Below are 72,089 nucleotides of genomic sequence, written 5' to 3'. Positions count from 1 at the left end.
CAAAAAATATATATATATATATAATAAATTTTAAATTCCATCTTATCCTACTAGCTTGAACATTCTAGCACTTGTGTAGAGGTCAAGAATCTTATACAACACAATGTGAATTCTCAAAAGGTGGAGACTAAATGAAAAAACCAAATGTGATGCATTAAACACCTTCACCTACGCACCCAGTTAAGTGCCAGATGTGTAAACAAATACAATACAATGCCGGTGAGGAACTCCTAATACAATACATACAAATGTTGCTAATACAACACAATATCCAGCCACCACGGGAAAAGAAATTGCACATGCAATCGAATGTGATATTGACAAAAATAAAGCGAAGAAGAATCCATCCACAATGTTTGCAGATGTGCAACACATGCAATCCCAGATTAATGTAGCAGCCTGTAGTCCTGGAGATGGTTTTCTGCTTCTAATCTTGAATATCCGAACCCTCATCTGTAACTATCAAAATTTTTTTGTGCCCTAAACTTTCCATTTATGTAGGCTTTGTCTTGAATCCCTCAATGCGATAAAAGATGTAGCCATTTACTATAGCGGGCCTCAAAAATAGTGCAGCTTATCTGGACTTAAGAGTGTGTGTGTGTGTGTGTGTGTGTAAATTCATCATCAAATTGCACGCCATCACAAGTTGTGTATGTGTGTGCATGCGTGCGTGCATGTGTGGCAAAGAGAGAGAGAGAGAGAGTGAAGAGCCAACCCGTAGTTGAAGAGCAGATGCAATGAGAAACTGCTTCTGTCAGTTCTAGAGAAGATGACAAAGTGAACTCTTGTAAACTTGAACAAGCGAGCTTTTCTTAGAGATTCTTAGAGATAAAGAGGAGCCAATTCAAGATGCCATGTGGACATCATAAAACCATGCTCTAAAATTATCAACGGGCAGCTTATAGGTTCAAACCCTACTAGCTACCCTGCATGCTGCTTTGTGGGATAAGGGGGATCCCATGGTACTATGCCCTCTGCTATGCGTGTGTAAGTTTCTTCTAATGCCAACATAAAATACAAAAAAAATGTACCAAAGTTGTTATAGGGTTCTTTATCCTTTCTTTTATGTAATGCCGAATATAATGATTTCATGGGAATAGAAGAGTCAGGGGATAGGCAATTATGGCTGTCTATATTTGAAATCCATAGTTTATATTACTACCAGCGTAGTATTCTTGTAATGATCATGTATACGGAATGAAATGTGAATGACTCTTATCGATTGTTCCATGTATTATGTTCTTCGTGTTTCTCTCATTCTCTGTTTCACTGTTACTATTATTTGAATTGTTAAATGACTTTAATTTAATAAGTAGATTAGATTTTTTTGCCAATTTTGAATGATCAATTTAGTCGGTAACACTTTGGCGACCACAATGAACAACATTGCTTAATACACTGTTCAAACATCTCTAGTTCTCTCTCTTGCTATTTCTCTCACTCCACATCTCTCTCCGCCATAAATCTTAGCTCTCTTTGCTTCCCGAGAAAAAGGACAAAGTTTCTTCTGTATTTGGAAGACTTTTTAAAAAAAAAACAACCACCCCTCTAGGGCACCCACAAGGTTAACGCACGTCTTAAACAAAAGAAAAAACCCAACAATGATTAAGTACTATATTGACACACATACCCGCAATGATCTCTCTTTATTTGACACACATACTCGCATTGTTCTCTCTCTCTCTCTCTCTCTCTCTCTCTCTCTCTCATCAAAGCACATGCATACATTTATAAAAACACGCAAGCCGGTTATGAGCACTCACATTGATCAAATACTCACTATGCACTCTCGTCAAGCACCAAAGGGACATGCAAATCAAGTAGAAACACATGCATGAATTAGATTAGAAAGAGAAAGAGCACGAGGAAGAGAGAGAGAGAGAGAGAGAGAGAGAGAGAGAGAGTGTAAAGTCCCTCTCAGGCTCCTTATGCTACCAAACCAATGACTAATTCTCGATGCATTGTTAATTTTAAAACCTAAAAAATATTTAGTGGGTTTTTCGTAGAGAAGTATGGGAAAAGCCTCTTATGGACTTGGCAACTCTAAATTGGATTCTATAAAAAGTAGGAGTCCACTTTTGACTTTTTTCATGGAAAAAACCTCTTACTAAATTTATTTTCTATTTTTATTTTCCTTTTAAGGAAATACCTTTTTTCAAAATACCTCATTAGATTATTTTTCTTACAAAAGTACCTCATCATATCACTTTTCTTACAAAAGTACCTCATTATAATACCTTCTTACAAAGATACCTCATTATGTCACCTTCTTACAAGTAAGGACTTCTAAGGAAGGTAAGAAGTTGTAAGAAGAGGCATGATGGTTGTGAGGAAAAGCATGTAAAATGTAAGAATTTGAATGTGAAGAGTAAGAAGAATCATGTGAAGTGCAAGGGAAATGTAAGAAGAAGCATGTGAAGATGTAAGAAGAAGCCTAAATAAAAATAAACATAAGGGTGAAAAGGAAAGATAAGAGGAATAAGTAACTTGTTGAAAAAGTTTTGATAAAGAAGATAAGTTATCAAGATAAATAAAAGAGCTTATCAATAAAGGAGATAAGTTATCAAGATAAATAAAAGAGCTTATCAATAAAGGAGATAAGTTATCAAGATAAGTAAAAGTGTGTTGGCGGGTACATTAGCATAGCGAGAACAAAACCAATAACTCTATGTCGACCGAGGATGAAGCTTAACCTGTAGGCTCATGGAAACAAGAAGAGGGTTATAAACCTACTTCTTGACCTTGTAAGACAATCACTCAGGTCAAAGATCGCACTAGTGAAGACAATTCAAACTACAACACTAACGCTCACCGAATCTAGGTCAAACGTATTTGAAACGTCACAAAACTCATAAGGTACACTCTCCTTGCCTTGAGATCAATATCCTATGGACTGTGACTGGATAACCCACCTCCAACTACCCCTTGCGACAATCGTGTATAAAGATATGCAGCAAATTAAAGGTTACCATTTTTTGTGGCGTATGGTGTCCTAACGTGTAGTCCTACTCTCTATGAATCCATAGGTACAAATAAGTCACTAAATGGACACCCGGTTTGCAAGAAAACTCACCCAAAAGCTTGTAGACGCTCTCTTCACGTCGTTGTCGAAATCATACACTGTTGGCTTCGGAGGGAAGCCCTTGCAGTTACTAATGCAGTGGTGGTGTCGCTTCAGCAATGGGCCTTCTATAGTGCATGTAGCGAGGAGATCAAGTCAGACACACACACACTCTCTCTCTCTCAGACTCCACGCACAATGATAAAACCGATTTGATTAATTCGAAAAAGTTGGGTCTAGGTTACAAAAGTTGAATTATATACATTCCTCCATAGAGGCTCGTTCCCACAAGGTCTATTGGCAGCTCAAATATTACAAAGGTACCATTTCACTTCAAAAAATAGTAGTACAATGTATTGGGAAACCTCTTCTGTATTCTGCCGTCAACACTCCCTCCTTTCGTGTCCATGTCGTCCCTGACATGACTGGTCTTACTTTAGTAAGAGCTGCTCTTGTCAGTGGAAGCTTGGTGGTTTTAGCAGCTTCTCGAAAATATGTCTTGACTCTCCCATTCAGGTATTCATAGATTTCTACTGCTCCATGGCTAGTCGCAACTTTAGTCACCTTCTTGTCAAACACTAGGGTGGCATTAGGAAGGTCTATTAAAGGAGGCATTTCCGTCATTTCAGAAATCATCTTCCCCTTTACCATATTATCCCCATACTTGTTGTAGTTCTCTAGATCCTTAACTATAAGGTAACGTGTTCCCTCCTCATCACGGAATCTATCCCCATCATCGTATGCTAGAAGGGCATCCACTTCTTCTGCTGGTTTTTCCTCAGTACATATGTTTTTTCATCCTTTTTCATCAGCATAGACCAAAGCCCCATGGGTATTTGGTCCTTCTAAGTAAAGGGTTGTAAACCTTAATGTCTGAGGAGGGTTTCTAGTTCATCACGGTGTTTTGGTCCGCCATGAGATAAAAGGATTGCTCAGAGGAGGTGTCGGTCCCACTTCTGTCTTCTATGATTGGTGCTACCCTTGCTTGGGTCACACTCTCTTCCGTAGACACTATGCTGACTTGATCTCCTGGTGGTTTTTGGTCTCTTTGAAGGTTTCTTCGTGATCTCAAATACATCAATCCGTTAATACACTACTATGAATCCAAATCTTTTACCTTTTGAGTTCACTCTGTCGTGTCTTACTCTGACTATTTCAGCTCTTCAATTGGTTGATTGCTTGCACTTTATATTGGTCTAAACTTGCTGGACTTTGTTGCTGGCTATATGTACAAAACTTTAGGCTTTTCAATTCCTTCTCAATGATGGTTCTCTTTTAGTAACATTCAATATTGATTAGGAAGAACATGCAAGTATTCCTGTTCAAAATTTCCTTTGGAAGGTTGATCCCCTGTATATTTAATTATCACAGAATGGACTAGCAAAAGGTGTTGTCAGAGCTAAGTGGATTCTTGGCAGGCTCCATCTATACTGTCTGCTCTAAAATCTGGCTGTTAGTCTTTATACGCATATAAAGACTATAAATAAGAAATGGAAATCTTTCTTCACCAAAGGTTCTCTACCATTCATGCAACTCACGGAAATTTTCAAAATAACAATTGGACCACTTTTGTGTGAGTTACAATGTGATGCAGATTGACTTGGGATCTTGTTTTCGTTTCTTGGCACTTGCACACTCAGATTCTTTCCAACTTGACTGTAATCTTGGCTAGTGGCATCTAAGGTCTCTTAGAATACAATGGTATGTCCCAGTTCAACTTTGGAAGTCATTAGGGTCAAAATGTCTTTATACGCGTATAAAGTATTTCTGACCAGATTGACTAGATTTTTGCAGATCAATGCTTCTAGTTGAGTGTCGACACCCCATGTGTGGTCTTAAGTTCAATTATTTGTCAATAGCATCAAAAACACTTTATACGCGTATACACACTTTTAGGGCCAATTGACATGAAACTTGCTCCAGAGGTAGTCTAGCACTTAGGGACTTCACAGATAGTCTCTACTTGAGTTAGGAATCAAGTTTGTTCAAGTTGTGGCCAAAACAAGGGTATGTAGAGTGTTTGCATTGTTTCTTGTTCTTTTTAAGCGTTGTTTTGATCCAAATGAAATGAAACATGAATCAAGGGCTTCCCCAAGGCTTTAGGAAACTTTGAGAATCTACCTTTGTAAAGTTTGGCTCTATTCTGGGTTGCTAGTCTTTATACGCGTATAAAGACTTTTTTATCAGAATGAACTTAAACCTCAGCCCAAGGTTCTCTTTGGTGTGTACTCTAAGCCTATGTGCTCAAAATCAAGTTTTAATGCCAATGATTCACCAATTCCCCACTTTTCTTTGTTTTTGGTTAGAATTTGCTAAATACTCTGCAGAAGTAAAGTTAGCTGACCAAATGATATGAATTCTTGTAGTCAGGCTTAGATAACCCTCCTAAATGGATTAGTGGTGACAACATGCAAATTATTGCCCAAATCTACCTTGGAGACTTCATACGCGTATAAAGTCCTCTGTCTCAAAATTCAGCTCTGTTTCTTCCTTAAGTTCCCCTACTTATCAGCATCATGTACATATGTTCTCAACAAAATTTAGAGCTTAAAAGTACTTCCAAACACAAGTTTTTGATTTTTTTCTTAGTACAACCACTCTATCTTTTGGTGTTTGGTCCCCAAATCTTTGCCAAGACTCCCAACTCAAGGTGTTCCTAGGGTATAACTACTCATTTGAACACTCTGGTACAGTCAGTTTTCCCAAGTTTGGTCTATTTTTGGCACTGGAGACTTCATACGCATATGAACTCTAACCTTACAGAATTCAGATTTTGATGTGCAGGGTCCTTTCTGATGCCTTCTTTAGTCCTCAGAGATCCTCACCTATGCAAAACATTTTTATGAGCATTGTTTTACATTGTTTCAACCAAGAATCACTCTCTTTTCAAAATTTTGATTCAACCAATAAACTCAAGCAAATTTCCATTGATGGACAGCTCTAGATCAAAATCAATTCACCTACCTAAAGCTACTCCTAAGCATAGAAAACTGGCTTTTGCAATTGTGAGTAGATAAGCATTTAACTGACACAAACAGACTAGCCAATGCGTTAACACCTCCTCAACCACTCAAGATCCCAAACTAACACATTTCTAAACTAAAACCTACTTGTCCTTTGAGAATCCTACTTCCTAACAAGGAGCTCTATCTCTCTAATACTAGCCTCACCCCTTCTTAAAGCATCCTTCCTCTGGCCCTTACCATCCTCTTCAAAACACTTTCAAGAGAGTTCTCAAGGAGATTTTGTAGACATATCATCCTCTCCATTCCTCGTGAAGGTCACGCCTTTGAAGAAGAGGAGGCCAAGGCAAGAAGAAGAAGGAGGTCCATCCTCTTCAAAGCCCTCTCCCCTTCTCCACTACAAAATCCCTCTTGTCAAGGAGACGACCTAGAGAAGGTAAGTGCCTAAACTATGCTAGTTATGATAGCATTAATTTGGTTAAGTCTTAAGCATTATAGGATGTATAAAGCTTAAGCACTAACCAGTTTCACCAAGGGAGAGAACATCCTACTTCCTTGAATGAATGAAATGTTGTCAAACTCTTAAGCACTTATTAATCACTTAAGCACTTGTATAAGCACTAAATAAGTACCATTAACTATTAATCATTCAATAGCATTTATGATGCATGACCATAAGAGGACCATAACACTACACTCACTTGGAAGCACTTTACTCCATTTTAGAAGGTGAATACACAATTTACAAGAAAGAAGCTTAAGAGTAATGCACAAAGATAGGGTTTGAGCAATCATACATTTGAATGAAATTTATCTTTTCTTCCTAGTAGAAGTGTCCCTCTCACATAAATTCTAAGATGGTAGATATATTGGAAGCTTTATAGCATTCACACAGCCATACTTGACATTGCACTAAGGTAGCCATGACGATAATGTTAGGAAAGTTCAATCACTAGACTCACTTGCATCCATTGTGCTCAACCAAAGTAGAAAAGAAATCATCACAACCTTCTCCCAAATAGAATACTTGTCAAAGTTAGCATGTAAGGTAGACTAGAAGAGTTTCACATTGCATAATGCATTTTTTGCACTTTAATAAATTTTGCTTGTCTCTCAAGTTTGTTTTACGAGGATTTTGGGGGGAGCAAGGGCTCGCTCCTACGAAGATGCCCCGTAAGCAGCCGGAACTAGAACTCCCACCGCTTCCGTGGAGATGACCCATGGATTGCATTGGATGAAAAAAAATGAATTATGTATTAGAACAATAACCAATAATGCTTAAGAAGTATCATGAGCCTTTAAATGATGAGATGCTAGCTAAGTTACATCAAGCTAAGCAAAAGAAGAAAAATGATCAATATGTATGATTACAACCTCAAGAAGAAGCTAAACAGTGGATTACTAAGCCCAAAGTTAAGCAAAAGGGTTTGATCCTATAAGTAGGGATCACTTTCACCACTTGATTGAAAACCCCTTCATTTAAAGTCATGTCAAGGTCATCTTCACAAATAACAGTGTAGTCATCCCTAGTAGTACCAAAAAAGTAGTAAAGTTGGATAACTCGCAGCTCTTCCACCCACCAAAAAGCTTCTTTAGATCAGAGGAGAGGCATCCGAGCTTTCTCACATTGATGTAGAAGGTGCCACCTTGGGAGTTCCAAGCAAGTTTCCATCCACTTTCGATTCTTGTTGATGGAAAAGAGAAAGCCTTCATCAAAATCTTCATCATAATACATCAAAAAGCAAAATATGAAGAGCGAGAAGCCTCAAAATACATTATCTCAAAGGTTTAGAACTTGCAATACTTAATGTCGGCATCTTCTTGAAACATCGATGCTGGTAAGTTCTCGAACTTAAGTTTCCAATTCATTTTCCTAAATTTTCAAACAATAAAGATTTTTCCAATTTTCTAACCTAGGCTCTAATACCACGTGTGAGACCTCCGTCCTGTTACCATATCCATTTGGCAAAAGAAGAGTCCTTGATAGGTCGCTAGGCCCTAATCGACTGAGAAAAGCATAATCAGATAGAGAAGATTTCTAATGGAGAGACTGTCGTCACCAAGTAACTTCAGTCCGAGCCATTGAAAAGGGTTCCTATCCCTGTATCGCACGAAAAGCATCAACTAACACAATAATCTAACGTTCCTAATTTTGACCTTCCGGAAGAGAGGAACCCCAAATACCTTTTTCCCCATAGCTTTTAGAGGCACGTATATTTGGGACTTCTCGACTCTTGGCACAATCAGTCTCTAATTTCGCTTCTTGAATCAATGAGAAGCGGAGAGTTTCTTGACTAATCGAAACCACCCATCTTTGACTAACAACCCAACTTTCCACCCCCACACTTACACTTTCTTGCTTGTTTTCTAATTACTACAACATGATTGTTCATAGTTACTACACAAAGTTCCTTTTTATGGTTTCCATTAAAAGTTCATTAAGACAGCCATTTAAGCATGATCAAAGCGGCAACAAAACAATCTTTTCTAGAAGAAAAAAAATATATGACCCTTCTTCATTAAAATATCCCAACCCCAAGAGTTCACTCCTCTTGGCGAGAATTTATTGCTCCCGATGTCTTTAGTTGCCTATACAACTAAATTGTCCTGCAATCTGGGTACAAATCCGTAGTGACTAACTTACAACCTGGGCATAAACCCGCGAGTAATATCTTGCATTCTGAACACAAATCCGCACGATGTGTGCACCCATATGCACTGCTTTAGCGTTCACTCTGCTAAACCCTCCTTCCTGGATATCAAAGGGAGTTTTGACTATATCGGTATAGGATTTTGAATGAAGAAGGTTTGAGAGTTTTCCTACTATAAAAATATTTCTTTCATAAACAATATATCCTCAAACAATCCTTCCATATTAATACAAATTAAAGAATTAACAAGTTCAATTGATGCGGTTTCGAATTGGAAATGACCCAATGTTTAGGTAGTTTTCTCTCTCGTATTTACTCGTGATGCAAGGAACAAAAAGAAAGTTCCTACATGTTCTTGAGCAATAACATCACTTTGTGGGATAAGTGGCACATCCTCATTCATCGGGGTCTTTCCTTTGCCTTTACCATCACTTGTTCCGGCTTTGTTATCAGGTGATCCACCATAGCGAGTTCTCTTGGGTGCCATTTCCACTACTAGATACTTAACTTAACTTGAGAAGTTGTAAGATAAAGTATAAGAATCCAATGGAAGTAGGGTAAATGATTATAAGTGTTTTCATTCCAAAACATATAGGGTAATTCCACACATCAAAACAAAAACATATGCTTGCTTAATCTTGCCATAATCTTATGATAAACATGCATTATAACCCATACACTAATCACATGATTAATGACTTATATCTACTTGCAAGAACAATCCATCATTTTAGTCAGACAAAATTCTTGAATATGATTAGCTAATTCATGCAAAAATCTAGGTTTGATTGATGAAGAATTGTGCATGCAATCACCACAATTGATTATGCAATCAAATAGTGAGACCTTCATTACTTTGTCATGTAGAGAAATTACCATAAAATAGGTACAATGATAGTTGATTTCCAATTGAGGATAGATAAATAAGAGTATAACATTTGATAATAGAGTAGCAATTGGCAAGGATTCCAATTGAATGGTAATACGATAGCATTTGGAAAGGATTCCAATTGAATGATAATATATGGAAGCAATTGGAAAGGATTCCAATTGAGAGAAGAGGTTGATAATAGCTCTATTAAACAATATATTCACATTACCGAAATGTGCTTTGGAGTTATTGATCTCTCAAAGCTTTAATATAGAAGCCGCCAAGTTAATTGCCACAACAGGAGAGCTCTCTTCTCCTAAGTGTGCTCAAGTGTGTCTAAAATTGAGTGTGAATGCCCTTTATATCGACTTCTGGGGTTGCTTGATGGCCAAGGCTTGCCCATACCTCCCTTGCTCGCCCCCTCTTGCTAAAAGAAGAAGTACATGTGTCACAAGCCTTCACTAACCACTAGAGGTGTCCCTGTTTACCCAATTGAGTGATACACCTCATGTACTTACCCATGCTTAGAGTCAACATACCATAAGAGATGTTCTATGGCCATGGGTCATTTATGGACATACATACAAATACACATGGCCATGAACATGCATACATATGCATACCTTAGACTTAGGATTTAATCTATTAACATTATGATGAGATTTAATTGTCTAAAGTGAGCTTGGCTTATCGGGATTAAATTCTGAAACTTGCTATTAAAAGAAGAGCTTGAGGACCATAAACTAAGGTGCCAGATGCACACACATGCTATATTTAGCAGTTTTCAGGATAGACATCTATTTTTATAAAAATTCAGGATGGGGTAGATTTGGGTGTAAGCACCTCAAAACTTTCTATTTTTGGACAAAAATGATAAAAATGAAAAAAAAATCTTACAACAATATATTTATCATTAGCTCATCAAAGGTGGAAAAACTGTCAAATTAGTAGCCGGTTGTTTATGACTAGAATGGCCTAATATGTATTCCTTTACATGAGAATCTCCTCTCCAAGGGTGGCATAGACCTTACACTTGATTACCTCCAAGCTTGACTTGTATGGTTCGGTCCACTGCATGGTTCTCTTTGAAGTCGATCACTTTGATCACATTGATCCGTATTGGTGGTCCATTGTGTTTCTGCTGTGGTAGAAGCTTCTGTTTTGCCATGCGTGCCTTGGCTTCTTCTTGAGCTTCTTTTACAATCTCTTAATTTTCTTGAGAGCGTTTCCTTTCCACATGCATTTTTTGAAGCATGTTCAAGGTTAGTGAGAGATGATACTTTTAAAGCCGACACCCACTAATCCAATTTTGCATTTCCTCACCCTCCAATGTAGCGAGCTTGACGGCTCCACTTGGTGATATATAAGTGATCACCAAGGGTCCCATCCCTCGCTTTTTAAGTTTTTTTGCATGTTGTTTTAATGTGTAAACCAGGACATAGTCTCCTGTTTTAAACTCTTTTGAGCGCACATGCTTAGTTTTGTCGCCTTTTTTGAGTGTAGATAGAGGATATGGCCTTCAAGCGAAGCTCATCTAGTTTTTCAAGGTCATCGACCCGGACAGACAATTCATGGCCTATCCATCCACGTTGTTTAGCTACTCGTAAAGTGGGGATCAAGAACTCCAATGACAAGATAGCATTAAGACCCGATAAGCGCACAGTGTGGTGTGCAACTGTTGGTCCTAATCTGCTCCTGAGTCAGATACTATTTTGGTCAAAACCGTGCATAGAATCTTATTGGTAGCTTCAACTTGTCCATTAGCGTGTGAGTGGTATGGAGCAGACTTCTTATGAACTACCATGAATTCATCCAAAAGATTTTCAATAACTTCATTAAGAAAATGTGTGCCACGATCACTGACAATTTCTATGGGTAAGCCATATCTAACAAAGTATTTTTGTATAGAAATGGTGCAGTGGTCCTTGCATTAGATTATCATATTTCTATGTGGCCTTAGCTTCACTCCACTTTGTGAGATAATCTGTAGCCCCAATCATATATTGGGCATGAGTTCTGTAAGCGGGGGGTGAGATTGGTCCTACAAAATCTATACCCCATTTAGCAAAAGCTCTTGCTCCCATCATTGGCCTTAAAGACATCTCATCTCTCTTCATCAATACTTTGGTACGCTAACACACATCACATCTCTTAACATATTTGTTAGCGTCCATGTATAATGTAGGCCACCAAATTCCTACAGTTAAGACAATTTTGGTTGTCTTATCCCCTGAGAAATGGCTTCCTTCATGTTTCTACTCTAGGATGGGTAAATACATGCTTCCAGTTGCACACATCCTGAGTTGATTGTCATTTTCTCTCTTATACAGTTGATGTTCAACTAATAGAAAATCTCGAACCTCTATTTCTATCACTTGTTGTCGTACCCTATAGGTATGTTCTAAAAATGTTATCGTGATCAGATAGTCAACAATGTATTGGCTCCATTTTGGTGCAATTGTCACCTGAAACAATGTAGCATGTTTTATCAGTGGATTCGGTGGGTTAGATCTGTAAGTTGCACAGTTAGTAATGTGCTCCTCAACATCAATGCGCATATTTGGTCAATAAACTCCTAATTTTTGTAAGCACTCGTATATTTTATGTTGTGAGTAATCAAATGCTAAGTCCTGAATATGTTCTTCCAAAAGATAACAATTGTATTCCTCTGGATTTATGCATAACCGCAAAATGTTGTCTGAGTCCAACTGATACAAATGTCTTCCAAGTAATTGGAAATAGCATGATTGTCTAACCGTCTGTCTTTTACTTTCCTATTCCGCTCTACTGAACTCTCCTCCATAGGATAGTAAACTGACTATATCCCGAGACCATTTTGGTACCATCTCAACATTGAAGAGATATGTGTCAAGGATGTCATCGTCTACCCCTTTTGGAGCTTCTCCGTTTGGTAGTCTGAAAAGGTGATCTGCTCGTAGATGCATCCTTCCTTTTTTTACCACAATAATAAAATCAAACTCTAGCAATATGATAAACCATCGTACAATTCTTTCGGTATTGCATGGTATGTTTACGAGATATAAGAGGGCCTGATTATTAGTGAAAAAAACAAATTTGTTTGCAAGGAGATAATGCCAAAATTGCTTAACATCGTATATCATCCCCAAACCCTCTCTCTCCGTGATTGTGTAGTTCTTTTCAACACTATTAAGCTGCCTGTTGGCATAGCAGACTGGGAAATGCATATTTCCTTCTGTTGGTTGGGCCAAGATGCATCCAATAGCAAATGTAGAAGCATCGATATGAACATGAAAGATCTTTTCCCAATCCGGTTCTTTCAAGACTGGAGCGGATATGAGTGCTTTCTTCAACGTTTCAAAGAACTCTTCACACTACTCCATCCACACAAAGGATATTATGAGTGCATACAGGGGCTGGGCAATGATAGCACACATGTGTATAAACCTCCTGTAGTACCCACAATGTCCCATAAAGCATTGTATTTGCTTTGCATTGTTTGGCATAGGCAACTCTACAATTACCTTTATCTTGTCCAAGTCGGCAGATATGTCATTTGCCGAGACAATATGTCCCAAGATTATGCCTTCTCTAACCATAAACATGCACTTGTTTGTGTTAAGATAGATCCTGTAAGTCCTACACTTTTCAAATACTTTTCTGAGGTGCTCCGGATGCTCATCTCTCAAGAGAGAGTGCACACATAGGTCATCCATGTATATTTCCAAGAATATCCTCAAGTATTCTTTAAAGGCATGAGCCATCAATCTCTGGAAGGTGGCTGGGGCATTGCTCACGCCAAAAGACATCACCCTATATGCATATATACCCCATTCTGTGGCAAAACGTTGTCTTGTATAGATCTTCAAAAGCAATGGCGAGTTGGTTATATCCTGAGAACCCATCTAAACATGAGTATGCTCGCTTACTGCCACTCGTTCCAAGACATGGTCAGTAATAGATGAGGGATAATTATTCCTTATAGTGGCGGAATTAACCTTTTTTAGATTCACACACACTCGTAGTTTTCCATTTTTCTTAGACACTACCAGAATGGGAGATACCCAGTCGGTGTGTTCTATCTCGTAGATAAACTCAGCCTCCTTTAATTCATCAATCTACTCCTTAATGCGCTTAACAAATGTATCATTGTAAGTGTAAGGTCTCTATCGATTGGGCTTTGCATCACGCTTTAATGGGATTGTGTGCTGACATATCGTAGGATCTACTCCCTTCAGGTCTTTATAGGACCAAGCGAACACGTCCTTGTATTCCTTGAGAAAACTTATAAGCTTATCTTCCTCTTTCGGATTTAGATCTGTTGCTATGTAGGCTGGTTGTGGCTCCTCTACAGGTCCTGCCAAGTCTATCTTCTTTGCCTTCTCAGGCCCGTTGTAGGACTCCTTGTCTTTTTTCTCTCTTAGAGGTTGCATCAGCACTAGCTTCCGATCTTGGATAGTGAACTTTTTGGAGTGGGATAGTATACTCATTTTGTCCTCTTTATCGTCTTCTCCCTCCCCACTTTCTACTTCCATTGTCCACATCTCCCTAAGAGTCTTCTCAAGCTTGCGGTACTTGTTCTTTCTCCCCACCTTGGTCCATTTAGTTTCTCCAAACTCTTTTAATGCTGGTTCTTTGGTATGTTTAGGTTTCGTGTCATATTCCAACCTTCTAGTTTGCTTTCGCAGGTCCTTTATGCTCTCTTTTGTTTTGGGATCTTGAGCTTTAGAGAACCTTCTAGATACCTTGTTTTTGACACAATCTTCTGCATTTACAAGCACCAAAAACGATGCTTTGCCTCTTAGTTTAGGCATAGGGTTCTCCCTTGGTTTGTTTTTAGCTCTCTTTTTCTTGTAGTGTTCTTGATGTCTAGATTTTTTTTTGAAAATTCATAAAATCTGACATCTATTATCATTTCTTCCTGCTTACTTGGGTTGTCGGAGCATTCGTCATCAACGTCCTCCTCTCATTCAAAATGTTTTGGAGAGTCATAAAACTCTTCTCCCTCTCTTTTGGCGCTTGCCAATAGATCATCTTTGGGTCCCTCTAGGTCTAGCGCCTCATCACTTGCAATTACTATATGAACCATATAGTATAAAACCACATCGTAAACCATCTTTGTCACAAAATTTTGTTGTGGGGCCATTTGAAATAGCACACACATCTAGGGTTTCTAGGATATGAGTCCATTCTAATGGCTCAAGAGCTTCTTCAAGAAAAGGTTGACGAACATATTCCTTATCTTCAAGTGCCAAATCTTTGACTTACTTGTAGATGGCTCTAGCAAAGCTTGGGCAATTTGGACCATTTTCTGACACATCTCCAACCTTTGCTTTATTAACTCAGCATCGGGGTAGGTAATCCACTTTTGTTCTTGGATTTGTTTAGTCTGAAGTCATGCTTTGTAGGCTTTCATAAGTGCATCTAGAGATTCATTTACTTTTTCAACTAGTTATGATCCCCTAGAACTTGCAGTCCTTGGTATCTTTGTCTCATTCAGTTCTCTAGTCTCAAGGAGTTCCAACTCAAGGTTAGTTTGACTCTCTAATCTCTCTAATATATCCCTGGTTTGTTTTAACTCCTCCATTAGGGTTGTCTGTTCATGTTCATTTCTAGCTTTTATACGTGCCTTCCTGGCTTTCCAGGTGTTTCGTTGATTTTTTTGTTCATAACCAGGTACATCTTGTTTTAGGTTCATCAATTATCGGTTCTTCATTTGCTTTCCGCGCTTGCGCTCTTCTGAAGACATGTATGGGTATCACCATTTCATTTTCAAAACCGGTACTTGATGGGATTGTACCCACTATGTTTAATGTAGTTTTCACTGTTTTATTTGGGTTTTTTTGACAGTCACTAATCAAATGTGTAATGTCGCAATCTGGACAATACACATTCACTCTCATGATCTATGTGTGAGGACAAGTAGTCACCACACCACATTTGTAATACGGCCCTAAGGATTGGACGCTCTCTGTTGATAGGCAGGTCTTGGTCTTGTTAACCTCCCATTGGCTATGAATAGCAATGTGCGCTCATCCAAATTGTATCTACCTTATCCTCCAGCTTGAGCTGTTGTTGGTGGTCCAACACTCCCAATCATGCTCCAAGGTTCAGGTGCTTTTGGCTCTTTGGATAGATAGCATGTTGAACTAGTCCCATATTTGCTTGGCTCTTCATATTACACAGGCATAGGCACTAAGGCTTGTTCCACTGATTCCTCCATAGTGGCTAACACCCACTGATTGTGTTCCCGGCATAGGTGGTTGTTGCCCTAAAATTGGTTGTGGCCGTTCAATTCCTTCTAGTCCTGGCAAATTTCCTACCTTTTACCTAGGCATTGGTGGTACTTGAGGAGGTGCTACCTGGGCTGGTGGGGCATACTGTCGCTCTCTTACATACCCCTTGTTATAGTGACACTCTTCCGTAGTATGATTCGTCCATTTTTGCTCAATGGTACACCATTTAGGTTTCTTAGCATGTGGCTTAGCAAACGAGCTTATCCGTTTGAGAACTTCTTCAACAAGTTTATCTTGGTTCATCATTACTTCGCTCTTTTGTGCTGACTTTATAGACTTAGCTATGCTTTGTTGTGATGATGAGTCATCATCTAAATCTCTGTAGTCGCCCTCCTTGTAGACAATACAATTGTCTACTAGGTATAGAGCCTCCTTGGTCAACTCATTTAGAGTTGAGCTCTTCTTCATATGCAAATCCTTCTGAAGATATGCATTTCTCAGTCCTTGGATAAAGACAAGCATGAGTCGGGACTGAGTTGGTAATTCCTCCACTAGATAGAATTTTACGTAGCGTTTCAATCTTAAGGTTGTCTTTCTAACAGATTCTCCCTCTTTCTATTTGAACTTATGGATTTGTAAGACTGTATTATGAGCTATCCCTCTTTGAGAGAATTCTTCGATAAACTCGTCAAATACCTCCTCCATTGATTCAAAATCTCTGTGTTCAACAAAGTCAAACTAGGTGGCGGCATCCTCCCTCTAAGGTTAACCCAAATCCCACGAACTGTGTGGAAAAGTCCAGTACTTCCTCAGCTTTGATGACACGCACAAAGGCTGCCATGTCGTCCCTTAGATCTCTATTTCCCAAATATTTCTTGTTAACCCATTTTGGCCTTAAGAGGGTCTGATCCTCCGGTGATCAACCATCCCAAACATAGGATCCTCTATTCCTCCTCTATAACTCCTTTCTATCTTGGGATATGGTACATAATTCTCCCCTCCTAATCCATAGTTCCTAACTGGCCTAGCAAGTGTTCGTTCTTCTGCTCAGCTTCTTTCTTTTCGTTCTTGTTGTGGTGTTTCCGTCTTAGCTGGACTTATTGTTCTCGTCCTTCTCTCATCCTGATATTGCCGATGAAGTGGTGGTTTTGGTGGTGCTTCTAGCCCTGACACGACCTGATATCCACCCCCTTTCGTGTTCATGTATGGTGTAGCAAACTTTTTGAAATGATAGTGGCGATGCTTGTGAGTTCTCAGGGTTAGGTAGTGGTTGTTAATTCAATTGTGATATGGTATCGTAATCATATGAGAAGGGATTTGTAGATTTGCTTGGAGTTTCTATAGGCTTTTGTTTCCCTACCGAAGTTTGTGCCATCATTCTGGCGTTATCATTCTCCCTACATCGTCTGGGTGAATTGGCTCGTATTCTCGTCCATACTTATCGAAAAAAAATAATATGGTTTCCTGTTATCGAATCATATGAAAACAAGTACATGACTTTGTCCATGCTTAACTCATTCACATGGGGCTCCATGCACCGGTAGTAAGAGGTGATTCTTCCTTCCTTGTGCTTGTAAATCCTGATGTTTTCATGGATCGTTGTCATTTTTTCCACTCTCTTGTCATGAATGTAGCAAGCTCCGGAAAGAGTGAGTTTAGGAGGTATCTCTTGAGTCTCGATAACCATCTTCTCTTTTGCTACATTGTCTCCATATCGATTGTAATTTTCAAGGTCTTTGACAATGAGATAGTGGTTTTCCTCCTCGTCGTAAAGCCTATCACCGTCATCAGTTACTATAATTACTGTTAGTCCTCCCGCTGGGCGTTCTTCAATACATATGCATTGACGTCCTCGAACAACAGCATACATCAGGGCTCCATGGTCATTAGTTCCCTTAAGAAAAATTGCAGTGTATTTTGACATGTTTAAGGGTTTTTTAGAGGTACTACCCCCCATGGTCTCTTGCTACTGGAAACCTCCAAGTTGTCGACGGTTAGCCATCCAATAATATGATCCTTCGAAAGAGGTGTCTGTATCAATACCCTCTTCTATGATGGGTGCTAAGGAATCTATCCTTTCTTAGTTCACACTCTCTTTTGTTTGACACTAAGCTAACCTGATCTCTGACCACTCCCTGTTCTCTTTGAATACACCTTTCGGATCTCAAATTTATCAAATTCTTTATACAACAACTATCAATCCCAACCTCTTACCTTAAAAGTCTGCTTGCACTTGTTCCTTTGTCCTCGTTTGCTTCCAAGTAGCTTTTCAAACTGGTAGAGTGCTTTGCAATTTCAAGTGATTACCAATTTGCAAGTTCCTTGGTTTTGGCTATAGGTACAAAACTTTGACTCTGCAATTATTCTTTGTCAAATCAATATTCCTCACTTATGATGGTATATAAAGACAAGATCCTTATATGAGCTCCAAATCCTGATCTAATAAGACAAATGGAATGCTAGAATATAGGCAAAGGCTTCTGGAGCAGTAGATTCTAAGTTTGAGCACTAAAATTGGTATGTAGACATCATACATGTATGATGTCTATTCTCTCAACATTGACTCAAACTTGAACCATGCACTTCCCTTGATGTTTTTACTCCACCAAGTAAATACTCAAAGAAATAACATCTTAAACATTTCACTTAAACATTAATCAGCATTTCTCTCTGATTCTCCCTAAACAAATGCTTCCAAAATTGAACCTACATACTCCCTACTGGCTGATCTGTTATTATAATCCACCAAATCTCACGAGATCCTTTTGCTCCTCCCCTTTTGTTGCTGTTTTCAAAAACTGTTGCGCAATGTTCGAACATAGGGTGATGGAAAAGTATGATCTACACAATATGAGCTGACCATTCGGCCTATGTTCTCACGATGATGATTTACTCATTTGTTTGAAAGTTTAGAAAGAACAGTCGGTTGGCTAGAAAGGGCTCCTTCTCTCTCGCACTTAATGCACGCAATCTACTCGTAGATGAGGGATGGCAGGAGGAGACACGAGTGATGATGAGGAAGACAGAGGTGCTGACGATGGTGAGGATGCGACTGCGCCCCTTCGCTGAGCTTTTGCTACTCCTCCCCTCACGCGCCTTTGCCTTTGTTATGTGATACAAAGCATCTTCACATGATTCTTCATATTCCGCCATTTTCTGAAATATAAAGGACATACTACTGGGTCTATGCACATTTTATTGCTAGGAATCTCTCTTAGATACCTTTGTTCTCCCTTTCCCTGACGTGAATGCTCCTGGCTACAACATGTTCGCATGCATGTCAGGGCTCCCACCCTCGCTACACGCTTTCCCCTTGCTTGCTCCATCCCACTACCTGAACACCCTCTCTCCACCCCCACCCCTACCCCCTCCCCTCCCTGCACCCCTAATCTCCACTGCTCTGAGACCCTCCTCTCTTGCATGCCACGTTGTCCGTTGCTTGACATTATGCACGACATGAGTAGCCTAGTGAAGCACTGATGCGGAGGGTACCCTCCTGCGGCACATCATGCAGGACAAGATGGGGGAGAGAGAAGGAGTGAGAGAGAACAGTTTTCCAGCCCTGCGCAGTTGAAGCGGGCAAAGATAGAGACATCCCTATTCATGAAGAGCTGCAGATGGCAATCCTCCTCGCGTGCGCATTCCCCCTCACAATACGCCAAATCAGTCTCCCTGGCATCCCCTGGTGCACCCCAACCACGTCCTCCCCTTCTCACCATCAACTGCAGCACGGTGCAGGCATGCACAAGCCAAGCATATAAACACGTGCACACACACACTCTCTCTCTCCCCCTCCCAGTGCTTCTGACCATATCACATCACTACTCTGTCATGTCTCTCACACCTCTGGTCGTCGTCCCGATCAACACCCCAACCCACAACCGAGAGGCGCACTACCCCCTGCAACCATCTCCCCTACTAACGCTCCCTCATGGAGTGGAGGCGGACGTGCAGGTGTGCACGACTAGGGGAGTGGGAGCGGCTTGTAGTTGGAGGGATTGTGCATGGCTACTTGCCCGACTCGCTCATGAGAGAGAGAGAGAGAGAGAGAGAGAGAGAGAGAGAGAGAGACTTCCCGACTGGTGCATCACAGAGTGTGTGTGTGTGTGTGTGAGAGAGAGAGAGAGAGAGAGAGAGAGAGAGAGAGAGAGAGAGAGAATCTACCAAGCGCCGCCCCTCGCTTTCATTTCCAAAAAGACAACTGAACCTCTCACCTTTTCTCTTTCAACACAAAAAGGCATCTTCCATGATTCTATCAAAAGAAATCGATCCAAGATCACAGCTACATGCTACAATCACAAAACCCATTAACTTGTCTCCGTGATTCTTTTCGTTCAAAGGAAGAAATAGTCCCATCTATCGCTATCATCCCCACGTCAGGCTTTGCACAGGCCTCTTGCCCACTGGCTGCCCCAGACAGACTCGCACCATTCCTCCCTGACTTGCCTTGCAGATTGATGCGCACGATGCCTCCCTTGTGCGAGCTTCTGTCCTGGTCTGCAGCACCAAGCAGGTCCTACTTTGCATCTATCTTGTCAATGCGCTCCATCCTCGCCGTGCCAAGGTATCAACTGTAGACGGAGGGTATCCACACACCATGCACGAGCTCATCAGGAGGCAACACTAGAGACACAGAATATGGCCAGTCTGCCTGCACCTCTGACAAAAAGAGAGAGACCGCAATGCCCACCTGCGTTGAGGTGAGAGAGAGAGAGAGAGAGAGAGAGAGAGAGAGAGAGAAGGCACTGCGCTCAACCAAGGGAGAGAAGGCACTGTCGACCCTTCGCCTTTGTCTTCAAGCAAGCATAGATTCACTGTTGCATTGTCTTTTCACATTAAAAAACTAGTTTGCCTTGATTGATGCACTGTGGAAATGGTGTGAATTAAAGAAAACGAGCACTGTTGTACCTCTTATTTTGGAGGTTTCGTAACATCTCCTCAAAGCTTTTACCAAAAGCTCCACGACCTCGCAAGACAAATGAAATTTGGCATTAACGGATGTGTGGAGGAGAAAATTTGCAAATAGTAAATTTCATAGATGAAAGATAATGCATTTCGTGCATTGGGATGCTTGTGCCCATCAAAAAAAAGAAAACCATACATACGTATGGTATGGAGTTGGCACCGTTCTCCACATTTATAATAATACCGTAAGGAATGTATCCTTCTCTCGCCACTTTTATCTCCTCTAGTGTTGAAGAGGGACTTATGCTTCTCTTCAAGTGTTTGAGGGACTCTCTTTTGGTAAAAATACCGCATTTACACCAAGAAGAACTCATTACCAATAACATGTATCATTGCCATGCCGTGGTGTACTCCCCATGTGTCTCTTTGTCAAACATTGCATAAGTTCTTCAGTCCTTGTCACCTTCATCTACAGTGTCTTCAATAAAACTGATATAAATTCATTGCTTTAATGTGCACATGATGCTTTTGAGATAACTTAAACGAAATCGAAATACGAAATATAAATTTATTTTGGTATTGGTCATTTGCATCAAAGCACAATCTTGGTTGGATCGGCTCCTAAACCTTCCTTACGCTGTTGCATCACCTTGTCAGTAGTATGTGTTTTGCGTCATCGTTTCTGCGATATCTATGGAATCCATGGCCAAACCTGCAACCAGCAGACAGAGTGAGTTTCCTAGGCAAGATTACCGCCACCAAATACAGCATGACTCAAACAGTATATACACTCTCTCTCAAAATACACTTGCCTGATTGCTGCAAATTTCTACTGCAGGTCGTCTCCATTCCAATAGACGATATTCCAAACAAGAAGCTTCTCAAGCACTTTTTGTGCTTTTTGAAGCCCACCACATTTGGCATACAAATCGACCAAGCCGGTGTCAACCACAACATCTTTTTCAAGAGCTTCTGACTAACAATATAATTGTGAATTTTTGTGCCCATATCAACACCTTGCATAGATTCATATACCTTCAAGATGCATGCATAGGTGATTGCATCTGGAGAGAGGTCCTCGCTTTGCATCTGTTGAAAACAGACTAGAGCTTTCTGGCCATGTCCCTGTGGGAAAAATCTTGCAAATAGTGCTTTCCAAGAGTCCACACTCTAGACAGGAAGCTCCTCAAGCACTTTTTGTGCTCTCTGAAGTGCACCACATTTAGCAAACATGTCAACCAAGACATTGCCAAGCATGACATCTTTTTTCAACAGCCCCTGACTAACAATATTAGTGTGAATTTTTATGCCCATATCAGCATATTGTGTAGAGTCACATGCCTTCAAGATGCATGCGTATGTGATTGCATCTGGAGAGAGGCCGTCACTCTACATCTGTTGAAAACAGCCTAGAGCTTTCTGTCCTGCTCCTGTTGCATGAATCTCGAAATCAATGCACTCCAAGAGACGACAATCTAGACACGAAGCTCCTCAAGCACGTTTTGTGCTTTTTGAAGTGCACCACATTTGGCATACATATCAACCAAGGCATTGCCAAGCACAACATTTTTTTGCAACAGCCCCTAACTAACAATATTAGAGTGCCCATAATAGCATCTTGCATAGAGCCACATGCGTGAATTTTTATACCCATCCATATCAACATCTTGCGCAGAGCCACATGCCTTCAAGATGCACGCATATGGAAAGAGGTCCTTGCTTTGCATCCGCTGAAATCAGCCTAGAGCTTTCTGGCCCTGCGCGTATCCCCTAATCAATGCACTCCAAGAGACGACATTCCGGACAAGAAGCTCCACGTTTTGTGCTTTTTGAAGTGCACCACACTTGACATACATATCAACCACACATTCCCAAGCACGACATTCTTTTGCAACAACCCCTAACTAACAATATTAGAGTGAATTTTCAAGCCCCACATCAGCATCTTGCGTAGAGCTACATGCCTTCAAGATGCACGCATAGGTATTGCTTCTCATTTGCTGAAAACAATGCAGAGCTTCCTGCTACGATCAAGGAATTCGAAGAGATGACAAGAAGCCCCTCAAGCACTTCTTGTGCTTTATGTAGTACACCACATTTACATGTCAACAAAGGCAGTGCTAAGTACGGCATCTCTTTTAAACAGCCTTTGAATTTTTTCGTTTGCTGAAAACAACGCAGAGCTTCTTGGCTACGATCAAGGAATTCGAAGAGATGACAAGAAGCCCCTCCAGCACTTGTTGTGCTTTATGTACTACACCACATTTGGCATACATATCAACAAAGGCAGTGCTAAGTACGGCATCTCTTTTCAGCCTCTGAATTTTTATGCCCAATATCAGCATCTTGCGTAGAGGCACATGCCTGCAAGATGCACGCAGAGGTACATGCCTGCAAGATGCGAGCGTAGGTGATTGTGTCTGGGGAGAGGCTCTCGCTTCGCATTTGCTGAAAACAGCACAACGCTTCCTGGCCAAGTAGCTCTCTCTCTCTCTCTCTCTCTCTCTCTCTCTCTCTCTCGGCGGGCGAGCAGGTCTGTGGCGGGCAGGTCTGGCGCGAGGCTGAAGGTCTATGGCGGGCTGAGCATGAGGCTATGACAGGTTTCATGCGTTAGGGACAAGCAGCACAGTGACTCTCTCTCTCTACACACTCAGTTCGAGCAGCGTGCAACATTCTGTGGGCAACGTGCAACATTCCACAGGGAAGCGCTGCCTGTGCATTAGGGTTTTGGGCGAGAGAGGTGGAGCAAGCAGGAGCTCGCGCGAAGGGCAGGCAGCAGAAGAAGTCCTACGCGTAGCATGTCCTAGCAACCCTACGCGTAGCAAGTCCCAGCAAACGCGCACCCTTCACCTACGCGTAGGAAGTCCCAGCCTTAGAGAAAATTTTAAGCCTTAAGGTAAAAAGCCTTAAGATAAAATATTTTAAGTTTGTCCTATTCTCCCTAGTACCCTACCCCACATTTGGGGCTCGGATTCGATGGATCTGCCTACCGAAGGGGAAGGGCCGGGTGTAGATAGCTACACCACCCCAAAAAAAAACAACAGCTACATTTAAGCGGAGAAACAGAGATACTGTACTATCACCAGGATCATTACGAGTGGGGAAAACGTCCAAGATACATGATGAACTAATGATGGAGAAGGTCTAGATGATGCTCAAATCAGAACTAAACTACATGAGAGATGACATCAGGAAGGAAATGCACGCGAGCGCTGAGAGCTACAGGAACTCCATGTATAGAGACATGATGAGAGAACTAAGGAGAGAGATCCGGGGGATACAGAATGAGGAGATTCAGATCTTGAAAACAGAAGTACGAAACCTAATCAAGGCCGAAGTAAATGTAACATAATGCATTATGCAAAAGAAACTCGATGAGGCAGTAGCAAGTTTTGAAGCATGGAGAACAAATACATGGAAAAGCACATGGGGGAAAAAGATGCAATAATTGAGGAGCTAAAAGGAGAACTTGCGGCTTGCAAATCTGCAACTAAGGAGAAGGGAGACGACCAACCTTCGGTGCTGAAGGAGCTCGAGGACATGAAAGATCAAATGAAAACTCTACGGGAAGGAGATGAACAGAAATCGAAAACGGCATCTTCATGGGCGGAACGTCTTTTTAAGACACAAGAAAAGGTTGATGAAGCACAGAAATGGATTGAGGATGCGAAGAAAGGGAAGGCCCAGATACTTGAGACCACACCTACTTCTACCATTATTAATATGACCATTGAGGAAGAGCAGAAAAGGAAGAATTGGGCTGTGCATGTGCGGGTCACAGGAGTCAAAGACAGAGAGAATGTAGATGAAGAAGTGAAGGAACTGCTACAACGCATGGGCATCACAGAGCCTACTCACACAAGTGCATGGAGAGTGGGCAAGAAAGGAATCGATGAGAAGGGAAACATAAAGGACCGGGCACTTATTCTCCGCTTCCCGAATATAGAAATAAGGAAAGAATTTCTAAAGAAGAGGCCAACTCTTAAGAAACCGGTATTTTCCTGGGAGATGACCTTACATTGGCACAAGTGGCACACATGCAAGAGTTGATGCCAGAGATCAGGGCAGCAAGAGAAAAGGAGAAAATCGCCTTTTATAGAGGAGGGAAAGTAGTGGTTCTAGAAAAGAGCTCAGCATGACGGTGCGAGACCTATGGGGCGACGCTCCAGATAGCGGCGTGGAATTGTAATGGGTCATATAGGCTAGATGTAGGTGCCTTTGAAGACAGCTTTAGGGACAGAGACATAGTTTTCTACTCAGAGACACACCAGATACCGGGACAGCGTATGCCACATGTGAAGGGTTATTTATGGGAAATAGCTGGTCGACCAGACAAGAGATCTCTACAGGGTAGCCGGGGGTCAGGAGGAGTAGCAGTCTTATTTAAAGAGGAGCTGAAACCACTACTACAGATTATCAGGAAAGATGAGCAAGCAAGGTATATGTGGGTGAGAATGAGAGCCGAGACAGGTAGATTTCTATATATCGCTATATGCTACTTCCCTCCAAGTACCTCAGTCTACTCCTCACCTAAAGGACAGTCCCCTTTCTCCGTATTGAATAATGACATATGGGAGTTCTCTAGAGATGGAGACATAGTTCTCTTAGGAGACTTTAATGCCAGAACGGCCAACTCTCAAGCAGTATTCTATGATACTTCTGAGGAAATGCTCAGAGAAGTGGATTTATCACAAAGGGGGCTTACTAGAAACTCACAGGATAAAGAACACACTGAATATGGGAGACATCTCATGGAGATGGCAACCATACATGGTTTGGCCATACTTAATGGTCTAGAGAATTTCCCGTTATCTGGGGGATTCACATGCTTCCCACACAGGCATGGGGCCAGTACAGTGGATTATGTCATGACTTCACCAAGCTTTATTTCTAGTATCAAGGACTTTAAGGTGGGACCCAGACCGGTTGGGATTGCAGTGGATCATGCTCAATGCCTCTCAAGTACAAAGGAAGAAGACACACACAAGATATACTTTCACGCCAGAAACTGATTCAGTCTATGTGGAAAAGATCTATAATAGGATGCGGGCAGCCGAGCCAGTATATACTGTAGAGGAGATTACTTCTCAGTTAACAGAGATACTACATGGAGCAGCACAAGAGGCATAACCACATACTCAACCTGATTAGAAGAGAGGAGCTGGGAACATGCCTCAAAACAGTTGGTATGACGAGGAATGCAGAGAGACGAGAATCCAGGTCCAGAAAGAGCTTACACTTGGGATCATCACATATAAGCAGTCTCGGATTGCTCTTCGGCGTATAGTACGTCGCAAGAAAAGGACATTTTTAGCCAAACTAGAGAAGGATTTATATCAGCTCTTCTTGAGTCAGGACTCACATGAGGCATGGCGCTTATTTCAAGAGCACTCACCGCCTCCGACGATTACTTCTCCTGAGATCTGGGGTCAATATGTAACATCATTATATATGGTATCTGGACAGCCTCCATTACCAGATCCGCTAGAGCCATGCCCTGCTGCTAGTACTTTCTTTACTACGGAAATGGTAGAAAAAGCCATTGATAAGATGAAGACAAGAAGAGCATATGATCATGAAGGTTTAGTAGCAGAACATCTGATCCATGCCAGGGATCTACTTTCAGAAGTCCTTGCTCGGCTGTTTGATCGGGTCATGTGTGAAGGATTACCTGAATCTTGGAAATTATCTACTATCGTTCCTATTTTCAAGTCAGGGGATCCTATGATACCCGGGAACTACCGCACCATTATGGTAGGGCACACTTTGACCCGACTGTAAACATCCATTCTTGAACAAAAATTGAGTAGATGGACAGAGAGTGAGGGCATAAGAGCAACAGGACAAGCTGGATTCAGAAGGGGTTATTCCACTTTAGATCATATTCTTACGCTCAGAGCCATTATTGAGGAAGGAAGAGCAAACGGGAGAAGGATGTATTGTTGCTTTGTGGATTTTCAGAAAGCTTTTGATACAGTACCAAGGGCCAGATTGATGCGCAGGATGCAAGAGTTAGGGGTCCCCAAAGAGATTATTTGGGGGATCATGGCTTTATACGGGTCAGTAACTGGTTATGTACGTACTCCAGAAGGGGATTCCGACATTGTTCATTCCACCGTTGGAGTAAAGCAGGGATGCCCACTATCCCCTACTTTATTTGGTATGTACATAGATGAGGTATCAGATTACATTGATAGAGAGGGTGACAGAGGGGCTCAACTTGCAGGGTCATGGATCCCTTTGTTGTTGTATGCAGATGATATTGTATTGATAGCAGAATCACCAGATGGAATACAAAGGAAGCTAGATGCATTAGATAAATTCGCAGAGGACAGTGGCCTGTCGGTAAACTTGGGTAAAACCAAAGTTATGGTGTTTAACACCACATCGCAGTGGGTCAGGAGATCGGAACCTACATTTGCATATGGCCAGGATACAGTAGAGTACACAGATGCATACACATACCTTGGGGTGGTATTTGCAGGACCGAAGTTTACTCTTAAGAAAGCAGCAGATGCTAGATTATCCAGAACCTCTGCGGCCTTGGGAGGGTTGGAGAGGATGTGTTCACAAGTGCAGTTTCAGGAACCATGAACAAAACTTTGGCTCTTTGATACTGTGGTGGCTTCGGCTATGCTTTATGGGGTCCAGATTTGGGGACCATCTGTGGATCGGGATAATTGGAAGTCATTGGAGAGACCTTTGGTATCTATGATTTCCAGAATGATTAGAGCCAAGGCCTCCGTACCACACGCGATTACCCGAGCGGAACTAGCGGCCCCTCCGATAGAAATTGAAGCTCTTACCCGATCAGTGTCCTTTATACATGGTTTGTAGGATACAAATAATTGCCGATATACTAGACTGGCCCTCGAATCCTCTCAACAATTAGCAATGAAAGGGGATACATCATGCTGGTATGCGCAACTGTCCTCGTGGTTTCGGAGACACGGGTTCAATATGGAAAGATTACCCCCCTTCCAATACTCTCTTGAGGCCTCATCACTGGCAATTACACGAACGGAGATTAATAAAATCATCCGACAGGATCTTATACAGTTGGATACTAAGAGGACATGGGTAGACCCTACACAAGAATTGGGCACGAAGATGGCCGACTACAAAGAAAACTTCCTACAACTATCTGAAGATGGATTTGTGATTCGCCCGAGTTACATGGATACCCACCTGTCTCATGGTTTGAGATGTGCTATTGGTCAGATTTGTACATCCTCACACCAGTTGGAAATTGAATTTGGCAGATTTAGGGGAATCCCACCTGAGAGCAGAATTTGCAAGTTATGCGGAATGGAGCCGGAGACAGAATTACACTATATAAGCCACTGCACAGTATACTATGAGATACGGGGTCGTTTTCATTGCCTCTTTAAAGAAGGCTTTGGACCTCTAGATAGAATCATGTAATACCAAGATCAAAGATGCTTAGGCTTGTACCTACTGGAACTACATCCGCACAGGGATAATCTAATGAGAAGACAAAGAGCACTACAGCCTCAGAGGCCGATCACAGATTTCTTCGGATCGAGAGAAGCAGGAGTGGAAGGAGAAGCAAGAGGCCAACAGCCAGCACAAAGGAGTGCCCACAGTCATACCAAAGGCACGCTAATTGACAAAGCGACTGAGCTTAGGAAATCGAGACGACCACGACCAAGATGCAGAAGCACACTTCACCGGAGGAGACTACAACAAAGGATTAGAAGCATTCTAGCCAGACACCTAGAATGCTCCTAAGAAGTTTATTTAATACTTTGTATTTAGTTTTTCACATTTATTTTCACACTTAGTACTTTAGTACTAAGGTACCCAGACATTGTAACAGATTCACCACTTTTGTATCAGTTTGGTCTCATAGGTCATTCTGGCCTTTTGAAGACGTTAATATAACATTTCATTTCATTTCTCTCTCTCTCCCGGCTAAGTATAGCTTTGACTCACTTTGCGCACCAAAATTAACTTCCTCAAATCAACGGATGCCAAGTGGCATGCCTCCTCTTGCTCCGTTCCAGAAATTGGTATTAGATAATCAAGGTAAAAACTTTTCCCACCAGGCGTCCTTAGCCTCCTTTTTCTCGTATGGAATCTCCCTTAGATTTGACCTTACACAAACACATAGATTTGACCTTAGACAACTAGTTTGCCTTGATTGACTCACTGTGCAGATGGTAAGAAGTAAAATATGATAGTGGTGTGGATTTTACCGCATGGCATAGCTCATGATGATGGCTCCATAGCATCTCTCCTCGAAGCTTTCGCCAAAAGCTCTATGACCTCGTATCACAAATGAGATTTTGCATAAAAAGATGTATGAATGTAAACAATTCCACATTATAATAAAAACAATACAAGATGCATTTCGTGCATTTATAATGCTTGTGCCCATTAAAAAAAGAAAGAAAAAAACCATGCATGGTGTGGAGTTGGCACCGTTCTCCACATTTATAATAATACCGTAGGGAATGTGTCTTTCCCCCGCCACTTTTATCCCCTTCAGTGTTGAAGGGAGACTTATGCTTCTCCTCCAGTGTTGGAGGGACTTTCTTATTGTAAAAATACTACAGCAGTGTTTTATGAAGACATTACCGATGTTTTATGAAGACATGTATCATTCCACATTGCCTTGCCGTGGCGTATTGTCTATGTGTTCCTTTGTTGGGCATCACAAAAATTCTTCAGCCTTTGTCACCTTCATCTACAATCTTTTGAATAAAAATGATGTAAATTTTTTGCTTTAATGTGTACATGATTTAAGCCAAATACTTTTGAGATCACATAAAAGAAATGAAAATACAAAATATAAGTGTACCTTTGGTATTCGATCAACGCACAATCTTGGATGGAGCCGCTTCCAGACCTTCCTTATATTGTTCCGCCACCTTCCCACCAATATGCGTTCTACCATAGTCATCCATTCTGCGACGTTTGGAAACATGTCGATTGGAGTTGAATCCGCCGTAGTGTTCGTCCGTAGGCTCACATGCACACGTACACAAAGTCGTAGTCTTTGGGGCACCCCATTTGACATACATATTGATCAAAATACGGTCAAGCATAACATCTTTCTCCAAATTTCTTTGCTCCGCATCTGTTGAAAATAGCCTAGAGCTTTCTGGCACTGCCCTTTCGAAGCAAATCTTGCAATCATGAGAGACGCCATCACTTCGAATCTGCTATAAACAGACCAAAGCTATCACTCAATAAATGTTGAAAACAGACTAGAGCTTTTTGGCCTGCCCCTGTGGGGTAAATCCTGCAATGAGTGTGTTCCAAGAGTGTGACACTCTAGATAGGAAGCTTTTCAAGAAGTTCTGGTGGTCTCTGAAGTGTAACACATTTAGCAAACATGTCAACCAAGGCATTGTCAAGCACGATATCTTTTTCAACAACCCCTTACAACAATATCAGCGTGAATTTTTATGCCCATAATATCAGCATCTTGCGTAGAGCCACATGCCTTCTCAAGAGAGAGGCCCTTGCTTGATGCAGTCAAGATATGCATGCGCAAGTGATTTCCTCTGGACAAAGGCCCTCACTTTGCATGCGTTGATATCTGTTTTCCTGTGCAGTGACACAACATTTTGCCCAAACACCCTGCAAACCTCTTTGTTGATTGGCATGATTCATAAGATACATTGAAAAAAATTCTGGTTTGTCCAATAACGAGCTCTAATCTTGCTCTTAAGGTCACACTATTTTAGAACAAGGCAATTACCGTGTGGTACTAGGGCCAGGTATTTACAATGTATGTGAAAAGGAGTGCAAGTATGAACAAAAAAGCTTCTTTTATGTAAAGAGAGGAGTAATAGCCTCATTGACAGAGGCACAATATCTTCTCTGGAAGCTTTTGAATATTACTCTTATTGCACAGGTGCAAAGTAGCCGAGAGCAACTTGTGCTGTTTCTAGACCTTTTAAAACATTCACACCTTGCAACATAACCACAAAATTCTCATTCTAAATACTAGCACCTCCATCACATTCAAGTATTGAGATAAAAATCAGGTATCCCAATGCAAAGCATCTCTGCAGAATAATCATAAAGAAGAATCATCTTACCCCTACAACGATCCCATGTTCACCTAGAGCCAAAATAAAAAAAATCAATTTTTGCTTCAACATCTGCAATTGCTTGATGCAGGGGAGCCTTGGAATGGCTTGCTTGGTCAACTTTCTTTCGATATACTTCGAGGCATTCCTGTTCAAGCTGTAGCAACATCTTGTCTCTCTCTCCATCGCTTTCTCCAACTTCATCCCATATGTACTGTCAATGAGGCAATCAAAAACCTTAAATATATTGACATGATAGCAAGTAGTAAGTAGAAGGGAGGAGGGCCTTGCTAAAGTCGTAATAGCATACTTGTTGCATACGCATGCCTATCAGATCACCTTACACTGGCATTGGGCTAAAACAACATTCAACACGAAAAAACAAAAGAGCAAACCTACAGCTCATGTAGCAGAGAGCCACACGTGGTATCAGCGGGAATCTCCACGAAGCTCATGGCATTCACTAAGTTAGAACCAGATGAGCTGCTTTCAAAATTCTCTAGGATTGCGGTAACACATGAAAGAATTTGTGGTGAAGACAAAGCCTTAGTGATTGAAGCACTGGTAATGTTTACCAAAGGAGGTAGCTAGCTACGAGAAGAAGAGTGATGGTCTGTCCTTCTCTTACTGGTAATGTCACATTCCTTCAAGACAAAAGTATAGTTGACTGAATGGTGAGAGATACTCTCGCTTTGGATCTGCTAAAAACAGCCTAGAGCTTTCTATTCTTGCTCTTGTTGCACATATCCTGTAATCAGTGCGTGCCAAGAGATGTCATTCCGGACAAGAAACTCCTCGAGCACTTTTTATGCTTTCTGAAGCATACCACATTTGACATACATATCGACCAAGGGAGTGCCAACCACAACCTCTATTTTCAAAAGCCTCTGACGAACAAAGAAATTGTGAATTTTTGTGCGCATATCACCATCTTACATAGAGCCACATGCCTTCAAGATGCATGTGTAGGTGATTGCATCTGGACAAAGGCCCTCACTGTGCATCTGCTGAAAATAGCCTAGAGCTTTCTAGCCCTACTCGTGTTGTGCGTATCCTGCAATCAGTGCATTCCAAGAGATGCTGTTCCGAACAAAAAGCTCCTCGAGCACTATTTGTGCTTTCTCAAGTGCACCACATTTGGCATACACATCGACCAAGGGAGTGTCACCATGACACCTCTTTTCAATAGCATCTAAGTAACAATATGATCCTGAATTTCTGTGTCCATATCAACATCTTGCGAAGAGCCACATGCCTTTAAGAGATACACGTAGGCGACTGCGTCTCGATATAGCTCTCGCTTCACATATGCTGCAAACAGTCCACAGCTATCATCATGAATTTCTGTGTCCATATCAGCATCTACTGAAAACAGTCCACAGATTCCTAGCCCTGCTCCTCTTGTGCATATCTTGCAATCAGAGCATTCAAAGAGATGCCACTCCGAACAGTAAGCTCCTCAAGCACTTTCTGTGCTTTCTCAAGTGCACCATCTTGGCACTGTCTTGGTATACATGCCAAGACAGTGCCAAGTACCTCATTTTTTTCCGACAACCCTGCAGTCAGTGCATTCAAAGAGATACCACTCCAAACAGTAAGCTCCTCAAGCACTTTTCTGTGCTTTCTCAAGTGCAACACATTTGGTATACATGCCAAGACAGTGCCAAGTACCTCGTTTTTTGCCCATATCAGCATCTGCATAATGCCACATGCCTTGAAGATACAAGCGTAGGTGATTGCATTTGGGAGAGCTGCCCTCTCTTTGCATCTGCTGAAAAAAGCCCAGCGCTTCCTGGCCCTGCCTTTGTTGGGCATATCCCACGATCAGAGCATTCCAAGAGATAGCATTCCAGACAGGAAGCTCATCAAGCACTTTTTGGGCTTTATGAAGAACACCGCATTTGAGTGATTTCCGCCTCCCAACACCGCATTTGAGTGATTTCATCTGGGAGGCCGCATTTTGTGCAACATGATGACAAGGATAAGAGAAAGTGGGGCACCTCTATAGCTTAGCCTCCCCTGCAGCTTGAGAACATATAAACCAAACACAAAAGACCTGCAAATGACCTTCAAAATCCTCTTCTCACATCAACTCAAGCCATCGGCCATGAGGAATTACAGCTCACGCCGACCTCAAGCTCTACAATGGCGAGTTGGGAACACCAATGAGGTTGTAAACCAAATCACCTGCAATCTGCATGCAAGGACACCAAGAGGCCCAAATCTTGACACCAAACACCTGCGGCTGTATAGCTGCTCGGGCTCAGCTCAATAACAAGATAGCAAGCTCGTATATCTAGAGGTGGCTCATAGACTCGCCAGAAATGCATAATCAGCCATAGTAACTCCACATGTCGCATACATAGTTCCTGCCATAAACCCCAAAGGTCTGAACTAGGAAAAGGGATGAATCAGTACACATGCATCACATAAGGTGCCCTTTTTCCTCCCAACATGAGGCGTTGCCCTTCCTTCTACACGCGACCTCTTCTCCTCTCTTCTAACCTCGGCTGCCAGCTGCACTTGATGGCGTTTTCTTCTTCTTCCTGATCAGCTAGGGCTGCATCTTCATCCTGATCATATGGACAAACAGAGGCTCCCTTTACCAACCAGCTCAATAACAAGATAGCAAGCTCGTATATCTAGAGGTGGCTCATAGACTCGCCAGAAATGCATAATCAGCCATAGTAACTCCACATGTCACATACATAGTTCCTGCCATAAACCCCAAAGGTCTGAACTAGGAAAAGGGACGAATCAGTATACATGCATCACATAAGGTGCCCTTTGTCCTCCCAACATGAGGCGTTGCCCTTCCTTCTACAGGCGACCTCTTCTCCTCTCTTCTCACCTCGGCCGCCAGCTGCACTTGATGGCGTTTTCTTCTTCTTCCTGATCAGCTAGGGCTGCATCTTCATCCTAATCATATGGACAGACGGAGGCTCCCTTTACCAACCAGTTCCAACTCTTTCTATTCCCAGCTGATGGCACACTCTCCAACTACTGGCCGACGGCACCTCCTCCTGAATATAGCACCCCTCACTTGCCTCCTGCTTTTGCTGCTCTTCTCTCTATATCCAGCCGCCTGGGACCATGGCTTCCTCTTCTTATAGTCGATGGCAACTCCACCTACTTGCAGGATGGCGGCCTCTCTTCGTACTGTAGCAGCCCCTCATTTCTTGAGCATGGCCACCTGCTTCCCCCTATGTGTTCATGTTGGAAGCTTGTCTCCCTCTTGACTAGGCTGCCTCTTCACCCCCCCTCATAACTGCGAGCTACACCTCCTGATCTGCCTTCCATGATCGCCTGTATTCAGAGCCCTCCCTTCTCAGTTGGTGGCCTCAGCCCTTCTCTATCTGGTCCCTGTAGCCCTCTCTAGCGCACCTCCTCTCAACTCCTGTTGCCCTCTCTTCACTTGGTTGTTAGCGCAGTTGCCCCTTTCAATTTAAATGACTCCTCAATTAAGCATGGCGACCTCACTTGCTTGGAGACCAATACCCTCCTGTAGCTTGGCAACATCCTCAGCCTCATGCATCCATCATGGCCATCATTTGCTTCATCATGCCTCCATAGGATCTGGCGTAGATGGCGAAGGGGGAGGGTTGGAAAAATCTCCTGGTGGGGAAAATCCTTCATCGCCTCTCTCATGCTCATCACCTGAATGCGAAGTATCCATTCCGCTTCGGGTGACGACCATGCACTATGATCTTGGGGTCTTAAGCTCGCGAGGAACTTGGGTTCTTGAGGGTCTTGAGGTTCTTGAGGTCCTTGATCTGTGAGAATCTAGGGTTCTTGAGGTTCTTGAGTCTTGAGGGTCTTGGGTTCTTGGGGTTCTTGAGGTTTTCTTTCGCTTGCAAATCGCGTTGAGAAGGATCTTCTCTTCACCCGAGTTCTACCCTTTTCTGCGGGCGCACCCCTTGGCGGCCTTGCGCTCACACCAAGATTGCTTTTTTCCACCTCACGTCGATTGGCCGGCCGCTAAGTGCACGGTCCGCTCTCAATGAGTGAAAAGAGACACAAGGGGAGGCTGGACAAGCCCTTCTTTCTTGGGATTCCTGTCACTCTTCAACAAAACACGATTAGGAATCGCCACGCCCAAGTAAACTTGGGTTCGTGCGATTGCAACAAGCAAAAAAATTCTTGTGGTTCTTGTGGTTCTTTCCTTGAGTAATGCAGAACACTTCCAAAGCTCTGATACCAATGTAAGGTGCAGCGGAATGAATGTTATATTTTCTCAAGATTAGTGATCTTTATTGCTCAAGGTTCCTTTTAGTTCTTAGGGAAAGAGAGAGCCTTCCATCTTGTAGAGTGCTGTGATCACGACAAAGTGGGTGGATATTGTGCGTGCAAGTGAATGAGACTGAGAGAAGGAGAGAGAAGAGATACAACACCGAGAGGTTGTAAAACCCTCCTCCGAAGGCCCCACTCTCGTCGGCGAGAGTGGTCTACTTTGATTGCACAAAGGTGTACAATGCGTATGCAATGGACAGATGCAAGTTGGACTATGCCGATGACGACGACGGTGATGGCGACGATGACTTGATGGCTTAAATCTGTGATCTTGTATTGGCTGAATTCGGGGACTGTTTGGTGGCTGAAAATGAATGTTTTGGCTGTGTTTTCTTGGGCTAAACTTGGGGGGACTTCTGCAACCAACTTTGGGATGATCTGCTTCTATTCATCTGCTGACAAACTGCGTCTTTCAAAGGCTGAATTTTTTCTGCAAAAACGCTACCAAAATCTGAGATCTTCTGGCGTTTTTGGCTGAAGTTGCTAGGGCTCTGCTGAGGTTGGAAGCACTGGAAAGGGCTGAGGTACTGCTGCTGAAAAACGCTGGTCTGGAAGGGCTGAAATTGGCTGATCTGATGCAAAGGCATAGCGTTAGTAAAAACGCTGCATAGGCCAGGCTGTTGGTGAGCAAAACGCCAGCAAGGGAAACAAGATGGCGATATCTGCAAGGGGATGAGACACCAGGGGTAGGGCCTGATGGCGATGATGGATCTAGGGAAAAACGCCAGGCATGGGAGGTGGATGGCGAGGGATCTTGATGTTGCTAAATTGGCTTTATCTCACAGAAAAATAATTCTAAATGAATTATTGGATTTATAAGTGAGAGGGTTTTCTTGCTTGGAACACCAAGAAACTAATTCTAAATGAATTATTGGAATTTTAAGTGAGGGTGGGTTTTTCTCACTGGAGACATCCGAGTACAGAGTATTCCTAGTGCGTCATTCAAAGTAATGACGGGAGCACTGTGAACGGGAATATCTGTAAGGCCACCAAGAACGGGTACTTCTGATGTGTCACATCGGATGGGTGACAGGGAGCATCAGGAAGAAGTATCCGACCATCCGGGAACGGACATCTCTGATGCGTCATAGGATGGGTGACATAGAGCATCGTGAAGGGGATTGTACCGTAAGTTCGGTAGGAAAGGACTAGGTGATGGGTATTCCTGATGCGTCACAAGGTGGGTGACGGGTGCATCAGAAAGGGGATATCCATAGTCGAGAGTAAATCCGAACTGGAAAGAGGAATACGCGTAAAGACGCAAGCACAAGAATAAAGATGGGTTCTGAGAAGCTTTTCTTAAAAAGCGGAATATTTTAACGAGTTTTTCGGGAAGAGCAGACGCTTTCCCGCGAGGAATCTATGTTTGCATTGCATTCGTGCATGTGGTTGCATCCAGGGACACCTGGGAAGTGCTGTGAAAGCATTGTTTTTAACTTATAAGGTTTTATTGAGTTTTTGGGCAGGTTCAGGCCAATTTTTAAAATATGCCGGCCGTCCACTTAATAAGTGGGCAGCCACTTAGAAAATAAAGCAACAAAACCAGCCAGCGAGTTCTCTCTCCCTATTTCGGATAGAACAGAAAAAAAAAAAGACGAAAAAACAAAAAAAAACGGCCGCAATTTCTCCTCGAGCAGCTATTCGTGCCGTGGTGAAGGAGGTATAAAAGCACCACATGCCCTCACTGAAGGGAGGTTGCTAGTGCCAGCAAGAGAAGACTCTGCCGCCAGAAGACGCGAGAGATCGCGAGACTACGAAGCACGGAAGTCGCTTTTCTCGCGCAAGAGCGACAGGCACCTATTGTGGATTCGCCATACGAATTGTTGTCGTGTGTTTGCAGGTACTTCATCGCGAAGGAGAAGCAGGAAGGCTTCGGCCTACGCTTGGGAATTCCGAAAACGGAATTCGGAAATTGTCTGCGGAGTCTCACCTCCGAGTACAGACGGAAAAAGGATTGAGAGCTTGTCTCTCGGATTTCCCTTACGGGAAGGAACGACCATCGAGTCAGAGATTTAGAACGGAGGGGTTTTCTCCGGTTCTTGTGCTTGTAAAAAGATTCTCCCTAATAAAGAATACTCTTTAAGGGGGGGGACCAGCCCATCTTCTGGTCCCCAGTACTGTGTCGATCTTCTCTCTCTCTATATATCCTTTGGCTTCAGTATTAAGTGATAAATTCTATTTATCCGAGTATATTTTATATTGTTATGCGCTCCCATTTGTGACACTTGATGCTGAGGGGCGTACTGCTGAGAAGTTGCCTGTTGAGCGGGAAGCTCCAACTGCCTCTTCTACCAAAAAGTGCTAACTTGGGTTTGCTTATATATTAACTTAGCAAAATTGCTTTACCTACTTTTGTTGGAAAGTCACTTAAAAATAATAAGTGAAAATAACCAAAAATAGGAAAATAGGCTAAATGCACTGGAAAATTCCCCTAACTGATGCTAATGGATTCTGATGGGAATTCCGATGATCATGCTGTGTGCAACCGGAGGATATGCATCTATGCTAAGTGACTGGGCATGCACGGTCTACGAATAGACTCACAAAAGTGCCAGATCACTTCTAGTCTAACTTGACTGGACTTGACGGAAACCCTGCTATGGTGTAGCTTGTCCACAGACACATAGGGTTGGATGTGTCACGTGACAGGGAAGCCCGCCCACCTCTTTTTCCGAACCCCCTTTCACAGCTTGCCGCTTCCATTCCATACTACGTCCAAATACGTCCCTTTTCCAAGTCAAGGCATCGTCTTTTCACCAAAGCTGAGGTTCAAAACTCTTTTTACCTGAGCATTAGCCGATCACTCATGTACCCATTTAGGTTTGAGTTTCAAAGACAGTTGGGCTCATCAATTCATCCAACAAAAAACCTAATACGACATCCATTATCGCAAGAAACCAGATACATAGATGACCATCAAACTTTGATAGCACAGCAAGCGAGGACTCTCGCAACCAGGAGATCAACACTCGAAGAGGAAGAACCTCAAGGAACATCATTCAGAGCATTGACGGCAAGCAGAAAAGCCTATTTAAAAACCCATGATTACTCGACAACCCTCATTATCAGGTCTATATGAAAACATTTCCTCATGGTCGCCAGTCCAAGATAAAATGAGCAGCCACCAGGCACTGTCACTCATTACCTTCGATGTCTAATTATGAAAGAAAAGCCTGGAAAAGACTTCCCAAAAAACGCCTGATATAGCTTGGCAACCCCCCTAGCCTGCTAGAGCATTCATGCTCAACAGTAGCAAATGACTCGACTTTCGGACTAAAACCAAACAGTACTTATATTTCTGTACATAATGTACATTGCGTATCGACGAGCTAGAGACTACTTCGTGTGTTTGTCACACGAACTGCGAGAACACTCTACTCCAGCAGCCATTTTTCTTTGGCATAGGGATCTACCTCTCTTGCCTCCGTCTATACGCCTTGCACGAATGAATACTAGTTGCAACAATTGCATGCCATACTGTGTAGCCACTGCCAAAACCGGTTGCTCAAGGTATTCATCTCTCCATAAACCACAGTAGAACAACCGCCTCATGTCAAGCTCCCAGAATTTGTAGCTAACGGCTTCTTCATGAAATGTTTCCATGCACTCATACTTTGATTGCACTAAGGTGTACAATGCGTATGCAATGGACAGATGCAAGTTGGACTATGCCGATGACGACGACGGTGATGGCGACGACGACTTGATGGCTGAAATCTGTGATCTTGTATTGGCTGAATTCGGGGACTGTTTGGTGGCTGAAAATGACTGTTTTGGCTGCGTTTTCTTGGGCTAAACTTGGGGGGACTTCTGCAACCAACTTTGGGATGATCTGCTTCTATTCATCTGTTGACAAACTGCGTCTTTCAAAGGATAAATTTTTGCTGCAAAAACGCTACCAAAATCTGAGATCTACTGGCGTTTTTGGCTGAAGTTGCTAGGGCTCTGCTGAGGTTGGAAACGCTGGAAAGGGCTGAGGTACTGCTGCTGAAAAACGCTGGTCTGGAAGGGCTGAAATTGGCTGATCTGATGCAAAGGCGTAGCGTTAGTAAAAACGCTGCATAGGCCAAGCTGTTGGTGAGCAAAACGCTAGCAAGGGAAACAAGATGGTGATATCTGCAAGGGGATGAGACACCAAGGGTAGGGCCTAATGGCGATGCTGGATCTAGGGAAAAACGCCAGGCATGGGAGGTGGATGGCGAGGGATCTTGATGCTGAGGGGGGTACTGCTGAGAAGTTGCCTGTTGAGCGGGAAGCTCCTGCTGCCTCTTCTACCAAAAAGTGCTAACTTGGGTTTGCTTATATATTAACTTAGCAAAATTGCCCTACCTACTTTTGTTGGAAAGTCACTTAAAAATAATAAGTGAAAATAACCAAAAATAGGAAAATAGGCTAAATGCACTGGAAAATTCCCCTAACTGATGCTAATGGATTCTGATGGGAATTCCGATGATCATGCTGTGTGCAACCAGAGGATATGCATCTATGCTAAGTGACTGGGCATGCACGGTCTACAAATAGACTCACAAAAGTGCCATATCACTTCTGATCTAACTTGACTGGACTTGACGGAAACCCTGCTATGGTGTAGCTTGTCCACAGACACATAGGGTTGGATGTGTCACGTGACAAGGAAGCCCGCCCACCTCTTTTTCCGAACCCCCTTTCACAGCTTGCCGCTTCCATTCCATACTACTTCCAAATACGTCCCTTTTCCAAGTCAAGGCATCGTCTTTTCACCAAAGCTGAGGTTCAAAACTCTTTTTACTTGAGCATTAGCCGATCACTCATGTACCCATTTAGGTTTGAGTTTCAAAGACAGTTGGGCTCATCAATTCATCCAACAAAAAACCTAATACGACATCCATTATCGCAAGAAACCAGATACATAGATGACCATCAAACTTTGATAGCACAGCAGGCGAGGACTCTCGCAACCAGGAGATCAACACTCGAAGAGGGAGAACCTCAAGGAACATCATTCAGAGCATTGACGGCAAGCAGAAAAGCCTATGCATGATGTCAAAAACCCATGATTACTCGACAACTCTCATTATCAGGTCTATATGAAAACATTTCCTCATGGCAGCCAGTCCAAGATAAAATGAGCAGCCATCAGGCACTGTCACTCATTACCTTCGATGTCTAATTATGAAAGAAAAGCTTGGAAAAGACTTCCCAAAAACTGCCTGATATAGCTTGGCAACCCCCCTAGCCTGCTAGAGCATTCATGCTCAGCAGTAACAAATGACTCAACTTTCGGACTAAAACCAAACAGTACTTGTATTTCTGTACATAATGTACATTGCGTATCGACAAGCTAGAGACTACTTCGTGTGTTTGTCACACGAACTGCCAGAACACTCTAATCCAGCAGCCATTTTTCTTTGGCATAGGGATCTACCTCTCTTGCCTCCGTCTAAACGCCTTTCACGAATGAATACTAGTTGCAACAATTGCATGCCATACTGTGTAGCCACTGCCAAAACCGGTTGCTCAAGGTATTAATCTCTCCATAAACCACAGTAGAACAACCGCCTCATGTCAAGCTCCCAGAATTTGTAGCTAACGGCTTCTGCATGAAATGTTTCCATGCACTCATACTGCCCATTTTGTGCACTTGATGCCCATTTTACTCCTTGTAACTTGCAGAAACATTCATTCCTGATCTTCAACCATGCAGACATGACTAAGACTGAGCTGAGAATGTAAGAAAACATCAACAAGGCACATGTTTGCAAAGTTTCATACAATTCGTTACTATATCGTTGCTGAAGCTTCAAGAACTCTATCCTTGCTTCGGCCCTTTGAACTTTGAGGGTCATACATGCGTCCATTTCAATTGTGGGCTCGTCAAAACCCCATTTGGTATCAAAGCTAGAGTCACGACCATCAACACCAAAACAAAACTGCTTGCATGCATCGGAGTAGGCTACTTTTGGCTCAGTATAAACCGAAACAATGCTTGCATTGGGCACCTGTAAAGCCTCAGTTTGGACGCATGCACCTTCTAACCCATCATCCTGATCTTCCAAGGCAGCCAGAAAATCTCCTATTGTCGTCTCCTCATCAACAAAATCAGCAGGACGTGCAAAACTGTCAGCCTTAGTGCGAATTCCAGAATCCAGATGCATCATACCTTCATCGACACAAACATGTATGTCGTTATCCATGTCTGCTTCAGCATCCAGAAAACCCCATTCAGGATTGTCATCCTCATCAACATACCTCTCATTCTGCATCAGGTTTTTAGATAATTTCTCGACAAAAAACTTTGTACAACATTCAATTTCACAACCCACAGCGAGAGCATTTTCTTCTGACGATATATCCTCATTAAAAACACTGTACATGGGCTGATTATTGTCAGCTTCATCATCTGAAATTGGACCAGCATCCTTGTTCAAGGAAGATGGTACCTCATCATCCATACAGCAATCCAACTCTCCCAGAGTGGATCTATCATGCGCATCTCTCACATGTACATTTGATTGTTTTGCATCACTCATCTTCCTCTCCTGCTTCAGAAAAGCGAGCATACTCTTTAAATCTGAGAATTCCATGCATGCAGCTTCCACACCTAAAAGACCAGGCAAGGTGCCAATGAACAAAAACATTTCCATTTCCGCATCAAGGACTACATTCTCGAGCACTTCCATCTCCTGCTTCAGACTGTGGAACCTCCAATAATGCATATCCAGGTCATGCAACCGCAATTTTCCCATCCTATCATTCATTCTAATGAGCATGTCATCGAGGACAATAATCTATGCAGCTTTATTTGCTCACCACTTGCAAACTTAAGGTACTAGAATCAACAAATCCTCAGTGGGCGAGCACCAAAAACATGACAAGGAGAAGCGAAAGCGGGGCACCTCTATAGCTTAGCCTCCCCTGCAGCTTGAGAACATATAAACCAAACACACAAAAGACCTGCAAATGACCTTCAAAATCCTCTTCTCACATCAACTCAAGCCATCAGCCATGAGGAATTACAGCTCACGCCAACCTCAAGCTCTACAATGGCGAGTTGGGAACGCCAATGAGGTTGTAAACCAAATCACCTACAATCTGCATGCAAGGACACCAAGAGGCCCAAATCTTGACACCAAACACCTGTGGCTGTATAGCTGCTCGGGCTCAGCTCAATAACAAGATAGCAAGCTCGTATATCTAGAGGTGGCTCAGAGACTTGCCCGAAATGCATAATCAGCCATAGTAACTCCACATGTCGCATACATAGTTCCTGCCATAAACCCCAAAGGTCTGAACTGGGAAAAGGGACGAATCAGTACGCATGCATCACATAAGGTGCCCTTTGTCCTCCCAACATGAGGCGTTGCCCTACCTTCTACAGGCATCCTCTTCTCCTCTCTTCTCACCTCGGCTGCCAGCTGCACTTGATGGCGTTTTCTTCTTCTTCCTGATCAGCTAGGGATGCACCTTCATCCTGATCATATGACGGAGGTCCCCTTTACCAACCAGTTCCAACTCTCTCTATTCCCAGCTAATGGCACACTCTCGGACTACTGGCCAACGATTCACCTCCTCCTGAATATAGCACCCCTCACTTGCCTCCTGCTTTTGCTGCTCTTCTCTCTATATCCAGCTGCCTGGGACCATGGCTTCCTCTTCCTCACTTTGCATCCGCTGAAAACAGGCTAGAGCTTTCTCACCCTGCTCCTCTTGTGCATTTTCTGCAATCAATGAATTCCAAGAGAGCACTTTATGTGCTTTCTCGAGTGCACCACATTTGGCATACATGCCAAGGCCATGCCAAGTATGTCGTTTTTTAAGGAGGTCACTTCACTATTAGTAAGAGGGGTGACATCCTCACGTCAGTGGCAAGCGGGAATATTTGGAATTTCGAGCAATAGTATAATCCAACATTGGTACGCCGAAGTGGGGATCATCGACGTCCCAGCTGTGTTTATTGGGCAAGGCAAGCGCAAGTTTCCTCAATTGATCTCTCTATACTTCTGCAGTTTTTCTTCGCCTCACCTGGTACAAACTCTCCCAGCCTCCTCTTCTTGTCTTCTAAGTGGTGCTTCTCCTCCCTACTCGCGGCATGTGAATCCTAGTCATCCAACTTTTCTGCATGACACAACAGTGGAAGACATCACAGGTGTGAGGGGACTTTGGAGTGGTAATTATCCCATCCACACTAGGCTGGTCTCTTAGCAAAAAGTAGTACTGCAAGATGGCGAACACCTGTTGTGCAGAAAAGTTGGATGACTAGGATTCAACAATTCATTGATGGTGTTAGCTTCAAATACCTTCGAAAAAGTGTGCTTGGTGTTGCCTTGGTCCACACATATCCGTTTTCTCTCCCAACACGGCCAAGCATGCAGCAATAAAGGCTATTGAAGAAAAAATGGAGAGCAAGAGAACGAGTCTCTCTTTTGTGAGCTCACTTGAAGATTGTGATAAGCAGAAGGTTAAGCCCTCACTTTGCATCCGCTGAAAACAGCCTAGAGTTTTATCACCCTGCTCCTCTTGTGCATTTTCTGCAATCAATGAATTCCAAGAGATGCCACTCCAAAAAGTAAGCTTCTCAAGCCTTTATGTGCTTTCTCAAGTGCACCACATTTGGCATACATGCCAAGGCAGTGCCAAGTATGTCGTTTATTAAGGAGGTCACTTCACTATTGGTAAGAGGGGTGACATCCTCACGTCAGTGGGAACGGGCATATTTGGAATTTCGAGCAGTAGTATAACCCAACATTGGTACGCCGAAGTGGGGATCATCGACCTCCCAGCTGTGTTTATTGGGCAAGGCAAGCGCAAGTTTCCTTAGTTGATCTCTCTATACTTCTGCGGTTTTTCTTCGCCTCACCTGGTACAAACTCTCCCAGCCTCCTCTTCTTGTCTTCTAAGTGGTGCTTCTCCTCCCTACTCGCGGCATGTGAATCCTAGTCATCCAACTTTTCTGCATGACACAACAGTGGAAGACATCACAGATGTGAGGGGACTTTGGAGTGGTAATCATCCCATCCACACTAGGCTGCTCTCTTAGCAAAAAGTAGTACTGCAAGATGGCGAACACCTGTTGTGCAAAAAAGTTGGATGACTAGGATTCAGCAATTTATTGATGGTGTCAGCTTCAAATAGCTTCGAAAAAGTGTGCTTGGTGTTGCCTTGGTCCACACATATCCGTTTTCTCTCGCAACACGGCCAAGCAAGCAGCAATAGAAAAAATGGAGAGCAAGAGAACAAGTCTCTCTTTTCTGAGCTCATTTAAAGATTGTGATAAGCAGAAGGTTAAGCCCTCACTTTGCATCCGCTGAAAACAGCCTAGAGCTTTCTCACCCTGCTCCTCTTGTGCATTTTCTGCAACCAATGAAATCCAAAAGATGCCGCTCCAAAAAGTAAGCTCCTCAAGCACTTTATGTGCTTTCTCAAGTGCACCACATTTGGCATACATGCCAAGGCAGTGCCAAGTATGTCAGTTTTTTCCAACAACCCCTGGCTAACAATATCATCGTGAATTCTTTTGCCCATATCAGCATCTTGCGTAATGCCACATGCCTTCAAGATACAAGCGTAGGTGATTGCATTTGGAGAGCTGCCCTCTCTTTGCATATGCTGAAAACAGTCCAGTGTTCCTGGCCCTACCCCTATTGGGCATGTCCCACATGCCTTCCAGATACAAGCGTGGGTGATTGCATTTGGTGAGCTGCCCTCTCTTTGCATCTGCTGAAAACAGACTAGCGCTTCCTGGCCCTACCTCTGTTGGGCATATCCCGCGGATCAGAGCATTCAAAGAGACGGCATTCTAGACAGGAAGATCGTCGAGCACTTTTTGTGCTTTATGAAGTACACCACATTTGGCATACATCTGGAGCAAGGCATACTTGAGGCCTCTCTCTCTCTCTCTCTCTCTCTCTCTCTCTCTCTCTCTCTCTCTCTCGGCCTGCAGTGAAACAAAAGCGCACAGTTCTCTCTCTTTCTCTCTCTCTCCAGCCTGCAGTTTTCTCTCAAGCGCACAGTTCAGCGCATAGTTCTCTCTCTCCGGCATGCAGTGAGCCAAAGCGCACAGTTCGTTTTCTCTCTCTCTCTCTCTCTCTCTCTCTCTCTCTCTCTCTCTCCGGCATGATGTAACGATTATAGAAGCATGTATGCAAAGCAAACAAATTATCTTCGTCAATTACCTCTACTCTGCAATGCTTGTTGCTGCTGTCCGGCTCGCTTTACCGCACAGTTCTCTCTCTCTTTACCACACAGTTCTGTCCGCTGCTATCCGGCTCTGCAATTGCGCTCTCTGTGAAGTACCCACATCCCACCAACACCAGCAGAGACAAGCCTTGTCTGGTCTACGCGAGGGTGGCGAGGCTCAATGCAAACCTTGATTTTCAATCTCTTTTTTTAAACGCCGTTGCTTTGTTCACTCTCTCTCTCCTCTCTCTCTCTCTCTCTCTCCATCCTAATTTAGCAGCCCAATCACATGTGGCCACATGGCATAGCTAACCTTCCTCCTTTCACTAAATCGATTTTAAACAATCAAGGTAAGCTAACCTTCCTCCTTTCACTAAATCGATCTTAGATAATCAAGGTAAGCTAACCTTCCTCCTTTCTCTCTCTCTCTCCAGCCTGCAGTTTTCTCTCAAGCGCATAGTTGAAGCATGTATGCAAAGCAAACAAATTACCTTCGTCAATTACCTCTGCTTTGCAATGTTTGCTGCTGCTGTCCGGCTCTCTTTACCGCACAGTTCTCTCTCTTTACCGCACAGTTTTGTCCGCTGCTGTCCGGCTCTGCAATTGTACTCTCTGTGAAGTACCCACATCCCACCAACACCAGCGGAGACAGGCCTTGTCTGGTTTACGCGAGGGTGGAGAGGCTCAATGCAAACCTTGATTTTCAATCTCTTTTTTTAAACGCCGTTGTTTTGTTCACTCTCTCTCTCTCTCTCTCCTCTCTCTCTCTTTCTCTCCATCCTAATTTAGCAACCCAATCACATTTAGCAGCCCAATCACATGTGGCCACATGGCATAGCTAACCTTCCTCCTTTCACTACATCGATCTCAGATAATCAAGGTAAGCTAACCTTCCTCCTTTCACTAAATCGATCTTAGATAATCAAGATAAGCTAACCTTCCTCCTTTCTCTCTCTCTCCGGCCTGCAGTTTTCTCTCAAGTGCACAGTTCAGCGCATAGTTCTCTCTCTTTCTCTCTCTCCAGCATGCAGTGAGCCAAAGCGCACAGTTCTCTCTCTCTCTCTCTCTCTCTCTCTCTCTCTCTCTCTCTCTCTCTCTCCATCCGGCATGATGTAACGATTATAGAAGCATGTATGCAAAGCAAACAAATTACCTTCATCAATTACCTCTGCTCTGCAATGCTTGTTGCTGTTGTCCGGCTCTCTTTACCGCACAGTTCTCTCTCTTTACCGCACAGTTCTGTCCGCTGATGTCTCGCTCTGCAATTGCGCTCTCTGTGAAGTACCCATATCCCACCAGCACCAGCAGAGACAGGCCTTGTCTGGTCGGCGCGAGGGTGGCGAGGCTCAATGCAAACCTTGATTTTCAATCTCTTTTTTTAAACGCCGTTGCTTTGTTCACTCTCTCTCTCTCTCTCTCTCTCTCTCTCTCTCTCTCTCTCTCTCTCTCTCTCTCTCTCCATCCTAATTTAGCAGCCCAATCACATGTGGCCACATGGCATAGCTAACCTTCCTCCTTTCACTAAATCGATCTTAGATAATCAAGGTAAGCTAACCTTCCTCCTTTCACTAAATCGATCTTAGATAATCAAGGTGAACACAGACATGAGCAAAGTGAAAAATATATGGCCCCAAATGAGAGATATAGAGACACTTCGAAAGCACAAACGAATGAATGAATGAATATGAGAGAGAGAGAGAGAGAGAGAGAGAGAGAGAGAGAGAGAGAGAGAAAGATCTGCATTCACTTTTAAACAACAAATGACTTCCTTTTTCTTTTAATGTGCAAGACATCTTGCAAAATTCTTGCTAATGAAAGCCTTTCCAAAATTGTGCCACCACCATCTATTAGCTTCAAAAAAAATTAAAAGGTATGCATAATTCAAAGATTCCCTCAATAACAACAAAAACGGTGTGCTAATCTATAGCACGCAACGACGGGCAATGACAAAGCATGTAGATTTGCAACAGTATCAACTGGACATGAGAAGGACAAATACAACTTTGTACACACGTGCGCGCACGCGAGAGAGAGAGAGAGAGAGAGAGAGAGAGAGAGAGAGAGAGAGCAAGGACACTTTAAAGATAAGAAAATGCCGTTAGAAAAATAAAGGAGAAGAAAAAAACAAATATACAATGTGAAGTGGACCGCCTCTTTATATGGACACAAAAGATCTTTTGAGTTTCCACCTCCATCTGTCTTTTGACTTTCCACCTTTATTTATCTTCTCATTTTCTAAACTGACCCTTCACTTACGCACTTAATATGTTTTGAAAGTCTTTTTATTTTTTTGAGATGGGAGAGACCTAATAGCTTGTTTGCCTCATGCTTACTTTTCCAACACGAATAGCCTCTCTCTTACCCTTCACAAAAAAGCTTTAAATTATTCACAATTTCACACTCCCACGGTCAAATGAAGGAGCGACAAAACGTGCTTTCCACCACTTATATCTTACCAAAACAGATCCTACTCATTTCTTCTACCTTACCCAAGACATGCTTTTGATAATGTGTTCCCTTTCCCATAAAAAATGGCTATTCTTGAATCTAATATGTACCCCGCATGAACAATAAGGGGTGCTTTATTAAATTAAGAGATGCTTTTCTTCAATGGATTATAGAGACTTAGAGGGTGTTCGAGAGAGATTCAAAGATTGAATTCCTTATGCCTCTTAATTTTTTATCTTTAGACAAATAACCTACTTCTGTCAGGCTAGCTATAAAGTTGTGTCTCAAACCTACACTTAAAGGCATTGCAAAATCTCTAATCAATTTGAGAAAATTAGCATAGCTACTTTGACTTATCTTTGCCTATTGGTTCTATTGATTCATCTAATCTTGAAAATTTTAGCTCAAAGATTGGTCTAAGTGATGGTCCTTTTTCCTTTGTTTGAACAGCCAACTTTTGGTGGTCTCCCCCTTTGCTCTACTGGAACTTCAGGTCTTACGATGTTGATTGTGGACACCCTAAAAGTTTAAAGTTGGGAATCCTATTTTAAAATGTCGTTAATGCCAAACTATTTCGTGCAAGCTTTTTTCTAGCTAAACTTGTGTATAAAAAATAGAGCAATTTTGGTGAGCCGCACTTGAAACAACACTCAAAACAGTTTCAAGACCAAGCAATAGGAGCTTGTTTTTCTTGTAATTTGGTCTACAATGACAAGCCAACAATAAATTGTAAAGTATACAATCATTCCTCACACCAACTAATCACTCATGTTTTTTTAGCTATATGAGCTCAAAATGCTAGGCTGGGACTATTGATACAATTTTGGAGGATTAAAACCTAATTTTGAAGGTACCACAAATTGCAATCCATCGTTCCATATGGGTCATCAAAACATGAGTAGGATTAGTCCAATAGCTTTTCCTGATGCCTAAGATCAACCTAAACAGTAGATTAAGATTTGCATAGCGTAGACATGAACCTTCACCAAACTGACATTGAATATAATCAAGAGATAGAAGAAGAGAAAAGAAACACCGTGCACATGAAGAAACTTGATTTGGATTACTAGATTACAAGATATGCCCTCTAACAACCTAGGGATAAAGTGATACAATCTAGAAGCATTTAGCCCCGCCTCATCTCACTTATAATCACATAATCCTTTAAATTTTTAGTTTGAGAATCAATAAATTACAAAAGTGTATAGCTAGAGATATTCCGATTGCACAAAAAAATGGGAAATTACAGTATAGGTTGTTTCATGGGTTCCTTTGTTAGCAATTCGGCTAACATAGCCAGCAGATGTAGATCTTCTACTGTCTTTGCAATATGCATTATATGCATCTATGTAAGCAAAAATATATTCATCATTGTTATTGAAGCATAAATACGTGCTTGTTGTATCCTTCAAGTAACTAAGGATATGTTTCACTGTTGTCCAATGCTGCTTGCCAGGATTAACCATAGACCGACTAACCACTCCCACTGCAAAATCAATGTCTTGCCTCGTACTTAACATAACATACATAAGATTGTCTACAGTTGAAGAATATGGAACACTTGCCATTTTTTCTCTCTCAGCATCTAATTTGGGAGAATCTTCCCTGGTAATTTTCAAATATAATCATAATGGGGTACTTACTATCTTCCTCCCCTACATATTGAAATGATGCAAGACCTTGTGGATATAAAATTCTTGAGACAACTCAAGGATTCTCTTTTTCTTATCTCTCTTGGTATGCATACCAAGAAAATGATTTTCTTTTTCCTAATCCTTCATAGCGAAATTTTTGCTCAACATTTGCTTCAATTTGGCAATCTCCTTAGTGGATTTTCCTACAATCAGCATGTTAGCAACACATATAAAATGAGAATGACTAAAGAACCATCATTGAGTTTCTTTGTATGTAAGTAGTGCTCCTCTTGGATTCTTCTAAAATCTTGGACCATATAAAAGTGTCAAACTTGTGATACCACTACCTTGAACCTTGCTTTAAGCCATAAAATGCTTTCTTGAGTCTGCATACAAGCTCCTCCGTGTTGGGCTATTCAAAACCTTGAGGTTGCTTCATGTAAACATCCTCTTCTAAATCCCCACAAAGAAAGGTTCTCTTCACATCCATTTGGACAAGTTCCGTGTCCTTAATGGCTACTAGGCCAAGCACTATTTAGTAGTGTAGTCATGTTGACCACGGCTGAGAAGATTTCATCAAAATCAACTGCCTTTTGCTGCTTGAATCCCTTAGCAACCAATTGAGCCTTGTACTTAGGCTTGGGATCATCATATGTAAACTTCTTGTAAACCCATTTGCAAGGTTATGCGTGATTTCCTTCTAGAACTTCAACCAAGTCCCATGAACTTCAACCAAGTCCCATGTCTCATTGGGTACAATAAACTTGTACTCAGATTGCGTGGCCTGCTTCCACTTGACCTTGTCATCCATCTGCATGGATTCTTTGTAACAAGATGGCTCATAACATTCATTCAACATGACATAGTCCAATCCCAGCTGAAATTTCTCAAGTGGATGTGAGCATCTAGTAGATTATCTAAAATCTTAACTATTGCTCTCTACCCTATCCATTGGAATTCTACTCATGGAAGGTACAAATTCAAGCCCTAGTTCAAATATTAGAATAGGGACAAGTGATGAACCTATGTATATGAATGACCTTGCAGATGATTCACATTCAATAGACCATGGAAACTAAAATTTCCACTAGGAGGGGAGATAGAATTAGTAGACGCAAGGAGAGGAGTCTAATTCACTTTTGATTTCCCAAGACCTCACACAAATTGAAGAGGATGTACTTAAAGCACTTCTCAAGGATTTCAAGGACATATTTTTTTGGATATACCATGATATGAAGGGTGTTCCACCTTCTATGGTACAACATACGATTCCTATTATCAGCACTGCAAAGCATGTCCAACAAAGACCCTACCCGATGAATCATAAGTATGCAAAGATTGTTCAAGAAGATCTTTAAAATCTCTCCAAATGTTTATTCATATACCCTATTGAGCACTCAAAATGGGTTTCTTCAATAGTCATTGTACCCAAGAAGAATGGGAAACTTAGAATGTGCATGGACCTCAAAAAGGTTAGTGTAGCCAGCAAAAGAAGAATGGGAAACTTAGAATGTGCATGGACCTCAAAAAGGTTAACGTAGCCACCAAGAGAGTTCATTACCCCTTGCCATATTTGGAACATGTGACTGAGAGGGTTGCAGGCAAGAAGGCTTATAACTTGGTATATGGGTACTCCGGCTATAATCAAATCACGATTGTGCTAAAGGACCAAGCTAAAACTGCTTTCATAACAGATTTTAGAGGGTTTCCATTTCATGTTATGGCCTTTGGCTTAATCAATGCCCCTACTACGTTCCAATGATCAATAAACATTTCTTTCAAAATGTATTTAAGGGAGTTTTGTGAAGCTTTCCTAGTTAACCTGTGTGTTTATTCCTCTTGAGAAGAACATCTATCATGTTTACAAAAGGCGTTTGAAAAGTGTTGCATATATTGTATCTCATTGAACCCTTTCCTATATGACGTTTGTGTTTATTCCTCTTGGAAATAACATTTATTGAATTTATGAAAGGCGTTTGAAAAGTGTTGTATATCTATCATGTTTACAAAAGCTGTTTGAAAAGTGCTAAATAATATTGTATCTCATTGAACCCTTTCAAATACTAATTTTGGGTTAAACATGGAGTTAGTTTAGCGCATATAGTATCCAAGAATGGTATTTCCACAGATGTGGAAAAAAATTAAAGGCTCTAGAATTACCACCACCTACAAACTATAAGGGAGTTCAAATATTCATGCGTCACATAGGTTATTATTGACAGTTTATTTTATTTTTTATGGAGTTAGCTTGTCCCTTGTACAAGCTTCTTATTGAGTTTAAATGGACCGAAGAATGCGATCAACCTTATGAACTATTATAGAAGGCCCTAGTAAGTGCCCCAACTTTAAGAGCACCTCATGGAATGTTATCTTCCATGTTCATATTGATGCATCAAACTTTGTTATTGGGTATGTTCTAACTCAACTAGGAGAACATAATTTGGACTATCCCATTAGCTTTGCTAGTTGTCAGTTAAATGATGTTGAAAGGAACTACATCACTACGAGCGAGAAGGTTTAGCTATGATTTATGCGGCAAAGAAATTTTGGTATTATCTTCTTGCCACCAAGTTTGTTTTTTATGTGGATGATCATCAAGCTTTGTTGTATCTGGTAACAAACCATGCTCCACAAGAAGAACTACATGCTGGTTATTAATTCTTCTTGAGTTTGATTTCATCGTTGTTGTGAGGCCTAGAAAAAATTATGTCATGGCTGATCATTTGTCTCACATACCCAATGGGGAAGCTCCTATTGGAGTTGATGATGATTTTCCTGATACTTTCCTATTCATGGTTGAGATCATGCTTGAGTAGAGTGATAAAATAGTTAACTTCTTGGTTAATGGCTTTCCACCCAATGTACATCATAAGGATGTAGCTCGAAAGCTTATCAAGGAATGTGAACCTTATTGCCTAATTGATGGAGAGCTCTATAAGCAAGGAAAATATGACATTCTTAGGTGCTATGCCCCTCTGAAAATGAGTATTTGTACACTTTGCAAGAGGCACATATGGGCATATCCGGCATTCCTTTTTCAGGAGACTTGATTACAAGGAAAGTATATAATTAGGCTATGAATGGTCCACCTTTTTTAAGGATGCAGCACTTTTTGAAAAAGGACGTGATGCATGCCAGTGTTACAAATAAACACAAAAAAAAGATAAGATGCCCTTATATCCTATCAGGGTAACCCAATGGTATGAAAAATGGGCCTTAGACTTTGTAGGTACGATTAGTCTGAAAACCTGTAATACTCAATCTTGATACATCATTGTTGCCACTGACTATGTGACAAAGTGAGCTGAAGTGAGGGCTACACGCAAAGCTGAGGCAAAAATAACGGCTAAGTTATTCTCTTCAAAACCATTATTACACAATTCGGGTATCCCTTTGAGATTGTGAGTGACAATTGTACCTATTTTATAAATGAAGTGATAAAATAACTCACAACGATTTTATGATATCCCACCACAAGTCTACATCTTATTATCCACAAGCGAATGGGCAAGCTAAGAGTACCAACAACAAGACTCTCACTTCTATTTTGACCAAAATGTGGATGCTCATTGCACAGATTGGAATTACAATATCTCTATGGACCTATTATATTGCTTATAAAGTGGCCATTAATTGCACACTGTTCAACATGGTATATGGCCAAGAAGCAGCTATGCCATGAGATTTTGTCATTCCTAGTCTTTTCATGGATACTCAAGAAGCCTTGGATGGTAACCCATTAGTTGAGCATTTATATATCCTTTAGAGGCTAAAAGAAGAAAGGTAGTTGGCATAGAAGAAAGAAGTGGTTTGACTGCCAGTCTTTATGTATGGGGTGCATAATAAAAAGAAAAAAATGAAATACACTGGAAAAGGACCATATAAAGTATGTGAAATTACCCCACAAGGTACCATTTGTCATAAAATCTAATATCTAGCTAACCCAAATGATTTTCTCATATTAAACTGATCATTTAATGTGGGAAAATAAACAGGAACAAGAGTTAGAATAGATACATGTGCTTCTAGACCTATCTCAGCAGGGGACCAAAAAGAGAGATGGTTGCATCTCAATAGGAGTCCAAAAGGAGATTGTCTACCAAAGAGAAATGTGTAATATGTGCTTCTAGACCTATCTCAATAGGGGACCAAAAGGAGAAATGTTTGCATCTCAATAGGGGTCCAAAAGGAGATTGTCTACAAAGAGCAATGTGCAATAAGTGCTTCTAGACTTATTTCAGCAGGGGACCAAGAGGAAAGATGGTTACGTCTCTATAGGGGTCCAAAAGGAGGTAGTCTACCAAAGAGAAACGTGCATCTAATGGAGCTTAAAAGACCTTAGGGTTAGCTTCATTAAAGACCTCTAAAGGTTAGTGTTAAAATTCGGGCAAGCTAGGGATGTGCTTGAGGTGGGAAGCTGGCCCAAGCTTGAGGTACTTGTCATGCTTGGTGACTAAGGTGCTTGAGGTTCTTGTCATGCTTGGTGACTAAGGTTATTGAGGTGCTTGTCGTGCTTGCCGACTAAGGTGCTTGAGGTGCTTGTGGTGCTTGCTGACTAAGGTGCTTGAGGTGCTTGTCATGCTTAATGAGGAAGGTGCTTGAGAAGATTCCCATGCATGGGGGGTAAGGTGCTTGCGTCAAAAAGAGACCCTAAAAGGGAGGGGGAAAGCCCCAAAGCTAGGGGAATACCCTCTTTTCAAGGGGCACATGGACACATGTCAGACTCTCCCTATGCTTAGCCACATGGTGTGCTTGAACCCTATTGGTTGGGCTAAAGAGGGGCGCAAGGAGCCTCTAGTTAAATTCAATAAATATCAGATATTTTCAAGATCTCTCTCTCAAAGAGGTAAGGAGTACACTTGTCCTAATGCTACCCATGTTGCTTGAAATGCATTATGCATGTGATTGGCTAGGCTTAGAGGGGTCCAATGAGTTTCAAGTTTGAGCTACAAGGAGGGGTCAACCAAAGCAAGCAAGGGGTGTGCTTGGGGGTATACACTCTCTCACACACACTCATTTTTCACAGATTCTCACTTTGTGAAAGTGGAAGAACTCCATCCCCTTCTCCAATCTTGTTGAGAGCCTACACCAACACTCTTGGCTATGGAATGCAAATCCAAACAAGATCCATAATTCAATGCTTAAGCTTGCCATCTTCGCCATCCTCTTTACTATGCTATTATATGCTAGCAATAAGAGTGATGATAAGTTAGTAACTATTTCTTTCTCCTATGAATGGTTCTTCTTCCTCTTCCCTACACTCATTCCCCACTAGCTCTCTCCACCTTTGAAGGTGTTTGAGGCCTTTGACTGAGGTCAGTGATGGTTAATGCTTTTACAAAGTTTATATTATGCTCGTGATGCATGAAGCTTTTCATCTTCATAGCATCACCAAGTTCACAAGGAACACAAATATTGTATTATACCAAGTCTCTCTTTATGAAGAATCTATAATACAAAAGCCTATTGAAGGGGGGACCAGCTCCACATAAATCCGGTCCTCAATTGTAGTTCTCTAATTCTCTCTCGCTTGCAAAAGTATTGTTCATGCCAAGTTAATTAAGTATAATGGTTATGTTGCTATCGTTAATTAAGTTCACTCTCTATGTTCTCAAAGTAGTCTCACAAAAATGCTCTCTTTAATTCTTCTAATTTCGCTATTCTCAAAGTTCATAGGCCATTTCCATGACATTGGTATCAAAGCTATTGCTTTTTCTTTTCTTTCTTAAGAAGAGAGGTCCTTAGGTTTTCCATGAAAGGTTGGGCCTGTTTATTGCAATAGGGTAAGTGGGACAGGGATCTATTGTCTTGGTTGAGAAGGACTTAGTTCGAGGTACACCTTTGGGAACTATAGTCTTAATAATGGAGTCTCTCATGGCTTGCCTTTGGCTTAACCATTATTGAGCTACTAGCAAGCTTAGCAGGAACTATAATCAACTGAGCAATGTTAGACCCTCTCCACTAGTCTTTGTAATCAACAGTGTCTAAACCATGGGTGTGGCTACTTGAGGACTAATTTTCAAAGGTAAAGAAGAGTAGCAACTAAGGTTTTTGAGGGGAACAAAGTAATTTATACTTAAGTTTAATTAGCATGGCTAACAATAACCAAGAGAGTAGAATGAATATTGACAACTTTGGTTTTGCACATGAAGGTGCTAATGATGATGCCCCCATGTTTGTTAATTATCTTCTTACTAGGTTGCAACAAGCTATGGGAAACCCTACCTTGCAAGTCGAAGTTACTCAACAACTTCGTGCTTATGGTATTGAGTCCCTTCCTCTCCAAGAGGAGAGAGCTTAGGAGGCCTCTTGATGAGACTCCCAAAAGAAGATCTCTCAAGAGAGGAGGAATCTAAAGAATGAGAAAGAAGCGAATCACTAAGTTCCTGTGAAGATGTGGCTCCACGAAGACGGTAGTCTAGACGGTCACCAACTCCTCCCAAGAGCAAACGGTCAACCCATAGTCCTTCTCCTCGTCACTCATAAGGGAAGAGAGGAAACAAAAGAAGAAAAGGGCAAGCAAGAGGTCACTCTCTTCTCCTTCTTCTTCACCTTCCTCCTCTTCCAAAGAAAGCAATAGCTATTCTTCTAGAGAATACAAGAGGGGAGGACATCGCAAATCTTACCCAAAATGGCGAAGGTCCCAAAAGCTCAAGAACTTCAAAGAGGGAGGGAAGAGTATCTCTTTTATCACCTATGATGGCACCTTTAGTGCTACCAACAAATTATTGGACTTCATCCAACAAATTGATGCGGCCTTTGGAGACGAGAGCTTCATAGAGTCCTCTGAGCTACGTCATGTAGCTATGCACTTCCAGATATCTACTCGTCAATGGTGGGATAGCCTTCATGGCAATGGTGAAGCCCCAAAGACATAGAAAACTCTACGAGTTTCCATCATGAAGCAATTCCTTGCAAGCGATGCAAAGGACAAATTTCTTACCGAATGGCAGAGTTTGAAGCTTCTCCCCCATGAGTCTATCCACAAATATGTGGACAAGTTTTGGGATTTACATCTCAAGGCTACTGTCTTTCAAAAAATAGACTTCGCTGACCAAAAACAACAATTATGTGTGGGATTACCTGAAGAAATGGCCGAGTATCTCAACTCGGTCTGGTTCTATCATGGAAGTAATCCACCACGCTATGGTTGCTTCGCATATCAATTTCCAACAAGGGGCTAAAAGGAATTCCAAGCCCATGGAAAACAAAGATCGAAATGAAGCAAAGGGGAAGAACAATGCTCAAAATTCTTCCAAGGAAAATCTATCAACAACAATAAAACTAAGGAGAAAGGAGTCTACAAAGGCAAGAATCAACTTTCTCCCAAGGAGCTAGAGCGTTATCACAAAGATAACAGGTGCTTCAAGTGCGGGGAGCAAGGACATGCCTATCGTGCTTGCCACCAAAGAAATGTGTGCAATTAGCCACCTAGAGCCTCTATGATTGAAGCTCCAAAAGAGGATGCTCATTGCCAAGGAATTCTCCTTTCCTATGCTTGGGGAAAGATGCAAGAGCATGATGCCTTTATTTTGTTTGACCTTGCAACTCACAACTTCGTATCCACAGAGTTGACCACCAAGCTAGGCATACAATCCCACGAGATGGGAGATACATTGAAAGACGATGGAGCTATCAGGGGACAAGACATCTCAGTTACTTCCTTAATTGGAAAATTGAGGCTTCATGTCCAAAGCTATGTGGACAAAGAGGATTTCTTCATCTCCCCTCTCAAACATGAGGATGTTATCGTCGGGGCACCATGGTTCAACCGCATGGCTGCCAACATGAATTTTCTTGAAAGGAGAATCTACTTCACCTCCAGGGAAAAGAGCATGTACATAGATGTTAATGAGTCGGGGAACACCATATCCCTAGTAAATATGCTTGCTTTTGATAAGTCCATGAAAAGCTCTACTTCTGCGTATATGATTTTTGTTAGTGAATCTATAAATGATTCCAATGTTTTGACAAGTAGCAATAAAGGGAATTGAGAGGATAGAGAGTTGTCTAATTTCCTAAATGGATTCCAAGATGTTTTCATTAATGACTTCCCTAGCGAGCTACCTCCAAAACAAGGGGATGATGACCATGCAATAGAGCTTCTACTAGGAAGCTCTTTGCCTAATAAACCTCCTTATTGGGTTTCACAAGCTCAACAAGAGGAGATCATGAGGCAAGTGCATGAATTGGTGGAAAAAGGGGCAGTGAGGCCTAGCTCCTCTCCATTCTGTTCACCAGTACTTTTAGTGCAAAAGAAATATGGCACATATCACATGTGTGTGGACTATAGAGCACTAAATAGGATCACTATAAACAAAAAGATTTATCATCTTGCAGGTAAAATATCTATTTGATAAGTTACAAGTTTTGGTCTCCAGACACATTCAAACTCATGATGGACAAAAATCTTCAAGCCATTCAAATTCTCTTGAGGAGTACAAGAAACACCTCCAGGTAATCTTTCAAGTTGTGAGAGAGAATAAGCTTTTCATTAATAAAAAGAAAAGTGATTTTTTCCTACAAGATATTCAATATTTAGGTCACATTATCTCCAAAGATGGCACCCGTATGGGTCCAACAAAGTTAGAGGTAATAAAAGTATGGCCTAATCCAAGGAATCTACAGGAGGTAGGAAGCTTCATAGGTATGTGTGCATACTATAGATGCTTCATAGAAAAAATTCTCGCTAATAGCAGGCCCATTACATGACTTAACAAAAAAGAACATTAAGTATTCATGGACTGCAAAAGTGCAAGAAGCTTAAGAAGAGGCTTATCTCTTAACTTGTTCTCACACTACTAGATCTCGCAAAGCCATTTGAGGTCCAATGCTGTGGTGATTGCCTTGGAGCTATTTTGCTTCGAGAAGGGCATGCCGTAGAATATGAGATTCAAAGACTCAACTCCAATAAGCGAGTATTAGGCAAATACGAAAAAGATCTACTAGATGTCCTATATGCCCTAGACACGTGGAAACATTATCTCTTGGGGACTCCATTCATCTTACGAATGGATCACAAGCCTCAAGACCGCCTCAAGACCTTCATGACGCAAACCAAGCTCTCCTACAAACAAATGAGGTGGGAAAATTTTCTTTCGCAATTTAAATTTCATATTTCTCAATTTACTGGCAAGCACAATCGAGTGGCCGATGCACTTTCACGACGGCCAAGGGTAAGTGTGGTGTCTATAGCAACTGACAATGATCTATCTTTTATGATACATGAGTATGCTACTGACCAAGACTTTAAGTACGTGATTACAGCCTTTGCATTATTGAAGAAAAAGAACCATTCACCTTGGAGAATGGTTATCTTCCAAACAACAATAGGCTATGTGTCACTCACCCATACAATAAGAAAGTCATGTATGAATCCCATGCTTCTCCTTACATGGGGCAAAGTGTTAAGTATGGATCTTGATTTACCCCTTGTAATTTTATGTGGTAAAAACGCACATTTGTAAGGCCCCATTATGAGGAGAAGCCAACGTGCGTGAAGGAAAATCACTCACCAGAAACCAAAATTTTCACAGCCAAAATTCAGGGGAAACTTTAGGAGCCCCTTGATACTTTTTTTTCCCTCGCCGGAATATTCCTCTTCACCGGAATATTATGGCCGGACGGTGGCCGAAAAGTGGTCGAAACACGACCGGTCGGTTGGCCGGTGGCCGGTAGTCAATGGCCGGTGGCCGGTGGCCGGTGGCCGAATTCAAAAGCGGATTTGTCTCCACAAGGGTGGCCACACATGGGCGGATTGGAGGGTCAGATTTGGACTTATTCACACAAGGGCGGCTACACATGGCTGCCTCTCATAAGAGAGGGCATCCCTTTTGGCCTATAAAAGGAGGCCATTTCTACACACATTTCATAGTGTGAAGTTGATACAACAAGGTATGTGTGAGGTGGTGAGAGTGAAGCAAGGTGGGAGCTCTATTAAGGGTATAATCCCTTTGTAAATTACTTCTTGTTTTGAAGTACTAAAGCCATTGAGTGGCTGCTTTCCCGTGGACGTAGCCCACATTGGGTGAACCACGTATATCGTGTGTACTCTCTCTCTCTCTCTCTCTCTCTCTCTCTCTCTCTCTCTCTCTCTCTCTCTCTCTAATCTCGTGTATGTAAACCTGTCTCTCTCCATTAAGTAATCTACTCAATTATCTATTTAGCTACGTCTTATTTCCTAACACAAAGAGGGATTCCATAATCTACTCTTCAAGGAGTAGAAATGTATTTATGTTGGTCTACCATGAAAAGGGAACATACAAGAGTATGTTTCAAAATGCGTGGTATACCAAAAGTTGAAATTTGACCGAGGGAAGTAACTTGGATTGTTTCAGTCGGACAAGCTTAATAAGAAAACACACTCTATGCCTGTCAAAAAGACTATTAAGGCACATTAAAGGGAAACCCTCTTTAGATCTCAAATCTTCAAGTATTATGGCTTGCCATTATCCATAGTGTCGGAGAAAGATCCTAAAATGACCATTAGTTTCTAGAAGGGTCTCTTTGAGAATCTAGGAAGTAGATTAAATTTCTCTTTCGGCCTATCATCCACAAGCGGATGACCAAAGTGAAATAACTAATCAAACGATTCTTGAATCTACTAAAAGCCATGTCATGGAAGTAGATCAATGTTCTCAAGGAGAGAAGTATCTACCTCTTATAGAGTATTTGTACAATGACATTGTACATACTTCTATGGGAAAGCACCTTTCGAGGTTAAAGAGGGAAGATCCGAAAGTCCCTTACTGCTTAAAGTACATGGATGAATATAGCTGAGACTCACAAGAATCTTTTCCGAAGATTAAAGAGGTTATATCCATCTCACAGCAAAGGAAAAAAGGGTTGCTGCTAATAAGCACAGAAGAGCCGCCTTTAAGAAAAATGATTGGGTCTTGCTAAAGTTTCTCAAGGCTCATCTAGGCATACTATGGGCAACAATCCTACGGGCCACCAAGAGTATTATGCTAAACTAACAAAAAGATACTATGGTCCTTTTAAATTCTTAAGCCAATCAATGAGATGTGTTATCAATTAAAGTTGCCCAACCATTGGCTTATGCACAATGTTTTCCATGAGAGCCTACGTAAGCCTTACAAAGGAGCACCACCAAAAGAAGAAATACATTACAAAGAGAATGGGGTCTAGGAGGGCCTCTTTATTTGGCATTTTAAGCAAGTCAAACCTTTAGTTTTAAGAAATTGAATCAAAGGACAACTTTTGAATTCAAAGAGGCAAAACGGCTAGTTTATTTGAATTCAAATTTCCCCCCAAAATGGAATTTAAAATCTAGCATATAAAAGCATATCATGTAGCTTATCTATGGAAAGAGTCTTACCATACACCGAGCGAACTTTACTGAGCAAATAGAAAAACCGAGCGAAATGTTTTTTTTTTTGTGTGTGTGTGTGTTTTCTGCAAACGTGTTAACAGAGAAATCTCTGACACCTTTGTAGCATCATTTTTTGTTAGTGGTGTATGTTTCTTTGATGACTGCTTGCCAAGCCATAGTTCTACGATTCCCCTACCAAAGGAACATCTTTTGAGAAAGGAAATCCAACTAAGGGTGTGCAACAAGCTCTTCTTGATACTCATGGTAAATCCCACTCCTCCATAATGGCATTTTAATATAAAAAAAGAAATAAGTTACTATTGAATTGAGCAAAGAGAGCAGTGATATCAAAAGACTATTTAGGGTACCTGTCACTTGTGCTTTCTCCTTTGACATGTGTTCAAAGAAACAATGAATGCTCCCTACCCTTTGATATATCCTTCACTAGAAAATGTAGACATTAAAGCACTGACTACATCATATCTCAAGCCCCAAACTCTCGCATGTGGAATGAGCCTTCATAGTGGCGCATGATGATACTCGAGGCAACTAAAAACTCTAGTTTTGGACAATATATCCTCCCCTTTCTCCATATGTAATGCGCTATCATCCCCATCAACAACACTTGGTCACATTTCTAGTTTTGTTTCAAAGGGATCTATCTGAAATGAGGCTTTAATTGGTGTTTCCTCCTATTTTAACTCATGGAGGAGCATCCCCCTCATCCCCCATTTGGTGCACAAAACCTTACTACACCAATGTGACATGCTTTCGAACATTGTATGAGCAAAGAACACATGATGAGAGGAGGTGTGGAATGAAGCCCTCTTGTTTAGCACTCGATTTATTGTATCCCACCAATGCGGGATGCATAAAGGTACTTTTTTTGACACAATCAGATACTGAAAGCTAGCACCATAGCAAATTTGCATGCTTAATGATGGTGGTGCTTGAAACCTTATCGCACCAATGCGACAAGCATAACGGCACATTGGTTGGCACAATCAGATGTTGATGTAGCTGCCATTATTAGGTTTCTCGTCGCACTTAGGGCTAGCCAGTAGCGAGCTTTTGCAGTGAGCTACACACATGTTGACTAGCAAGGTGCAGAAGACAAGTGTCGTTATCATCATCACAAATTATGCAACTGCCATTGCAACAAATTATGAAAATTTTGGCACTCGGTAGGTCTCTTGGAATTGATCCTACGACGTTAAAAAACCTCCTCCCTCTCTATCTCTCTCTCTCTCTCTCTATCTCTCTCTCTCTCTCTCTCTCTCTCTCTCTCTCTCTCTCTCTCTCTCTCTCTCTCTCTCTCTCTCTCTCTCTCTCTCTCTCTCTCTCTCTCTCTCTCTCAAATAGAGACACATAGTGACACGCACACACATATGAGAGCTTTATTTACGCGGACAATATGGGGATCGATTCAAGGAATAATCAAAATTATGCAAAGCACCCTGGTGAACAGAGGATCACGAGGCATCGAGGTTGCTCAGAGGCTGAGCTTCGTACAACTCCTCACTATAGTTTCTCCCATTTTCTCTGAGAGTAAGTCTCTAAGCCTCCTTCCGAGCATTCAAAAAGTGCAGACGAACCAGGAAACGAGAAGAGAAGAGTAGTGGCAGAAGTATAACAGTTTGTGAAGCCCCTCCGCTTGCTCGCTCGCTCTCTAGGCTTGGTATTTGTTGACCATTCAAGGCCTAAGGCAAAGCGAGAAACTTGCAGGGGCAAAAATTAGAGAGTGTGAGTGTTGAAGTCGAGAGAGGAGCCATTACCAGTACTGCTACATAAGAAGTTTTGGAAAAATTCTCACAATAATTCCCACATTGTGACTTACTTCAACATCATGAGCTTTTGTGAGGGAGGCACCGCATACCTAGCTAGGTACGATAGGGGGCAGGGGACCGGTGGCCCGGTCCAATCGTACCTAGCTAGGTATGCGGTGCCTCTCGAGCTGAAGCTCATGATGTTATGCATTGTATGAAAAACACTGGAAAAGATTTCGTTTTCCTACATGAGAAATTTCTAAATCTTCTTGTGAGCTACTGAAGCTTATTTGACATGGCCCCGAAAAGCCCTATCTTCACCTGGTCAGGCCTAGTTTTGCTCTATCTTCAAACCCCCCCCCCCCCCCCCCCCCCCCGTCTCCTCCTCTATCCCAATCTCTCTCACAATGCTCTCATGAAGAGGTTCGAAGGATCACTCTCTGCTCTCCAACCCTTGCGTAGTGGTCCTGAGCAGACGGTGATCATGAGTTGCAGATGACGAACGACAGATGGTGATTAGAATTTGCAGCTATCGACACGCACGGGGGGGGCAGGTTGAGGCGCAGGGGTTTGATGTGTGAAGCAATGCGCACGGCCCAATAAGCTAGGTACAAGAGTTGTGGTTGAGGCAAGTTCAACGTAGAAAACGTGAGAGATGGCAAGGCCGAGTTCTTTGGAGGAGTTCTGAGATGCCTGCATGAATGGTCCCGCGTCGGCACTGAGCTAAGATTAACTCTCTCTCTCTCTCTCTCTCTCTCTCTCTCTCTCTCTCTCTCTCTCTCTCTCTCTCTCTCTCTCTCTCTCTCTCTCTCTCTCTCTCTCTCTCTCTCTCAAAGTCTCAGAAAGAGCGCGCGCCAGCACGCGCTCCTTCAGAGAGGTTACTTTTGGAGACTCCCTCCCCCCCTCTACCTCTCTCTCTCTACCGACATGGCAAGGACTTGATATACACTAAAACAAAAAAGGTACCCATACACATTTACTCTTCTACTTGTTTTAAGCCAAGTAAGCTACGTCAGCTTATTTTGTGCATGACTAATGTGACTTGTGTGGTACATTTTTGCATCCATCGACGCGTCTCAAGCAGACGGTCGGCCCCGTTGGTGCTATCGGCTTCGTCAAGCGCCCAATTACTCCAATAATCACTGTAATGTTTCACACCGGGTCCCCGTCCATGCACGCCCACACCAAAGGTAAATACCACTTGCCTCTTTTCATATGAAATGGGGGACGTCTCTTCTTGCCTCAATACTCCTCTAAAAATAACCTCTCTGAAGGAGTACGTCGGCGTGCACTTTTTCGAAGACTTTTAGAGAGAGAGAGAGAGAGAGAGAGAGAGAGAGAGAGAGAGAGAGAGAGAGAGAGAGAGAGAGAGAGAGAGAGAGAGAGAGAGAGAGAGAGATCTCATGACAGACAATGCCAGGCCAAGAGAGATAATAGAGAGACTGCATTGACGAAGAGGCGTGTGGGTAAGTCGTAGGCAGTAGGTAGTACTCGTCCATCAAAAAAACTCGTTGTATGATCCTCGACCCAGTGTTAGGGTTGAACTTTGAGCGCCTCCCCATACATTCAAACCCTCGACCCAGTGTCAGGGTTTGAACTTTGAGCACCTCCCCATTCATTCAAAAGAAGTCTCAGAGCCATTTCTCTCTCTCTCTCTCTCTCTCTCTCTCTCTCTCTCTCTCTCTCTCTCTCTCAAAACTGTCAAAAGAGTCTGCGCCGCGTACGCTCTTTCAGAGAGGTTATTTTTGTATATATACATAGAGAGAGAGAGAGAGAGAGAGAGAGAGAGAGAGAGAGAGAGAAGAGAGAGAGAGACTTCATCTCTATTCTAGCCGAGTCCCTTCTTCCATGCAGCACTTTTGCAATTAGCTTGGCACCATCTTTACCTTTCATGTCAGTTGCAGTACCCCCATGATCTTCATCACCTCCCCCTCCCTTGCCCATGAAGCCTTCATTGAGAAGGGTATCCTCTTTGCATCTCGTCCTGAAAACTAACTCCAAAAGCTCTCTGAAAGAGTATGCGCTAACGTAGCCTCATTTGGAGAGCTTTGCAATGAACACTAGATGCGCTTTTCTTTATATGTGGTAGCTCGTCCAAGGTTATTTTTCTCGCTATGTAGGCGGCTCATACACCACGTAGCCTCTTGCACTCTGTGCTTTCCCCAGCATGCTACTTGTCTCTCTTTCCTCCATGCACGCCATGCTCTGTCTCCCACAACCTGCAGACATGCTCTAACGGTTTCTCTTTATATTTGGTGAAAATGATTAAGAGGGTTGACCTTCTTGCCTCAGCTAGTGTGCCTCCAACATCCAGCAGGCTTCTATGAATAGGGAGTCCTAATGTTTAGAATCAATTTTACGAATGTACAAAATTCCCTTTAGGATGAATTGAAAGAGGATTTTTTTCTAAATAATCGGCATTTTTAACAATTTAACTCTATTTTTTTAAATTTCTAAGGTAGATTTTCTCCTTCTTCACTTCCCTTCAATCCTCTGTTGTTTTGAGTTTTCAACTGTTCTAAGGCAAAGCTTAGGCACATTTTTCCCTAACACTAATAGGGACCCTCATATTTGCCTTCCCTAGCCAACACCGTCATGTCAAAGTTGTTGGTTGTAGTCGCCAAAAATCCAGCCACCCTTTGGAGGGAGGTACCCTATGGGGTGCTCAGGTAGGTGCGCAATGGGATTTCAATTTGTTCAGAATTTGCAAAACAGAGCACCACCTACTAGGGGTGGGACAAGTCCACAAGGTAGTGCCGGAGACGCTCCAACATGAGGACAACATACAAGTTAAAGGAAGCCAGAGGAGCGGATTCAAGTTGTTGCTTATATTGGGGTCACGATCTTGTAAGAGTCTCATCTAGAGATGGCAGATTATCCTATGGTCAAGAATGTAGAGATTTTAATGATGGTGAATTAGTCGATCGAATTACCTGGACGTTGTGGCATCCAACTCATTGAACCTATTGATTCACACATTGGGTTTGTGTCATTGTTGGTGGAGGGCCTCTTCGTTTGCTTTTGCAGTTTATCAAAACCTTTCCGTGGAATTCACATTAAATGTGGCACTCTTCCATTTCTTCAGGTTGGGCCGTTGACAACCAGGTGCATTGGTAGATGGAATGATGTAGTAGACACCTTACATAAGGGTAATTTATTTTTAAATTAATCAAAGCATCATTGAGTGTGTGTGTGTGTGAGAGAGAGAGAGAGAGAAGGGTAGAAGATGCAAAACTTAAAATAAGAACAAGCCAAAAAGAGCTCAAAAATGTAACCAATTTTGTAAAACTTTGCATCATCTCATTCGAACATTCTATATTGGGTATATATGAAACAATTTCTTTTCGTATGTCCACTTAGACTCCGCCAAAAACTACTTCTTGTATAACTTCCTTAGACTAGGCATTTCATTTCTTCTAAAAAACAAGGCACTCTTCCTACAAGCACTTTCCATAATATTATGTATTGACACACCCCCCCCCCCCCCCAAACCCCCAACAATAGAGTGCACACACACACACACACACACACACACACACACACACACACACACACTCACACACACACTTGCCCAAGCATCTACCATGACTTGACTATCTATGACCACGAGTTGTGCTTCGGAGGAGGGAGCATAACCTCCAAGGAGTTAATATAAGGGTGGATGAGTGAAGTTTGCATAAGGTTTTTTGGGACAATATAATATGTAATTTGATGCTAAATGTTTCCTAATATGATTTAAGTTCTATATGTATCTTGTTGGGTTTTGCTCGTTTTTATGATTGCTCCAAAAGGTTTTCTCGGAGTTTGTTGAGCCAGCAGAGGATCACACCCACATTTTTGCTCACACTCATCATTTTTGTAACCATTGATTGTAATAAATGTCTTTCCGACATTGATTTTGAATTGAGCCATTCATTAAGTAACGGGACTCAATTGAGTTTCCAGCTTGTAATCCCGAAGTAATTTCACTTGCTGATGTAATTAGTTAGAGATGTTCTCACCTCCAAGGCTGAGGTATATAAGCCAAAGTTTTGTAACCTAAGGGGATTCAGATTATTAATCAAAGTGAGTTTTTGAGCGCCGTGACTGTGTCTGAGAGAGAGTGAGAGAGTCTTATCTACTTGCTACGCGAGCTACGGAGCCGCCATTGGAGAAGCGACACCGCCATTGTGTTAGCAACGGTGAGAGCTACGCACTGATACCAAGAGTGCGCGCTATCGGCTTCTATGTGTGGTAAGTTCCTACGAGCTTCGGTGTGAGTTTTCTTCCAACTCGTGTGTCGGAATAGAGCGTGCAGTATATCTATAGAACCACAACGAGTAGAGCTACGCATTAGTACCATCGGGGTCAAGTTTCGGTCACCTGTATTTTTCGGCCTGTCTTCATACGCGTTTACCGCACGGAGTGATTATAGGTTGATTTTGCAGTTCAAGTCTTTAGGGTGTTGTTCTTACCTAGTGCATAGACTTCCCCTTGAGTTTGAGATCGATTCAATGATTCTAGATCCTGTTTCGTATAGCATTCGTTCGTAGTACGGATTTCAGTCACTTGCGTATTTTAGAACTTAGATTTGATTTCCTTAGTAGTGATTGTCATTAGAAGGTCGAGTAGGTGATTTGACACCCACCTAGTTGTTTCCATGCACCTGCGGGTCAAGCTTCGTCCTCGTCTGACAAATTCTATTGTTAGTTGAGTTCTCGCTATTTAGCTTCCGCTAGCGGCGTAACCGCCTTAACATTTGGCGCCGCTACCGAGGACGAGAGCCCTAAGTAGGTGACCTTAGACTAATCCTACGAGGTGAGTCGTATAAACTACTTTGTATACTTTAGTTAGAAAAGATCTAGGAGTGGTGGACTCCGAAGATCTCGAGAGATACTAGGAAGTGGGGTATTCCTGGGTCTTCCGTGTTGACAGTATTTTTAGTTTAGCTTAGATTGGTTTGTTGTTTTGTTGGTGTTGAGTAGTTGTTGATAGAAGAAGAATTTGCTAGTCCGTGAGTGGCAGTGGATCTCTTTAAAATCACAATTACCAAACCCAATTTATGATTAGGAATAGCTTAGGTAGGACTTCATTTGATTCTGATCTAGAGCTAGTAATCATTGGAGTATTTGCTTGATATGGTTGATTGCATGTTAGATCACTAAACCGTCGAGTTAGTAGTGAAACTTGCAATAAACAAAAGTCAGAGAAATTTTCTGTGTATCTGTGAGTTGTTGAGCACTTGAGGAAGCTTTAGGAAGGATTCTGTGCCAAAAAACTGGAAATCTGCAACTTTAGAAATCATACGCGTATGATGTCTAAATGACCAAACAGAGACCAAAACAGAAATTTTGACTTTACCAGAGTGTTCAAAAGGGGGGTTATACCCTAATTTCAACTTAAAACAAGAGCATTAACACTCAAAGAAACACGAAAAGACAAGTCGGAGTCCAAGAAACGCAAAGAATAGGAAATTTTGGATTCAGATCTTGTTTTTACATTCAAACCTGACAAAAACACTTGAAACTCAATTATAAACATTGGAAAAGGCTTAAAACCAAAAATAGTCAAAATCTGGGACAAAAGACATCATACGCGTATAATGTCTTTTAGCACATCCACTGCTTATTTTTTATATCTGACCTGACAAGATTGTTACAAACACTGTAGAAAGCATAAATATCAAGTTTTGACCCAAATTGATGAAAAAGACATAATACGCGTATGATGTCTTTGACCTAATTTTGGACATATTTTGATACTTTGCTAACACAGATCCATTGTAATAACTGTCTAGAGGTTATATTTCAAGTTTCATCCCATTTGGATCACAATTGACCCAAAAAACAAGTCAAAAGCGGAAAATTGCCAAGAAAAGCCTAAATTAGCCATAACTTGCTCAAACAGAGTTCAAACTGAATTTTGTGAGTGGAAAGAGCATAAGGGGGCTACTGAGAGTGAGCATAACCAAAATAGTCTAAATCTGTGAAAAAAGACATCATACACGTATAATGTCTTTTTCAGCATAACTGCAACAAAATTCTCACTTGATGAAACAGAAGTTGTCCAACTGACAAGATTAAACAATTGACCAAGTATCAATCAGTTTGGATCAATTCTGACCACAAAAACTTGAGGAAAACAAATTGCCGAGACGGAAAAGTTAAAGTCCTTTAGGAGAATTGATGAATTTGAGATCGGGCAGGAACCTCCAGAATAACCAACCAAAACAAGGGGAACCAGCAAGTGTCATATCAACCGAGGGAAGTGTAAACCAAAGTTGGGTGCAACTATTAGAGCCGATCTTTGAAGGAAGTGTCTCTGATACTTCTTCGGAGAGATCTTACGAGATTTTCACCGAACAGTTGGAACACTTGAACCTGAACAATAGAGAAAATATGGCAGCAGGATCATCAAACCCTTCCGCCACAATGAAGCTATTGTTCATAAAATACCAGTACGACAATGAGCAAGGTGCCAAGATCTACAAAGATGGAATGGACCGCTATTGTGTAAAGATAGAGGAGAGACCTAGTGAGTTCAAGGACTTAGTGCCTGTGAGCTATAGCGGAGATAGATATCTAGATGACGAGGGTACCATGTACTTGGTAGTCCTAAACCCTAACATTGTGGACAAGTGGGGATTGATGGGCACCAAAGCCAAAGTAGATGAAGAACTTGAGGAGAAAGCACCAATAATGAACTTCCCTGATGCAAGGTTAAGAAGAGAGAATGAAACTACAAGGATCAACACTGATAACATCTATGTGGGGCTATACAAATATAATAATGGGGAGCAAGATCTCTATTATAGATGTGAAGAACCCTACACTGGAGAGTTGACAGACCAAAAAAGACTTTATGTCTTTACCTACACAGAGGGATCGGAAGTGAAAATTGCCGCTTACGACAAGTATGGCAGGCAATACTCAACAATGGGCAAGAAAGAATTAGAAGGATATACATACTTTGGGGGACCACTACATCAGTATTTGTTACTTCTAGCTCACAAAGACCGGCACCAACAAATGGAGGGCAAAACCCAATGACGACAGGAGGACAAAGAACTCAGGCTGCTGACTCTTTCAGTCAACCTCAGTACTCGAAGCCCGGACCAATGGGATCATTACATTCCAGAGAGTCAATGGATACGAATCGAGGTAGTGCAGTTCCAATCCCCACGTATACCACTCCAGGTCCAAGGTTCGAAGCGGAACCATCACATTTACCTCCTAGTAGTAGATTCAGGGCGGGGGAACCGACAAGGGTAACCCATGAAGTCCATGATGCTAGAGAAAGCTTTAGCCGGGACACAGGAGCAATGAGATTGGTAGCAGACCATAGACGTATGAGACCATCTCAAGTAGCGAAGTGTATGCCAAAGAAGTATGGTGGTTCGGGAGATCCGTATGCACATGTGTCACTCTTTAAGCAAGTCTTAAGAGCTGAGCAGATAACAGATTTCCATACACAATACGAGGGATTTGGTCTTACTCTAGAAGGTACGGCATTGACATGGTTTCAACCACTGAACATAGGGGGATTCCATGACATTGACCATTTGCTAAGAGAGTTTGCTGAGGAATTCTCAAAACGAGGGATTAAGCACAATACGGTCTCACAAATATATGCTTTTAAACAGAGAGAACACGAAAAAGTGAAGGAAGCTTCACTTCGCTTCAAACAATACATTGAGAGATGTCCAGTACGTGAACGACCACAAGATGACAGACTATCTGTTCTCTTTATTGAGGGACTGAGAAACGACACTCTCAAGAAGGACTTGCACTTGAAAGCTTGTACAAGTTTCGAGCAAGTAACGAGAGAGGCATTGTACTTAGTGGATAACTGTACGGTTTATGGAGAGGTGTCAGCGGATACAGATTTTGCATCCAGTAGCTCCTCCTCCGTAGCGAGCGAGACTACCACTAAAAAGAATGTTCAAACAACAACCATGCCAAATGTAGAGCAAATGATAGAAGATGCTCTAAAAAGGATGGCACCATACCAAAAACCATTGCCAAAAACACTGAAATGGTGTGCTATTGAACAAAAATGGACAAACCATCCAACAGAGGAGTGCTATTACAACAAAGGGTATGTAAGAGAGCGTCAGTATGCACCTCCTGCTCAATTAGCACCACCTCAGGTACATCCAGTACCTCGATACCCAACGGGAAATGTGCCAGGACCTATGGGGATAGAAAGACCGCAACCGGTATTGGGACAACAACCACCTTTACCAGGAGCAAGACCAGTAGGCATTAGATATGCACCAACCTTAGAGAATCAGGAAGAACAAGCCTTAGTGCCTGTTCAAGCCTATTATGAAGAATCTGGTGCACACATGTCTCCAACTGTGTATTACCCACCAGAAGAACCCAAACAACCAGAACCATGGGGCATGATTGGGAATGTTGGAATACCAACAGTTACAAGTGCTTCTGATGAAGAGAGGTACAATTTGGACGCAAGAACATTGATGTTCATAGCTCATGGAGGGTTAACACGACAAAGACCATCCTATCCACAAAGGACGAATCAAATGGGACCAGCACTAGGACCCTGTTACAAGTGTGGAGGTGACCATCTGATGAATGTTTGCCCACATACGGAAATCATTAGAATTAACGCTTATTGCACTGAGTGTGGGGTTACTCACTTCATTGAGGATTGTTCAAAGAATCCAAACAAAGTGCAAAAGACGACATTGAATATGCTAGAAACTATTCCTACCAGCAGTGGGTCTGAAAATGAAACTCTGATACCAACGCAAGTTGTTACTAGAGCTCAAGCTAAGAAAACCACTAGAGAACCTGAGAATGGAAAGTTAGCGACTGAAATGGTTAGTCCAGGACCGCGGAGTCAGAAAAACACATGGAAAGCTAGAAAAGCACGCATGAAGTTGAGAAAAGAACGTGAAGACGCTATTCTAGCTGAGGAACTAAAGCGAACTAAAGATAGATTAGAAAAACTTGAGAGTCAAAACGGGAAACGAGAGATGAGCCCGGAAAGAACGAAACAAAAGAGTATCAAAGAAACAACGAGCTTAAGCTCAGGGGGATCAGTGCTAGTCGACAAAGTACACGAACCATTGGACGCACTGATGAGAGCTTACGAAGCTAGGTTAAAGAACAACCAAACACAAGAACAGAGGTGGATGACATACCCAAACGCGGAATTGGAAAAGCAGAGACTTGAAATGTGCCAGAGAATGATCGAGACTGCACAAGCCTTATTAGAACCACCAAAAGAAACAATGAATTGTGGAACGGAAAACCCAATTCAACAAGAGACTATCGTTTCACGGGTAGCTGAAAAGACTCCCAGTGCACAAAAGCCTGAAAATACACACAAGGATGACCGCATAGTGTTGAACACAACCGATCAGGAGATAGAGAGTTTTCATCCAGTCATACAGAGGTCTTACGAAAGAGATGAGGATTACAATGAATTTTGGAAACAAGTGAGAGAGGCAAACTTTGCAAACGAGCTAAGTTGCCAAGCTAATCAAACAAATTGGGAAAAGGACATCAGGAACCCTCCCATAGTGGAATTTGAGGCAGGATCTCAAGTGGACTTGGATCTGCAATCTTACTAGGGAGATGGGGGCTCTGTTAGAACAACGGAGAGCAAACCTCACTCACTGAATACCTTACCTTCATACTTAGGAGAGTATGAAGCAAAATCCGAGATTAGAGCACTTCCCTCATGAAGAATCTCATCAGAAACAGTCATGGACTCGCAAGGATTGA

At 42.1% G+C, this 72,089-nt stretch overlaps 1 protein-coding gene and 1 long non-coding RNA gene across 2 annotated transcripts; both read right to left on the bottom strand.

The window, feature by feature from the left end:
* Positions 1-19,866: 19,866 nt before the first annotated feature.
* On the bottom strand, positions 19,867-45,370 carry LOC147418767 (uncharacterized). Its single transcript, XR_015187101.1, has 5 exons — positions 45,172-45,370; positions 29,491-29,851; positions 29,268-29,383; positions 28,886-28,948; positions 19,867-21,378 (listed from the first exon to the last, which is right to left on the bottom strand). It is a non-coding gene; the product is annotated as an uncharacterized LOC147418767 (long non-coding RNA).
* On the bottom strand, positions 40,106-45,177 carry LOC147418768 (uncharacterized). Its single transcript, XM_086505539.1, has one exon. The coding sequence runs from the start codon at positions 41,767-41,769 to the stop codon at positions 40,525-40,527; it is 1,245 nt and encodes a 414-aa protein (XP_086361665.1). The 5' UTR covers positions 41,770-45,177; the 3' UTR covers positions 40,106-40,524.
* Positions 45,371-72,089: the final 26,719 nt, after the last annotated feature.

The sequence above is a fragment of the Adiantum capillus-veneris genome, chromosome 29 (assembly GCF_014529385.1).
Source record: "Adiantum capillus-veneris isolate H3 chromosome 29, ASM1452938v2, whole genome shotgun sequence".
Lineage (NCBI taxonomy): Eukaryota > Viridiplantae > Streptophyta > Polypodiopsida > Polypodiales > Pteridaceae > Adiantum > Adiantum capillus-veneris.
The sequence above is the reverse complement of the archived record's forward strand: the minus strand, read 5'-3'. Positions and strand labels throughout refer to the sequence as shown.

Bases quoted from the DNA above. Each gene is read 5' to 3' on its own strand.
- LOC147418768 (XM_086505539.1), bottom strand. From the start codon at position 41,769: ATGCTCATTAGAATGAATGATAGGATGGGAAAATTGCGGTTGCATGAC.